Source organism: Melitaea cinxia, chromosome 13 (genome assembly GCF_905220565.1).
Source record: "Melitaea cinxia chromosome 13, ilMelCinx1.1, whole genome shotgun sequence".
NCBI lineage: Eukaryota > Metazoa > Arthropoda > Insecta > Lepidoptera > Nymphalidae > Melitaea > Melitaea cinxia.
This window is the reverse complement of record NC_059406.1, coordinates 15,111,261-15,183,349: the sequence shown is the minus strand read 5'-3', so window position 1 is coordinate 15,183,349 and position 72,089 is coordinate 15,111,261. Positions and strand designations below refer to the sequence as shown.

Genomic DNA, 72,089 nt, shown 5'->3' with positions numbered 1-72,089 from the left:
ATGCCATTTGTGAGGTTGCTCGCTCTGAGAGACCAATGGTTCCGGAAGATAGTCATCATCCTGCCCTGGAGTTCACATTGCATGCCTATTGCAATAGTTCGTTATCATCTCAACCTCGTCTTATTCTTTTATATCATCAAGCTGATTACGAAGCCATCAATGAAACTCTGTCTAAGATTGAGTGGAGCCGTGTTTATAGTTCGAATGATATTGACCAGTGTGTAAAATCATTTTATGACATTGTTAATAATGTAATTTCTAACAGTATTCCGACTCGACGTATGAGAAATAATAACCGTTTCCCTGTTTGGTACTCTAGGGCATTAATAAAAATAACCAAAGAAAAATTAAAAGCCCATAAAAAATGGAAGACTTACGGCAGAAGTAATGATTATACTACGTTTAGTCTGCTTCGTGAACGCGAGAAACGGGTGCAACAAAGTTGTTATGATAGTTACATTTCCAATGCAGAACATAATATTAAACGTAACAGTAAATTCTTTTGGTCCTTCGTGAAATCTAAAAAAAGCTCCCACGGTTTGCCTTCAAAAATGTTTTTAAATGATATTTCTTATAGCGGAGCAGAAGAAATCTGCGAACAATTCAATAGGAATTTTCATTCTGTGTTTGTATCTGACTTGGACCCCATAAGCGCCGCTACGCCTTACTCTACCTCAGCTAGCTCTATATCTATTAGCTCTGTTAATTGCTCAGAAGACACTGTTTCTACGTATTTAAAAAACCTCGACATATATAAAGGATCCGGGCCAGATGGTATACCTCCGATATTTTTAAGAAACTGTCGTAAACAGTTATCCTTGCCTTTATCTATTCTGTTTAATTTGTCTCTCAAAACTGGCATTGTGCCTGAGATTTGGAAGCGTTCATATGTTATTCCACTGCATAAAAGCGGTTTATCACCGCACAACATCGCTAATTATAGGCCCATCTCTAAATTAAGTACGATTGCCAAACTGTTTGAAAAAATTGTATATGATCATATTTACCCACTTTTAAGACCAATTATCATTAGTCAGCAACATGGTTTTGTAAATAAAAAATCAACTGAGAGCAATGTTTCGGAATTTGTGCATCAAGTTACCTCGGCCATGGAGGATAGTTGTCAAATGGATGCTATATATACAGATTTTTCTAAGGCCTTTGATAAAGTTAGGCACAAGGTCTTGGTTTGCAAACTGGAATCGATTGGCATACATGGGGATCTCTTGCGTTGGGTTATTTCTTACCTTCGTGATCGGAGTCAAGCAGTGACCATTAAAGGGTTCTGTTCCTCGTTTCTCCCGGTTACTTCGGGCTTACCACAAGGCTCACATCTCGCTCCGTTACTTTTTAATTTATTTATTAATGACGTGGCCGAAATATTCGATCATTCTCATTTTTTAATGTACGCGGATGATATGAAATTTTTTAAAAAAATCAATACATGGTCTGACTGTGAGCTACTCCAAAGCGATCTTGATAAGTTTATAGTATACTGTAGAAACAATTTTTTGAATGTAAACATAAAAAAATGTAATGTAATAACGTTCTCTAGAAGCCCAAAATACCTTAAGTTCGATTATAACTTAGATAATATAGCACTAACGCGTGTCACGGAAGTAAAAGACCTTGGTATTTTATTAGACAATAGACTTACGTTTAATGAGCATCTGAATTATATAATCCCCAAAGCCCAACGTATGCTTGGTTTTGTTTTAAGAGTAAGTAGGGATTTTAAATACAGCTCAACACTTTCACACCTCTTCGATTCATATATCAGACCTCTACTTGAGTATGGTTCTGTTGTGTGGAATCCGCAGTACAAAGTTCAGATCAACGAATTGGACAGAGTTTTTAAACTTTATTTAAAACATTATAAGTTCCGGTTTAAGTCCATTCCCAATTTTACATGTCCAGAACATAGACGAATTGAAAGGGATCAGATGTTTTTGTACAAAATTCTCAATAATTATGTTGATTCACCTTTTTTATTAAGTAATATAAACCTGAGTTACTCCCGAACGAATTCTCGTCATAGACATTTGTTTCACGTCCCGTTTTACAAAAAAAAGTACACTGGCAACAATTTTATATGTCGTTCTACAAAGTTCTATAACAAACACCTACAAGAAACTGATATTTTTAATTGCAAAATAGGAAGATACAAGCGGGACGTTAAGCAAATGCTTAAATATATGCCTACTTAAAAGATTTTTCGTTTCGTTTACACTAAATTTTATTTTTTTTAATCCATTTTTTTTGTTTATTTAAAAAAAAACCTATGTTTCACGCAATGTATAGTGCTGTTGTATGTATTAGTTAATAGTGGAAACTTTATTGATTTCAGTTATTGTAATTAGTCATAATATAATAATGTAATATAAAATTGTATGTTTCCCAAATAAAAATAAAATAAAAAATAAAAATATATATACAGTGGAGTCGGTTAAAAGCCACTAAGGTCTGTGTGGTATCTGCGCTAACAAAAGTGTATTTAAACATTATCCAATATGAATTTAAAGAAAGTTTTCTATATTTAATCTAAAATATTTCGACTCTTTTTATCCGACTGCCCAGGAAGGGTTATTTTTTTCGTGCGTATCTTGTAAGCATTGTATCTTGTATGTCGCTTCAGCCTGTATTATCCCACTACTGGGCATAGGCCTCTTTCCCCATGTAGGAGAAGGATCAGAGCTTAATCCACCACGCTGCTCCAATGCGGGTTGGCGGATATATTCCCTACTATGAGTAACGATCGCTATCAGGTGTACATGATATCAACCGGGACCGACGACTTAACGTGCCCTCCGAGGCACGGTGGGGAGACCCACAAGGACTGCACAAACACTTAGACCACGGCAAACACCTGTATGGTCAATACTGTAACCGTTGTGCCAACGCGGCGTCATCTTGTATGTATGTATGTAATATTCTTTATTACCTCATATCTCCAGAACCACTGAACGGATGTACATAATTGAAGTATCGTTAGATTTGTCTTCATAGCTCAAGTGTTCTTAGATAGGTGACGTTAAAAATCAAATATGGTGGCTGGATAAAGCCCATGGGGTATGAAATTTAAGGGCTTAATTCAAGGATTTCAAAAAGGTTTATCATGATTATCAACAAAAAATACAATAAGAAAATTTAAAAAATGTGGACTGCTCTTTCCCATGCCTATGTCCAGCAAGGTGCGAGCCGCGCTTATTCTTCGCCTCCTAGGCGACGATCAATTTCGGGATGTAGCCTTTCCAATAAAAATAAAAAAAGAATTACCAAATTCGGACTACTCTGTAAAAAGTTATGCATAGTCAAACATAAAAAAATATATACGTGGTGACTTTAGAACCTGCTCTGTTTTTTTTTTTTCGTCGGTAAAAAATTACTTAATCAACCACATGATGTAAACTCTTTGAATAAATTGAACCGATTACGTCATCTGTCTAACTAAAAACATGAGACACACAAAGAGAGAATGATTTGACTTATCCTTCAATTTCATGCCTCCGACTGCACGTTATGTACGATGTTACATAAAATTTCGAAGACTACCACATTAATATTTTTAAGTGTACAAGTACATAATGTTTGATGTTGTTTCGATTTATTTCGCTAGATTTATTTAATTATTGAATTTTTAGCTTGTTCCGGCATTTTCAGTTGATTTTCTATTAGTTGTTCTTCACGCAGGCGGGTTTTTTGTTTTTTTATTTTTTTATTATTATTTTATTTTTACTCTGTATGTTCATACAAAGCATGTAAAAAATAACGTTTTAATTTAACTTGTTTTGTATTTTTCAGATGGATTCTGACTCTGATCAAAGTCAGCAGGATACTTCATGCAGATGTAATAAAAGATTTAAGCGTTCAGACCCGACGTCACCTGAACGTGTACGAATCGTAAATGACATATTTAACTTGAAGTTCGATGTAACTTCACAAACCGAGCCATTGCCTGAATTATTGTCAGCTCATATTGAAGAACTGGTGGATACAATAACATCGTCAAATAACATATTAAATTATATGTCTGACCATATCTTAAACATTATAAAAACAATAGTATTAGACAAGATATCAGTTTATGACAAACTAACCGAACTGCAAGAGGAAGTTGCGAGATTGAGAGAGCGCCTTAGGATTAATGATAGTACTTCAAGTCAAATTGAACGGGACGTGGAACAAACACCGCGCCGCAGTTCCGAACCCGGTACTGACGAAAGTTACCCAGCTCCAAAGGATTCAACGGACTCGTGATCCTTTTTTATTACGCTGGAAAATGCATTTACGCACCCCCGTCACCCGAAGGCGACGGAAGTCTGAGACTCCCGGCGGGAAGTGCCATGCCGGACTACTCAGTACAAACCAGCGGTGCCCTCGTCGTCCTAGTGGGGCGCCATGGGACCCCTTATAAGTATAAGTATTCGTCATGACGCTCCGGACGTTGGGCCTGCCTGCGAGTGCAGGGCAGGCCGCCTCCGATTGTAGAGCGCTACCGGGCACCGAGAGCGCTCCCACATCGTCACAGGGAGAAGAGGGGCACGCGGAGCGCCCCCGCGAACGGACTAGTGATCCTAGCGCAATTGATTTATGAACTATGAATAATTATGAATAGTGCAATTGATGAACAGTTTATAAACATAGTTAAGTTTTAGTTTCTTTATGATGTTTTTATACTAGGAAATACATATAACATGATCTGATAATTGTTTTTTGTATTTTCCTGTAATTTTTATCTACAAATAGTTTATTGATAAACTGAACGATATAAGACTAGCAACATTAGCAGGCCGCAGCCTGCATGCGCGTTTCAAATTAGATTTCCGAAAGTACTTTTCAGTATTTGCGGTTACTCTGTGTTGTGACAATAAACTGAATACATAAAAATATATAAAAACTTAAAATACTGAAAAATTATGTGCTGTCATGAGACACCAGGTATGAACCAAGTTCCTTCGGATAGTATAGAAGCAACGCAATTAGGAAAAAAAATGTTGATTTATATATATATATTTTCGAGTTCTTTATTTTTTTAATTTTGTTGATTGGTTTTTAATTAGGTACATAAAAGTATTTAGGAAATTTAGTAGGCATTTTAAAAAATAACAAATACCGTAAAATAAAATAAATCAAACAAAATAATTATAATAATAATAATTCAAACTATTAAGTGAAATAAAAAAACGTGTCTTTATTTATTTCTTTCGACAGTATATAATTACATAATTAAAAAAAAGTTTACTAGTAATATTTTAGTTTTACAAACGTCATATTATACATTCGTGTGACTGATATTACGTCACTTCCGTTATATATTTTTTTTACGGTTTTAGTATCATATTTTTTTCAGTTCGGTCGCCCAGCCAAATGTCAAGCCTGCCGTAAGGAACTTCGTTCCAATTAAAACTTATAATAATTATAATAAATAATATGCATGAAACACTAAAAGTATTTTCAATGAGATTTAAAGCAAATGTTACCACAGATAAAGACATACGGTCTTTTTTAATTTGCTGTTCATTAAACATTATACATATTTACAATTCACAACTTAAAAACTAAATATTTACTGATAATTTTGGTACAAATCAAGTCCGCGTGGAATTGTGCCAAGAATGCTGGCAGCATTTCCCCGTTGAATCGTTTATTGTTAAAATTAAAATGAAGTAATGCCTCTCTCTGGGTCGGTTTAAGTAAGACACTATTTTAACTTTTTATGATTTATAAAAAGTTCGAGCTAAAACGCTGTTATTTTTTTATATCACTGACCTTGACTTTTTATCGCTATACTCGGTTATCGATTATGGTGTAAGTAGTTACGGCAGATCCTGCAAATCAAACTTGGAAAATATTTACATTTCCTCAGCAGATCCTGGTATCCATATCACGATATGTGGTGGTTTCCTACCACCATAGTGATATCTCCTTTTTAACTAAAAAATAATCAACAAAATCGGTTCATAAAAGGATTCATCCGCGAACACACATAAAAAAATGTATACGGTCGAATTGAAAAGCTTCCTCCTGCCAAAAGTATTTGTAATATTGTAGTATTTTGGAATATTATTTAAATTCTGTGACAACGGCTTGATGAAATTTGAATTTAGGTATGTAAAGGGCTGAAAATTATTTTGTTAAATATCTAAGCACTCGGTTCTTGTTATTTTGTTTTGTACACAAACTATGAAAATGTCAAGTTGCGCGCGGCGCACCGTCCACAGCACTGTGCTGCGGCACGGCGCCGTAGACATGGGGCCGGGCCCTTAAAGTTTTTCGAGCTCGGCATACTTCACGTTCTCTCTTTTTACTCACTTCATATTATACTTTTTGTGATTTGTGCCATTTTGGTCGAATTTTTAACTACAATTTAACATTTGTAGAATAATAATAGTCCTCATATAAGATCGCTGCTCCTTTCTTCTACACTCCATATTTCTGATAAGCAAAATGAAGGGTATAGATATAAAAGCGCTTCTATACCTTTTTTTTTTTAGATAACTTTATAAAGAAATATTTATGAAAATGAGAGATAAATGTGTCAGAAGCCAACGCTTGGGCCGATCGTGCCTCTCTAATGCTTGCACGCTCAGACTCAGGCGGAACGTGACACTTTCATGCGTGCAGCCGGCATTCAACCATTTGTAAAACTTTATCACGTCAAAAACCTGCAAATGATATAAATATTTGGCATTTATCGTGATCCATCGACGATAGGATCACGGCGCTTAACGCCATATACACCACCACACAAAGGACACACACACCGCCCCCGCCAGCGAGGGCGAGGTCCCCGCGTTCTGACGGCTCGCACGCGCCTAGGCGCGTAGCGGACCGTCCGTAAGCCGTCTCAGCGCTCCGCATAGCGCCTCCTCCACTCTGACGACGCTCTAAGCCGAGGTGCGATCTTGCTAGAAGCCACCCTTAGGGCATGCGTTTTCCCCCGAGCCCTCCCAGAGGGCTCCCCTTCTTCCTTCGCGGCCGATGTCTTTAGTACCCTGCCCCTCTCACCGGTAACGCTGTAAAGGCCGCTAGGGCCAACAGCACTCAACACTTCGAAAAAAAATGATCCATCGTGTATGTCACGCATCTCGAAAGAATACAGGAACGACTCAAATCCAATTCACAGGAAAATAGACAGTGTATCTGCGTGGTGTTTCACTTAGTCTCTTTACTAGTTACCTTTCAAATTGCTCGCAAGTTGTAAAAATTGGCGACTGGATTAGTGAGGACTTGCTTGTAATTGTTGGTGTTCCACAGGGCAGTGTCTTTGGTCCTACATTATTCCTCATGTACATTAATGACCTTTCAGATGCAAAATTGCTATGTTTTCCAGTGTGTTCTTATCTGGGTAACCATCTCTATAATAGAATTAACACTTTGCTTGACATATACCCCTTACAAAGCATAATTGTTAATTGAAGGTTACAGAATTGTTGTTGGACGTAATTATGATAAAACTATAACGAAACTGTGAATAATGATGTAATAAATGATAAAACTGAAGAATTAATTCAATGATAAACCCAACGATATACAATTATTATGTCGAAATGCTGAATGTTTTTGACTAAAATTATTTCTCATTGGTTCATCACTCATTTGGTTGTATTACCGACGTTTTTAATTCTTATGTATCTGTTGTATTAGCTGTTATATTTTTAAATTTGATTGTTAATTTTAAAACATCACTGATTTTGTTTAAATTAAAAATTATCTTTTTTATACAACTAGGTCGACATACAAGTGTTAGACACTTACAAAGCATGATTGTTAATTGAAGATTACAGGATTGTTGTTGGACGTAATTATGATAAAACTATGTCTAATGGTATAATAAATAATAAAATTGAAAAATTAATTCAATGATTGACCCAACGACCTACAATTATTATGTTCAGTTGCACTGATGGCTGACATGGAATGTTCACACAAGCATAAGCGATCAGTACGCATCACTCACTCACACAAACAAATACTCACGCACACGCACACTCACACACACCGAAACTTAGACCCACACACGTATACACATACAATGTAAGCAAATAGGTTACTATAGTCTGGCCGCTCAAATAATGCGTTGCTGACAGATTGTGTTCGATTAGACGATATAGCTTTGAACTGGCGTACAATTTACGGCAAAATTTTAAAAATCTTATATTTACCTTATTAACGAGTTATAGCATTAAAATTCGAATAATTATGCCAACTCACAATAAATGTATTAATTTTGGGCTAAAATTATTACAATTACTTAATTAACAAATATAATAAACAATAGCTTTTAAAAGTCAAACCACGTAAAACGACGCTGTTCCAAGGTTATGTCAACTGTTTGTTTTTGTGACAGTGATGTGACAAAATAACGAGGCAATTGTAATCGAAAAATTTTGTAATCTTTATATAATATGGCTGTATAATCTATACTAATATAATAAAGCTGAAGAGTTTGTTTGTTTGTTTGTTTGTTTGAACGCGCTAATCTCAGAAACTACTGGTCCGGTTTGAAAAATTCTTTTAGTGTTAGATAGCCCATATCGAGGAAGGTTATAGGCTATATATCATCACGCTAAAACCAATAGGAGCGGAGCACCAATGAAGAATGTTTCAAAATCGAGGGTTTATTTTTCTTTTTGAGAGCTTCCGCTGCGTGTGCTGTGAAAACAGTTAAAGTTTCGCAAAAATCATGTATGACAGAATATGATCTTCTTTAAAAATTCTAAAAAAAAGTCGGCGACAGCATATAACTATATTTTAAGGTTGGCTCACTATAACCTTTTTTATGCTAACCAAGTTTGTTCTAAAATAATGCATATTTTGCGAAGATGTTTTTATAAACATGATATTAATCCTTATCTAAATAAATACGTTATTCATCACAAGTATTTAATTTAAAACAAAATAGCCTTTTACATAATTCGATTTCAATGAGTATCTCAGGAGATATCGCAGTTTTAAAATAAATGTCGCGGCAAAAGAATGATCAAGTATTGCGCGCGCAACTGTTCCACGCGGACGAAGTCGCACGCAGAAGCTAGTATTAAATAAAACGTTATAATTTTATAATATAATAATGAACTTAGTATTTAATAAAAGTAATAATACAATAAAGGTACGCCCAACAAAACTTAAGAAAATTAGTGTCATAATATCAGTCAGATGAATTTAAAAAAGCGTTTAAATTAAAATTACTTTCTACTTTGATTTTGAAAAAGATGAAGATGCTTTTAAAAGAAGCATGCGAAAAAGTCACAAGAAATGACTGGATGAAGGTGGTTGAAAAAAGTAAAAAGATTCTATTGATGACTTTGACTGCGATACCAGTATACGAATAAATTAAATTAAACTAATTTTATTATACACGTTAGTGAAGATGACGGCGTCTCCTAAAGCGAATTGGAAGTTTAAAAATTGTTTGACATAGTTTTCATTGTTTAAGGCTTAAAACTATGTATTTCATAATAAGAAGAAAGAAGAAATAAACTTTATTGTGCATAAATTTTAAAGTACATAGGTATCTTAAAGAAATAAAAACTTACAAAATAATAATATGCACAAAGGCGGTCTTATCGCTAGGTAACCGATTTCTTCCAGACAACCTTGGGGTAGAGGAGATTTTAAAACAAAACAGAGTAGGGTCATCAAAAAGACTAAAAAAAAGTGAATCCTACTATCTAATTATATAATAATAATATAAATAAATAATAAATAAATTAATTAATAAATAAATACACAAATAAATACATACCCATTACATTATGTTTTATCGTAATAATAAATACACAAATAAATGTATACATATTACATTATGTAAATAGGTAATGGTTTATCATAAATATAAAATTGAATAATTGTTTACAGCACATTAACAGATAGCTAAATTTTCTAGCAGAGTTCAGCTCTAACAATGCAAGTAAATATCTTTAATTAACTTTTTAAAAGTAGTAAGAGTTTTAGCCTCCCTAATACTATTTGGCAAGGCATTCCACAGAATTATTGACTGCACTGTAAAGGAACAATTGTAGAATGCAGTATGATGAATAAGTATTTGCAGCGTAGTTACTTCATTCGAACGCAGTGCCATGTCAGATTTACGTATCATGAACTTTTCTCTTAGATACTCTGGGGCCCGAGGATTTTTAAGTACGGAGTAAAGCAGCGACAGCATTGTAGTATTCCGGTGAAAACGGATTGGCAACCACTTGAGCTTTTTACGAAAATTGTATATGTGATCGTATTTTCGCAAAGAAAATACGAATCTGATAGCTAAATAAACTTTTTCAATAAATAAAGCATTTTTTTTCCTCCGTTACATTCAGAAATTACGATTCAATTCAATTAATTGATCTATTAAAAATTAATTTACATTGTGAATATTCATTGGATATATTACTGAAATATAATTCCTATAAAAATAACAACAAATAAATTAAATTGAATAAATATGCATAATGAATACAATAAATAACGTTACTAAATATTATTAATGTTATTTATTGTACATCACTAGTCATGACGAATTGACAGGTGTCGGGAACGCATTCTCTGAGCGGCTGGAGTGTAGATTAACAGTATTACTATTTCTTTTTGAGGAGTCCAACATCTATATTTACTTTTTAACCGACTTCCAAAAAAGGAGGAGGTTCTCAATTCGACTGTATTTTTTTTATGCATGTTACTTCAGAACTTTTAACTGGGTGGACTCGGTGGTTATTTAAGATCTAACAACTACTTTTCGAGTTACATCTAATAATATGTTTTACTTGACTATTTTTTCGTCGACCTACGTTGTATTATACCGCATAACTTTTTACTACGTGTCTCGATTTTGATGATTTTTAATTTGATCGAAAGCTGATATTTATCATACGTACACCCAGTAAAAAGTTATTGCGGATTTTCAAGAGTTTCCCTCGATTTCTCTGGGATTCCATCATTAGATCCTGGTTTCCTTATCATGGTACTAAACTAGGGATATCTTCTTTCCAACAAAAAAATAATTATCAAAATCGGTACACCCAATAAAAAGTTATTGCGGATTTTCAAGAGTTTCCCTCGATTTCTCTGGGATCCCATCATCAGATCTTGGTTTCCTTATCATAGTACTAAACTAGAGATATCTTCTTTCCAACAAAAAAAAGAATTATCAAAATCGATACATCCGGTAGAAAGTTATGCGGTATAATACAACGTAGGTCGACGAAAAAAGCGTCAAGGAAAAACGCATTATTAGATATAACTCGAAAAGTAGTTGTTAGATCTCAAATAAATTAAAATGGGACCAATTGGCACACACCACCTTTCGATTAAAACAAAATTTGTCGAAATCGGTCTACGCGGTCAAAAATTCTGATGTAGCATACATAAAAAAAAAAATACAGTCGAATTGAGAACCTCCTCCTTTTTTGGAAGTCGGTTAAAAAAAGGGCAAGAACTACGATATGAACCTGAGTAACTATTGATTCAGCAACCTCCTTCTCTTACTCCTTACCAGAAATCGTATAAACCCATCGAATGTTGTCATAAATACCGATAACGACTAAGTACATATATAGTATTTCACTCTTGGTTTGAAATTACATACTAGCCTAAAGTGGCTTCAACTATTCAACTATTCTCCCGGTTATAAGACTAGTTATGCCCCGCGGTTGCTACAGTGCTAGTTTTGCACCACATATTATTTTTAATTTGGTAATCCTTAATTCACTGGTACCTTTGTATTATAATAATAAATTTTTCATCTAATTTTAAGTATATACATTATTTTAAAATTATTAACAAATATTACACATATTATAAAAATATTAAACGTTACCTGGAATAGTTAGCGGTGCCGTAAACGACTGGAACGGCATAATTTAGCAGAGCAGTTGTCAGCTTCTCAGTCACGTAATCCTCAGCAAAAGAATTCTCGAAAGAGAAATAAAAATAATAATCACTTTCAACCTTTTTGAAACAAGCATCCGCATGTGACCTAGGACAACTAAGCGTGCCACAACTACCGTAAACATCGACCGTCAGTCTGAACTGATGTAACTCTTTCTGAACTTTTTCCACGAAGAGTTCTCTTTCGCTTTTAGTGTTGCAGTGCGACACGAACCACGCCGCGGCTTTCGTTTTACTCGACAACTTCACTTTCAACTCTTCACTGATAGGATTCATTTCTGTCTCCCACTTAACGTCGATTGCAGGAGCGACCGCTATGCCGTTCAGATCATAAGCTGTTATATAGCCCCAACGAAAGTCCGAGTCCACTTTGTAAGTCCACGTCCAATTGAAAAATCCATCGTAGTGCTCACCACACACTGGGTAATTATCTGACGACTCCATCGCACCGAAAACGAATTTTTGTTTCGATGTTCTACCAATCGGTAGTGTGGTTGGATTAAGTTTCGCCACATCACGTCCGTTAAAGGCGATCGCGTCAAATTGTGACAGGTTCGAGAAGTAAAATCTGTTGTCTGTGACGAAGCAGTTTCTAAATTTGCAGTTGTTCATCTCAAACGCAGAACTCCCTATTCCCATGAAGTCAAAGGGTGCGGTGAGTCTTCTGGTCCATTGCAATATGTATTTTTTTTCTACCACTGATTTATTCGGTATCTCTTCCAACTCAACCGGCGTTGTATACATTCTCGTATTATATGTAAATAGTAACCACATTATCAAAACAACGATTAATATAAAAATAATATTTACACGCAACTTAGTAGAAGTGCAATATTGGTTTTTTTGAGACATCTTTTTTTATTACAACCTAATTTTAAACTAATTCTAACAATAATATACTCGTACATATCGTATTAGAGTCGTTAAGCACCAATCCGTTATCTATATGTTATCAATTATTATCAATATCTCTTACGTCCGGTAACAGCGTACTGACAGTGATAGGAACTTGAAAAAAACCGGCCATTTGTGAGTCGGACTCGCGCACCGAGGTTTCCGCACAAACGAAATTATTAAAAATATTTTTATTATATGATGTAATTAAAAATTTATGCTTTGCGCAATTTTTCTTTTATCTGTGCTTTAAGACGCTTTTTCATATCAAATTCCAAGACTCTGAGTTCACGGGAAGTACCCTGTAGGTTTTGACTCCATTGCCAGTATCGAAATTTGCAACATATACTAAGGCTGTAATATTTTGATTGCGTTGGGTTAGATGTTGGATTTATTCACGGCTCCAAAGGACAGTAGACCAGAGTATTTGATATAAATTTCAGCTTGATACCTCCAAGCTTTTCTGAGAAAAGGGGTGTAAGGTATAATAACATTAACAAAGTTATCTTTTTACGACTGAAAATCATCTATTGTGATGTGATGTTATGATCTATAATAAAAAAATAATTTCAGTAATTTTTAAGCGATCGAATAAATGTACACGATATAAGTTCAAAATGCTGAATGTTTTGACTAATTATTATATATTAAAGCGACATCAATTCTCTTGCATCATCTACCACCTCGGTTTCAGTCATCACAGCTCTCAACACCTCTCACAGCTCGAGTTCCACTATCAAGACAGGTATGACGCTCAGATCCAAGAAAACCGCCAAGAAATAGGTACATTTTGATACTTTTTTATATTACCTTCAATTATATGTTAATTTTTTATTTTATTTTACCCTCTCTTTTCTTTATATACATTTCATATTCGTTTGCTTCACGCTTGTATCTATAGTCATTGTTATAGTTGTTTGTATCTGTAGTCATTGTTATAGTTATGCGGATCCACAGAATTTGTTGATTTTTTTTTTTTTTACTTTAATTTGTATTCTTTTTTATGTATGTGTTAAGTGTTGCAATCTCTTTTACACAGCTGGTAGGTGTATAAATGAACACCGTTAATTATTTGCTGTATATATATTTTATTATTACATATTTATTTTATTATTACATACTTATTTTATTTATATATATCTGGTTACACATATTATTATATTAATTTACTGTATAGCGTTTTATTTTTTCTTTTTTACAAAAATATTTTACAATATGAGTTTAAGTGATCTCAATTGTAGCTTTTCTAATGATGAAAATGTATTCTTTTCTGCTTCATCATCTTCTGGAGATAGTTTCCATAGCTCAACTATTCCTCTCAGTTTTCTCCTTGATTCTGCCTTCTCTGCCTATCCTAAAAATTTCAATGTTGTTCACATCAATGCACAAAGTGTTCCTTCTCATTTTCCTGACCTCCTCTCCTCTTTTAACAATAATAACATTCACGCTGTCCTAGTCTCTGAAACTTTTTTAAAACCTTGCTTACCTTCAAAGTCTTTCTGTTTACCTAACTTTCACTTAATTCGTAATGACCGTACTGGTAGGGGTGGTGGTGGTGTGGCGATTTATTTGCGAGACCATATATCTTTCACTATTTTAAGTAAATCCCCGTCACAATACTCAGAATCTTTGGAGCATATTCTTGTGGAGGTTATTTTCGGGCGCTTGAGGGTACTTCTAGGCGTTTTCTATAGTCCCTCTCTCCATATAGATTACTTTCAGGCGTTCGAGAGTCTTATTGAGGAGTATGTTCCGGTTATGGATCACAGTATAATTATGGGAGATTTTAATACATGTTTATTAAAAAATGATCAACGCGCTAAACGTCTTATTAGTATAGTTAACAGTTCTAATCTTAACATACTTCCCACTAACGCAACTCATTTTTTCCCTAACTGCACCCCATCGCAACTAGACCTAATGATAACTTCCTCTGTGGAGCATGTTGATACACACGGTCAATTTTCTGCTGATGCGTTCTCCTACCACGACCTTCTCTTTCTGTCATATAAAGTACGACCACCTAAATTACGACCAACGATAACTATGCGTCGGTGTTTTAAAAATATTGATATTGATCATTTTACGAGCGACTTAAATAACATCGCATGGGATACCATTAACGACGAGTCAAATATTGACGGCAAAATAGAAATTTTTAACTCAATAATATACGAACTGTTCGACAAGCACGCCCCTCTTCGTCCAACAAAACTAAAGCATCTTCCAGCACCATGGTTGACGAACGATCTCAGGTCATTGATGGTGAGGCGGAATGCTGCCAAATATAAATACAAAATAAGACCGACTGAAGAAAATCTCTGTAAATATAAATTATTACGCAACCGTTGCAGTACTGCTTGTAGAGATGCTCAACGTACGTACATTAATGAAACAATACGTAACAGTAATTCTACTAAGGTGTGGCGATTTCTCAACACACTAGGTATCGGTCGTCAACGAGAGAGTGTCCCCTCTAGCGTCGATATAGATGCGCTTAATAAGCACTTCGCTTCCGTTCCGCACATGGATCTTGATATCAAACAGAATACTATTAATTACCTCAAATCTATTCCTGTTACTATCCCTTCCTCTTTTCAGTTAGAACCAGTTACTTCAGATGACGTCAAAAAACACATTTTGTCTGTCAAATCGGATGCAGCTGGCTACGATGGAATAAATCGAAAAATGATTATTTTACTACTTGACCATATAGCTCCTATCCTATCTCACATCTTTAATTGCTCTTTAACCTGTCATAAGTTTCCTAGTTCTTGGCGTAAAGCTCAAATAATCCCTATCCCTAAGATTAAAAATCCAACTTCGTTTTCTCACTTCAGACCGATTTCTATTCTCCCTTTTCTCTCTAAAGTCCTTGAACGTATAGTGTATCATCAACTTCATCTATTTCTAATTAAAAATGATATACTTAGTCCTTTTCAGTCTGGCTTCCGGTCTGGCCATAGTACAGTAACAGCTCTAGTTAAGGTAACCGATGACGTAAGACTTAATATGGACAATAAGCGCATTACAGTCATAGCGTTGCTAGACTTCAGCAACGCTTTTAATGCGGTTGATTTTGACATCCTTCTAGCCGTCCTAAAGTCCATTAATATTTCATCTGATGCCATCCAATGGTTCGACAGTTATTTGCGTGGTCGTGAACAGTGTGTTCGCAGTAATGACCGCCTTTCATCTTATTGTTCACTTACTGCTGGTGTGCCACAAGGTGGTGTTCTTTCTCCTCTCCTTTTTTCCATCTTTATTAACACTGTCACCAAATCTCTTTCCTCGCCTTATCATCTATATGCTGACGATTTGCAAGTTTATACTTCTGCCCCTGCTAACAATATCAACAAGGCAATCGAAGACTTGAATTCTGACTTGAATAAAATTAGTTCGTGGAGTGAGTCTTTTGGGATAGCGTTAAACCCCAATAAATCCCAGGTGGCTTTGTTAGGTGGCGCAAAACAGATCGCGAAAATTAATATTAATAGTCTGCCTTTAATTAAAATAAATAATACTAGCTTAGTTGTGGGAACCTCAGTAAAGAATCTTGGTATTATTATTGACAGTACTATGTCATGGGCTCCACAGGTGAATGAGATGAGCAGAAAATTTTTTGCGACTATTGGCTGTTTGCGACGGTGGAAGCGTTTACTTCCTGTCAAGACCAAATTATCATTAGCACATTCACTTCTTCTACCGCTTTTAGACTATGCAGACTCCTCTTATCCCGATCTTTCAGAGGAATTGCTGAACAAACTTGAACGACTTCAAAACCATTGTATACGTTTCGTATATGGATTGCGTAAGTTTGATCACATATCCGAATACCGAACAAGACTCAAGTGGCTACCAATCAGACTGCGCCGTAATCTCCACATGCTTTCCCTTCTTTACTCCATTCTTTATAATCCCTTATCTCCTTCTTATTTAAAAGAACGTTTTTTATTTCTTGGCTCAAATTCTGACCTAAACCTTCGATCACGTAAAGACAATCGGCTGAAGATGTTTGTTTCGCAATCGCAAGTGTACAGAAACTCTTTTACGATTAAGGCTGCGAAACTATGGAATAGCCTACCTGGAAATGTTCGTCATTCTGATTCGTTATCAATTTTTAAGAATCGCTTATACAAACATTACCTATCGCTTTAAATGTTTTTTTTTTTTTTTTATATATTTATATTATTTTGTGATATGCATTTGTGTACTTATGTTGTATGTGTATGTATTTATGTATGTATGTATGTATGTGTGTGTATGTATTTATGTATGTGTATGTATGTATGTATGTATTTTTTTAAATGTATTTATAATTCTATTTATATTTATCTACTTTTGCACAATCCCGCACTTTGTTACTAATAATCTCCTTTTACCTGGGGTTGTCTGGAAGAGATTGCTTAAAGCAATAAGACCGCCTTTGCATGCTGTCATTGTAACTACTTTTTGTTTAATTTTATTTCTGTTCTGTTGTTTTTCTTTTTTTTTTCTTCTTTTTTTACTACGTAAAAGTGTTTGATTATATGTATGCAAGAAGTAATAAATAAATAAATAATAAATAAAATTATTTCTCTATTTAGAACTTTCAAAACTAAACCTGAAATACGTACTCGTTTTGGTTACTCATTTGATTGTATTTGCTGACGTTTTTAATTCTTATGTATCTGTTCTACATCTTTCTTTGCATGTATCACTTTTTTTTTTTGTAATGTTTCTTTGTGGTGTACAATAAAGATTATTTATTGTTATTATTATTATTATTATCTGCTATTTTTTGATTTGATTGTTAATTTTAAAACAGCACTCACAAATTACCTTTTTTTTACAACTAGGTCGACATACAAGTTCGGACGGGTCACGGTTGCGCGCGTTAGCGATCTCGTGGCGTCCCACAACAACGATGAGGGAACCGCTTGTTTTTAGTGGGTAGTCTGGCATTATACCACACACCGGGAGTCTCACACTCCCGTCGCCTACGGATGGCGACATTAGTGCGTAAATGCATAATGCAATAATGCGCCTGATGGTAAGCGATTACTGTAGCTTACAGACTCCTGCAATACCAGACACATCGCAAGCGCGTTGCCGATCCTACTCCCAATCGCTCACAGGAGCTCTGGTCACCTTGCTCACCACAGGAACAACAACTGCTTAAAAGCGGTATTATTTAGCTGTGATCTTTATAATAGGATATTTCCTGCTGTATCCTCAGTTAAACCTCATTTCTGCCTATTTAGTATGTCACTCGTGTTATATATATATAATATATAATTTTCAAATTACTAGTACCCGAGTAGAAATTTTTTCGTCTTCCTTAGAAGGACCGGACCAGGCATGCCTGATCAGGACATAAGGCATGTAACGCAGATGATTGGTCTGGACCTGATCAGGATGAGATGAGATTTCCTGATCGGGTTCAGATCAGGAAATCTCATCTCATCCTGATCAGCCGGTTCGTTCCGGTCCTCTTAAAAACCACGAATATATTCTTGAAAAAATTGCTTAACAAAAAAAAAGCGAAAAGATATTATAAATATGTTATTTAACATAATTATTATGATATTTATTTCCGTTTATTTTTTCCAGTGTATTATTTATTTATGTTTTTAGTTTAAATATTAATTATTTTTGTTATTAATTATTTATTATTAATAATTAAATTTTATTTATTAACTTCTAATAATTAACTACTAATTGACTATATCCTATCACTTACGACTGTTCCACTGTGTAAAAATGGACTCCCTGCTAGACTGTCCTGATAATTTATTTATGTTTTTAGTTTAAATATTAATTATTTTTGTTATTAATAATTTATTATTAATAATTAAATTTTATTTATTAACTTCTAATAATTAACTACTAATTGACTATATCCTATCACTTACGACTGTTCCACTGTGTAAAAATGGACTCCCTGCTAGACTGTCCTGATAACTGTATATATACTAAGTGCGCTTAAAAACATTAATAGCGCGATTCAGGCTCAGTTCGCGTAATTTCTTTCAGGCTATCCTGATTTGGACCGGACCGGGTCCTGACCCAGTATGCCTTACCATACTTGATTATATTTTACATCAGGCTATCCTGATCTGGACCGGACCGGGTCCTGATCCAGTATGCCTTACCATACTTGATTATATTTTACATCAGGCTATCCTTGTCTGGACCAGACCTGGTCCTGATAGAGCTTGCCGGATCCGGCATGCCTCATTGTAGCCTGATCCGGTCCAGATACATGATCTGGTTGAGCCTGACCTTTTTTCTAGTCGGGTTTCAGAACACGTCCTATACTGACACCGTGAGCGAAATTGAATTAATAGGTATCACAATAAGGTATACAATACACGCCACACCGAATTAGGAATGCATTCATAGCGAGCTTCATTGTTCTAATTTCTATACCGAACGTTGTTCTGTGAGGCTGTCCATCATTCAGCATCTTATAGACTTCGTTATTAAGCTGTATCATTGTATATATATTGTTCAATATTATTCTTTTTATTTAAATTTCACACTATTTCCATTGATCCATCAATTATTTTGTACGTTTTGGAGAAAGAAAAATAAAACATGTAAGAAATAGCGAAATAACAATGATTCATCGTAAATGAGTTGAGCCTTTAGTAACACAAAGTTTGTTTAGAAAAAGTTTAGTATCAAAATTTCGGTCAAAAGATTGTTTAACCTTTATCATTGTTAAACGAAGAGCCAAGAGGACAAAAGGAGTTTAGTCACTTTAAGCAAACTTTCCAGGAGTCATTTTAAGTTTGAATGTTAATTTAAGAACCGAACACCAAAAAAAATAATATAAATTTAACCACAAAATGTGATATATTCATTTTTATTTCTGAATATTATTTTCCCTATTTTGTGTTAAAAAAAAAGGCTATTATATAAATAAAAGGAGGAAAAAGGTTCCTCTCTGCCATTATTTTCAACACGTTTTTTATGTGACTATACAGCTTTTTCCACATACTACTATATCAGTCAATCAAAAACTCAGTTTTCAAAATCATCAGATTTTTACGCTTCATCATCATCATCATCACTTCACCCTATCACAGTGCACTACTGGACATAGGCCTCCCCAAGTTCACGCCAGACATCCCGGTTATCCGCAAATGTCGTCCAGCCTACACCGGCAATCTTACGAAAATCGTCGGTCCAGCGGGCCGCAGGGCATCCCACAGTACGTTTGCCAAGACGCGGTTTCCACTCCATGACACGTCTGCTCAAACGACCATCGAGTCTGCGACACAGGTGACCAGCCCACTGTCACTTCAACTTGCTAATTCTGTGTGCTATGTCGGTTACTTTCGTTCTCTCGCGGATAGTCTCGTTTCTAATCCTTTCTTTGAGAGAAACCCCAAGCATAAAAATAATAAATATGTAATATCTTATCAATTACATATAAACTAGAAAGGAGATAGTCCGGTATACTATCCGGTACACTTCTAGTGCCGTCAAGATCTACCTATTCGCAGTTAATGGCGAAATATCGAGCTCCACAAAATGAAAATAAAAAAACATGATAAATATCCATGGTAAATATCGTTATTAATAATTTTAGTAATCTTATCATATGTTATATTATTTTGTTATATCATAAAGTTTTTTATTACCTTTATTAGGCATAATAAAACAAAATAAACTGGATGATTCAGATCCGCAACATTTATAAATAAAGGTTTTGACATATTGTAGTTATTTTCAGTAACATGTTTGAACGTTAAAACAAAATAAAATAATGAAAAGCCTTTTTTATTTTATTCCATATTCATGAGTTACATTTCAAATGTTATTAGTAGACTGTCGGTAAAGTTACTTAACATACGATGAGAAAACTCATGAAGATGTGAAATGTGCTTACGTTCGTCAAAGAAAATAAATTAAAAGTTAAAAACAAGCATTTCCTTAAACAAAATTACACACTGAAAAGTACTAAGACTTATTTTTTTGTACTTTTAAATGTATTATACAAATTACATTGCTTATAATTTGTAACTTATTTATATCCTAAAGTTTTTAATTATGTAAATGTCTATTTATTGAGTTGTTTTTTTTTTTTCGATACACTTACAACTTCAATATATCATCTCCTTTGCCCTAAAATTGGCTGGAAGAGATTGCTTTTTAGCAATGAGGCCGCCATTTGTACATTTTTCTACTAATTATTAATGCTACTTATTTATTTTTGCTTGGTGTACAATAAAATGTTATTATTATTAATATCTACAACTAAAAATACTACATTAGTCAAATTACAACTAACAATACTTAGCAAGGCATAATTATAAGCACTTAATATTCAACGCTGCCACCAGGTAACACAAACAGATAATTCTCAGAGAGAAACATAGGCACCAAAATTGAAAATTAATATAGATGAATCTATTTGCGTCACGCAAAAAATAGTGCCTTCTAAAGAAACAACTTTTTCGGATTTTATAATGAGTGAAAATCGCGTAAACATTAGAAAACAAAAAAAAACTACCTTGGTCAATAACCTAAAAGAATTTTTTATTTTATTTTTTTAAATTAGACCTTAGAAAATTTTACCGTAGATGTCGACCGTGTGTGCATGTTGAGCATATTGTTTATTTAGTTATTTACTTAAATACATATATATCACAGGTCCTCAGTCAGTCACAATTATAATCATAGCGAACTCCGTTCCACCACGTTCTAAAATCATGCCAAACACTCGTCTGGGCCACTTTTTCCTCATCATTCAACATCTCACAGAGTTTACAGATATCTTCTTTACTAGAAGTCTCTTTGTACACGTAATAGTTTCTCCATCTGAAGAAGTCGTGATACAATGTTCTGTTTTCAATTATTAAGTTTATTTGTCGAGCCAACTCCTTCGCTCCCAGCTCCATGCCATTTAAGTAGCTACCTGGTGGCAGAAATCTGGAATAAAACAGGTATGTTTTAAAGATTTAGGTACACATAAATTAATCATCCTGTAACATACCACTGCTGATCAAAGGCCTCTTTCTCCACATAGGGGAATGATCGAAACATAAGCCATCACTCTGATCTGCTGCACTCTTGCGGATTTTCTTTTACACAACTAGGTCTGACTAACTAGGCTGCCAATCCGCATTGGAACAGCGTGTTGGATTAAGCTTTGATCCTTCTCCTACATGGGGAAAGATGCCTACGCCCAGCAGAGGGATATTACAGGCCGAAGCAACTAGGTCCGCAAACAAGCGAACGACCCACGTTATGGTAAGCCGTTACCGTAATCTATAAATGCCTGCATGTATATTTTTCTATTATTTGTGTTTTCGAAATGTCTGCTGCTCCAACGTTTTTTAACGATTTTTTTTTAATAAATACTACGAAAATAATCGCTATCACTAGTCTATGATATCAATGGCCACTCAAAGCTTTGCGTTGTCTCCGAAAAACCGAAAGACCAGATACAAATATCTGTACAATTACAAATATCTATCTTCGGAGCAAGAATCAAACCCTCGACCGATGTTTAGTTGACTACACACACTACACTAGAACAGTTGTCACATAAAAATCATATTACAAAATTAAAATTAATTCATTTTGGATTCAAGTGTTTTAACCTTTATTTTTTACTAGCAGCCCGCCCCGACTTCGCACGGGTATTTAAAAAAAATCAAAATCAATAATTATAATACACACCCTTCTGTTCGCGTCAGGTTACTACAAAAATAAAATTATTACGAAACTGCCCGTACCCCAGTGACTCCTAAATCGCATAAGACTAGCCGAGCAGGGTGAGCGGCGACCGAGCAACTTTTTTCTAATACTTACATTTTTAAACTCGTGATACATATATTTCGAACCGAATATCCAAATTGAATCATTCGAAACGTTATATAAAGATATTGAAGCAGTCTTGTATATGGAGTAATTTATTTTGATAAGGATTAATAGCAAGATTTGTCGCACCTAAGACGCTGCTGCCCGTCTTCGGCCTGTGTATTTCAAAGCCAGCAGTTGAATGGTTATCCCACCGTCGGTTGACTTTTTAAGTTCCTAGATAGTAGTGGAACTGTGTTATATATCCCATCTCAATATCCCATATTCAATCAAATCGACGTGCGAAGCGTTTGTTGTTTAATTTATTTACATGTAAACATTATACATGTTGCTGTGTGGTTACGGCAGTAAAGAATATAGACACCACCTCTTTTTCCCGTGGGTAGCGGTGGGGTTAACTAGAACAAACAGACAGACAGACAGACAGACAAAAATTGTAAAAAATGTTACATGTTTGGTATATCCATGCTGTGTGGTTACGGCATCAAACAATATAGCCACCCCTTTTCTTCCCGCGGGTGTCGTAAGAGGTGACTAAGGGATAACACAGTTCCACCACCACTTTGGAACTTAAAAAGCCGACCGATGGCGGAATAACCACTCAACTGCCGGCTTTGAAATACACAGGCCGAAGGCAGGCAGCAGCGTCTGACTATGGGCAAAACACATGAGTTCACGCCATTTTTGGCACGAACTTATGGAAGCCTATGTCTCGCACTGGACTGCGATAGGCTGAAATGATGATGAATGATGAAACTAAGATACAAATAAAGAGTATTTTCTAACGGCGGCATTTCAATTTTTTTTTTAAATAAAAGAACACTCAGGCATAACTATAATAGTTATACATATGTTGTCTCGACACCTTTTGTAAATGATGATGTATTCTGCAAAGTCGTAGTACATTATTTTATTCTATCATCAATATTCTTTGCAGCGCACGCGATGTAAAGAATATTTATAGTATTTTTTTTTACATCTCGAGTTACATTGTAGGAGTTTTAGTTAGGATCCCTGATCTTTTTTAAATATAATATAGCCTATTTCACCTGCGGATAATGTAGCTTACTAAAAGTGAAAGAACTTTTCAAATTGGTTCAGAAGTTTCGGAGGTTCAATGCAAACAAACAATCAAATCTTTCCTCTTTTAATATTAGTATAGATTTTGCTATGGTGAAGAAGAGAAATAGCAATTTATTATGCGTCTTATTTACAGAATACTTTATTGCACGTAATAAAATCACATCAAAGAAAACTATAACGTTCAATCTTAATAAAGCGCAAAGGCGTTCTTATCAGTGATATCGATTTCTTACAGACAACTTTTGTCTGTTAAGCAAATATTGATAACGTGACTCAAGCGGGCTCACGTTGTAATTAAAAAATGTGTCCACACTGACTTAAGTTGTTTTCTCCTTCAAAATAAATAAGCAAATAAATATCTACACAATACACACACGGTCGTCTGTTCCTAAAGTAAGCAACTTAATGCTTGTATTATACATATATATAATAAAAATTTAAAAGTTCTATTAAATAATAATAAAAAGAATAAAACTCTAAAATCAAAACTAATTGACGCCTGCTATTTGTATCGGTACAGTTCATCTTACATACGCTTCAGCCTGTAATATCCCACTGCTGGGAACAGGCCTCTTTCCCCATGTAGGAAAAGGGTCGGAGCTTAATCCATCACGCTGCTCCACTGTGGGTTGGCGGATATCCTCGACTATAAGTAATTATAACTATTAGGCGTATATAATAACTACCAGGACAGATAGCTTAACGTGCTCTCCGAGGCACGGCGGGGAGGGCCACAAGGATAGATATCCAAACGAGAAAGAAACATTCGTACAAATATAAATATACCGCACTGGAGCAATATCTGTTTTACCAACCAACATACTCGTAGCATTTTGACTGATGTCAAATAACCATACAATCTGGAGCCCACATGAATATGAAACAAGCTGGACGCATTTGCATATCCACTAGCAATAAAGGCCCTGAGGCAAAATAGGCGCATGTAGAATTATGTGAACGAGATCGCTATCGACAGGAGGGAATTCTCACCTGCTACATCTTTTTTTATAAATAAATAAATAAATATCTACACAATACACACACGGTCGTCTGTTCCTAAAGTAAGCAACTTAATGCTTGTGTTATAGGTAACAGCCGACTGGTATAGCTACATATCTTTTTTTCGATAAACATACTTATAAATAATACATATAAATAAATATACTACACCCAGACTCGGGTAGGAATCGAACTAACAACCCCTGGAGTAGAATGCAGGGTCACTACAAACTGCGCCAACGGGCTAGTCAAACATCTATTACTAAGTATCATCTATTAGTAAGTTTTTAAATCCGTAACACAAACATTGACGCCGCGTTGGCGCAACGGTCACAGCTATGGATTGTGCCAGTTGCGCTGGCGGTTGCGGGTTCGATCCCCGCACATGACATACATTTGTATTGGCCATACAGGTGTTTGCCATGGTCTGGGTGTTTGTGCAGTCCTTGTGGGTCTCCCCACCGTGCCTCGGAGAGCACGTTAAGCCGTCGGTCCCGGTTGTTATCATGTACACCTGATAGCGATCGTTACTTATAGTAGGGAATATATCCGCCAACCCGCATTGGAGCAGCGTGGTGGATTAAGCTCTGATCCTTCTTCTACACGGGGAAAGAGGCCTATGCCCAACAGTGGGATATTACAGGCTAAAGCGAAACACAAACATTAATACATGTAAACATTAATACGTAACATAACATGCGGGTTCGATCCCCGCACATGACAAACATTTGTATTGGCTATTGGCCATATAGATGTTTATTGTGGTCTGGGCATTTATTGTTGTGTGTTGTGTGTGTTTCCGGAACCCTGTCACAGGAGAAAATCCTACTCGGGGCCGTTGAGTATCACTCATTTATTATCATTATACATAAAGAAATAAAGCTGTAATTTCATAACCATCTGGTATAAAAAAGTAATGGATTATCAGCTCCGACACGCGACTGGTTTAGTCCTTAAGAAAAGTTAGAAATAAATGAATTAAATTATAATTAATTACTACCAAACGAAAAAAAAACGACTTCAATTACATCGACAAGTCACAACAATTAACAAACGCACTAGTCGTCACTACGATTTTCGAAGATCCTCGATTTCTCTGGGATGCCATCATCAGATCCTTGTTTCCTTATCATGGGTGGTAACTCTTGGGATATCCCATTTCTATCAACAGAATCGGCAAAATCGGTTTATAAACGACGAAGTTATCCGCGAACACACATAAAATAATATATACGGTCGAATTGAGAAACCTGCTCCTGTTTTGAAGTCGGTTAAAAATAATCAAACTCCTGAATGACAACACAATTCATATTTTCTTACATTTCATATTAAAATTTCATATTATAATTGTTTAAATTTTGTCTCACTCGTAATTATTTTCTTTGACGATATTAATGTGTAACGCTAATTATTTTTAATGCCTACCTTTCTGCCCGCGACTTCATTCGCGTTAACACTAAACCTTTTTTATTAATAATTGAATTAAGATGGTCTGCAGCCTGACGGCAGACCTTTTGTGGACTTTCTAATCGACAAAGTTTCAAGTAATTTTGAATTTAATGACTTCTTGTTGAGAAATCTTTGCTAACACGTATTTACTTGACTAATTTTTCATCTACCTACGTTGTATTACTTGTCGATGTAATTGAGATCGATTTTTTTTCGTTTGCGAGCAAGCACAATTATAAATATCAAGACTTCTATTTCAAAGTATCTCTAACAGTATCCTAGAAAATACTTTAGGTACACGCTCTACTCTACTTATAGAGAAATTGTTTTAAAAGACGCACTTATGAAATTTCACTCAAGACTTTCAAGGCGACGAGCGACGTAAATTTACTATATGAAAATCAAGCATCTTGCAGTTGTTAAAATTTAAACATTTTCCGGTTAAAAAAGTGTTTGGAAAATTATTGAATTTATGTAGGAAATATATTTCAAATACCGTATAATTAACTATATATTTGATTCCATGGAAGATGGGCCGGGTGCTGATATGGGATGCAACCTGCTCAGACACGCTGGCCCCTTCCCATCTACATGGAACCAACAACAGAGCTGGTGCGGCTTGTGAAGTGGCTGAAAAAACAAAAGCAGACAAATACAGGGGTCTAGGCTCCGAATATGATTTTATCCCGTTCGGTGTCGAGACCCTTGGTCCGTGGGGTCCTAGTGCTATAACACTTTTTAAGGAAATAGTAAAAAGGTTATTCGACGTCACAGGAGACCGAAGAGCTGGCAGCTATTTCGGACAAAGAATTAGTCTAGCTATTCAAAGGGGGAACGCTGCCAGTATCTTCGGAACCTTGCCTAAAGGGACTCCTTTTAATAATATTTTTTAGTTATTATATTATGTATATATATACTTTAGGTTTTTTTTAGTTTAATGTAATTTATCTAATTATTATTATAATATAATATTATAATACAAAAAAAATTAACTATTGATTGGTAAATTCATTTAACGGTAAAATTTTTAAAATTTGTTTCAGCGACAGGCGACTGGAGTTTTCTGCTTAAGAAAGATTAACGTGACATTTAAAAAATAAAATTTCTATTAAACGAATCAAATTAAAATAATAAAACTCTAAAATCAAAAAAAGAATTGTGTTGTTTTATGAAACCACGACGCAAGTGAAAATTTTTGTAAATAAAAACGTTTACATTAATATTCTTTGACGGTTCGCAGGAAAGTGGACATAAGGTGCCAATCAAACCACTATTTGCAAATTCATGCGACGTTTCGATCCTTTATTGGATCATCATCAGGCATCTTTACACGTAGCAGTCAATCGACATCTCTTCATTAAAGTTCTTTTATTATGTAAGATTCTAAATCCAAATGCATTATATATTATTTCTAAGTTACGTTTAAAGCTGTATTATATGAATTTTGAAAATTTATACTAAAACATTTAAATTTCAATAGGTAACAATATGCACAAATATGTTATATGTCTACCAGGATCTGATGGCAAAATTTTTTAAAAAAAAAATTGCGATTTTCATATGGCAACAAACAAAATGTCATCTGTCAACTGAAATTTCGAGGAATTATTTTTCGTTTGGCTTCAAATTTCCTTTAAAAAGTGGTGAAAATGTCGAAGAAACCTCTTCGATCGCAAGCAAGAATTATTGTTTTCAATGTTTATCAAAGAATACTTGATGAACAAGGTGCAGAACAAACACAATCATCGATATTGAGCCGTGTGCAAGCGTTGACTGGTTAGTAGGAATGACACGTCTTGATACTTTGGTTTATTGCATTTTTCGTGTGTATTATATTATGTATACTAAACTTTGATTTATTTCAGGGGTTTCTAATACTACCATAAGACGAATTGTTGCTGAAGGCAGATCTAACAAAGGCGTATTTAGTACGCCCGGTAAAAAGAAGAAAGGTGGCAAAAAAAAATAAACTTGGATAGTTTTGATTTAGAATTGATTAGAAACAAGATAAATGAATTTTACACTGTACGAAAAGAAATACCCACTGTCATGAAATTGCTACAAATTCTTCGGGAGGAAATCAATTTCAATGGAGGAAGAGAATCATTAAGGTAACAAAAATGAATTTCATTTTCTCTGAGTTTGAATATAATCCAAAAACATAGTAATCTAAAAAAACAATTTTATTTTGTCTTCAGACTTATTTAGAAAGACATTGGATTCGAATTCGTGAAGTGCCAATCAAAAACGACTATTTTAATGGAGCGACATAACATAAAGATACACAGATTCAAGTATTTGGAGCGTATGCAAAAGAATCGAGAAGCCGACGATAAGCTAGATGTGGTTTATTTAGATGAAACCTACATACACGGTTCATGTTCAAAATGGTTTTGTGCTAAACTGTTGTTTGGTGTATAGGTCGAAGAGTACATCTGCTGATTATCACCATGATATGAATAAAGATAATTTTACAAAATGGGTTACGGAGAAGTTGATTCCTAATCTTACAAAATTTTTTGTTATTTCTCTCAAAATTGTTTTGCTAAATGTAGGTATTATTGTTATAATTATTTGTGAAAACTTGTTTGAAAAATGTGTTAGTGGTATGTTGTGTATGAATGTACTATTGATTTTGTTTGTTCCCAATAAAAATAAAATAAAATGTAATAATTAATTAATAAACTCATAAACAGAGTAATTGGAGTTTTCATTTAATTTAGTACCCCACATTCGCCACAGTAATATTTCAAAAAATTATCCTTATCAATAAATTATAAATAAGGAAAAAAAGTATCAAAACGTTTTATTCCAATTTCGCCAGTATTGCTAGCGTCAATTTTGTTTTCCCCTTTTTGCCATCAGATCCTGGTAGACCTATATTAAGTTTTTTGATTTGTACATTTTCAAGGCATCAAATTCTCAGAACTTGACTATTGAACTGCATCTTTACATATATTTTTTTATTTATAATTTCTTTCTTCCTATTTTAATTTTTTCTACATGTATTTTTCTTCAATGTTATATATAATTTTTTATTATTAATCATTACAATTGTTAAATTTAAAAAAAAATTTTTAATTTCTTCTAAAAATATGTCATTAAAAAAAATTACGTAACAATTTCTATTTAATAGTTATTACTTGTTGTATTTACATCATGTTCTCAAAATTTTCTTCTATTATCGTGTCTCACATGTAGTAGAATCAATATATCTTCTTCTTTATTTGTTAATATTAAATTAGATCTTCTAATTAGTTTTAAATTTTATCTTTTGTTAACGACCGAAAACACGTCACTCTACACGAATGTCAAAACTGTCAAAAACCTGTTTACATTAATACACAGATCAAAACACACAAATAACGCGGAACACATGCGACATGGGACATGCGATAGATGAACGAAAATTTTTGGACTGATAGAATAATAAATTCACTTTATTATAACTCATCTTGTCACAGCTAAAGCCGATATAAAACGTTAGTCTTATCGTCACAGAACGTCAGCGTCAGTTGTTTTATACGATTTCAGTCCCCATATTTTTTCATACTATTGACTCTGTTTTCTGCTTCGGGGATTGTGGCTATATATATACACGACAAATAATACATACATATTTTATATGTATTATTTGTATGTGTTTGTCGAAAAAAAATGTAAGTAGCTATACCAGTCGGCTGTTACCTATAACACAAGCATTAAATTGCTTATTTTAGGAACAGATAACTGTCTGTGTATGTTGTATATATTTATTTATTTATTATAAAAAAAGGTATACTAGGGGGCCTTATATCGTCTCTTAAGGAGTAAGCTTCAAAAGAAATTATATGTTTATTATTTGCACGTGCTTTTTTAACGGTTTATTACTTCAAATGCTAACCTTATTACGTATAACATACTGTCGGTACTTCCGTCTATCTGACGAGGTTGAGAGGCAATTGACTGCTGGCTAATACGCTTGCGGTCGCGGTTTGACCACATGACAAATGACTTACATAATTGTACCTGTGTTTGTCGTGATATGGTCGCTTATAATAGTTTCATGGTTGTTACCTGCATCCTGACGCAGGTTTATCATCTTACGGGCGACCGTTGATTGTAAGGAACATTTTTGTAACATCCGTTTTTGGTATATTTAGAAGCGTGATAGTTAATTCTGATGTGATTAACTATTGGACTATCGTGGTAAACTAACGTAATCACGAAATATGTAACTTGAAGCCCAAGCCAATAATAATAAATAAATATCTTATAACATGGTCACACACGGTCGTCTGTTCCTATGGTAAGCAACTTAATGCTTGTGTTACAGGTAACAGCCGACTGTTATAACTATATATTTTTTAGGTTTAAATATACATAGAAATAATTCATATATAAATATATAAATACAAATATTACACCCAGACTTTGGCGGGAATCGAACCCGCAACCCGCGGCACAGAAAGCAGGGTCACTACAAACTGCGCCTACGGGCTAGTCAACAACCTTACAGACGACCACAATTAAATAAAACTGCGCTCTAGTCCTGTCGTATTCCTGCGGTGAGTAACAACCTGTACAGTTTCACTCACTTTTATATTTCACTCACTCACTCAGCCTATCGCAGTTCCCTGCTGGACATAGGCCTCCACAATTTCGCGCCAAAAATGGCGTGAACTCATGTGTGTTGCCAATAGTCACCACGCTGGGCGGGTTGGTGACCGCAGGGCTGGCTTTGTCGCACCGAAGACGCTGCTGCCTACCTTCGGCCTGTGCATTTCAAAGCCGGCAGTTGGATGGTTATCCCGCCATCAGTCTGCTTTTTAAGTTCCAAAATGGTGGTGGAATTGTGTTATACCTTAGTCGCCTCTTACGACACCCACGGGAAGAGAGGGGGTGACTAAATTCTTTGATGCCGTAACCACACAGCATGGATGTATATACATTTTTTACAATTTTTGTCTGTCTGTCTGTCTGTCTGTTTATTCTAGCTAACCCCACCGCTTCCCACGGGATAAAGAGGTTGTGGCTATATTCTTTACTGCCGTAACCACACAGTAACATGTATATAATGTTTAAATGTAAATAAATTAAACAACAAACGCTTCGCCCTCAACAGCCCCAGTAACATTTTCTCCTGTGTCGGGGGTCCGCAAAACACAGACAATACACAAGCACAACAGTGACAGTGTATAATTATACGACGATTGACAAATGAAAACATCTATATAATAATAAATAAGTTATTTTTAATAAAACATCTAATAACAACTAGCACAATCAATTAAGCACTAACGAGAGCGTATAACGTATGTAATATAACGTACGTAACGTATGTATACTCGTTTATCGGTCTATTGTTTCAGACGATATAATAATATTTATATCTACGTTGTATAATTTACTTTTTGTATCTTTGTTAACTTTGAAAAGCTAATCGTTATTCGTATGATAACAAAAATAACATTTATCAAATCTTTTGTTTGTTTAATAATTGTACATTCTGACTGCTCCGTTTGCAATTTGTTTCTACCCTCATTTCCGCTGCACAGGTTATGGGTTCGATTCGCATCTGGACTGTAAGTGTTACATTTATTTATATGCGTATATTTATAAGAAAAAATGTATATTTGCATCGGTCGGCTGTTACCTATAACACAGGCATTAAGTCGCCTACCTTTAAAACAATCGATATTGTGTACCTTAAAACATATTTATTTATTTAAATTCAAATATTTCTTACTGTACATCAAAATTAAACATAAAAACAATTGAATACTGACAAATAAATAAATAAAAACCGTATACGATCTAGTGCAGCAGGTTTTTTGTTATGCCATGCAAACAAATAGACAGACATACAAATAAAAAGTAGTTGTTTTTACTTTTATTATTTCCATAATGACATCCATTCTCTTTTCCTTAAAAATATCTTATTTACAGACACTAAGTGACAACAATTTTTTTATATAATTGCAAACCTGGCGAACTTCAAAATATGGCGATTTTTTTTCCTAAACATTTTATTTTCTTATTTTATTTAAAACTTGTCTTGAAAGTAATATACACAAAAAAAGGATTAACCAATTCGGTGCAGTTGTTCAAGTTGACCTACGGTGCTGAGCCGTGGTCTTTATCCGTTAGCCTTTTCCATCGACTCAAGGTCACTCAGCGAGCGATGGAGAGAGCTATGCTTGGTATTTCGCTTCGCGACAGACTCCAAAACGATGAAATTTGTAGACGAACGAAGGTCACCGACATAGCTCTCAAAACCTGCAAGCTAAAGTGGCAATGGACAGGCCATATTGTTAGAAAAACGACAACCGATGGGGAAGAAAGGTTCTCGAATGGCGAACACGTCTAAGCAAAAAAGCAGGCCGCCCTCCAACCAGGTGGACTTAGGACCTAAGGAAAACAGCGGGAAGCCGCTGGATTCAGAGGGCACAAAACCGAATGGAGTGTCGAGCATTAGGGGAGGTCTACGTATGTTTATGATGTTCTCATTTGATTACTTGTCTATGTAAAATTAAGTCGCTTGTTTTAGAATTAACACAATAATAGGAAGTCATTTTATTAGCTAAAGGGTATTTCAGCGATAAACTTGGAAAGTCATACAAAACGCTTAAAAGGATTAAAGTTAATGAAATTACGTATACTCCACGGGGAAATACGCTTAACGATGTTTAAGGGTATTTCCCTATGCTTGGAGGAATAAGTAAAAATTATTTAAAAATAGAAAAAAAAAGTGAACGATCTTTTTATAAATATAAATTATTTTCCTGTACGATAAATTTAGCTTGCTGATTATAATGTAAAAATACAAATGGAATTTATAAAATTAAATTTTAAATATAGCCTGTTTACTAATAATATGAGAGTAATTTCGGATTTCGCTTTTCTATAATTTATTTTTGGGTGTAAGTATTTAGTTTTAGTGAAATATTTATTTTATTTAGATCCTTCTAACAGTATTGATATACGAGACATGTTCTAACAAATTATTTGAAACTAAGCGTGTATCTCATCTATACTAATATTATTATAAAGTTGAAGAGTTGGTTTTTTGTTTTTGAACGCGCTAATCTCAGGAATTACTGGTCCGATTTGAAAACAATTTTCAGTGTTAGATAGCCTATTTATCGAGGAAGGCTATAGGCTATTTTTTGCTAGTGTAATATAAATTGAGGAATAATTTATATCAATATCATCTTTGAATCCGTTGGCTTTTGTTTTCACAGTCGACCACATCACGCGTTTGTATTGGCCATACCATAGATAACATAAAACATTTCCACTACCATCTTAGAAATAAAAAAGCCGACCGATTGCGGGATAACCATCCAACTGCTGGCTTTGAAATACACAGGCCGAAGACAGGCAACAGCATCTTCGGTGCGACAAAGCCAGCCTGCGGTCACCAACCCGCCTGCCCAGCGTGGTGACTATGAGCAACACACATGAGTTTACGCCATTTTTAGAACTTGTGGAGCTGAGAGCTGACTACGATAGACTGAAGCGATAGCGATAGTGCTATTAAGAGATAATTATGAATTATTGATTTTTCAAGAATGAACGTTCTGCTACAAGTTTTCTAACTTCCACGATCTCTATGAACACTTTTTCTCTTACCGTGGTCGTTATTTTGACACTCCCGATGATTCGGCGGCGCTGTAAGCACTATGGCAGCGGGTGGCAGTCCAAATCATCGGTAGTTTCAAAATAATAATCCACCATTCTGCTATGGTTATTTTTAAAAATATTCTATAAAGAATAAAACCGTGTGGTGTCGTGGGACACCAGATATAGTAGGAACGAAGTTCCTTATTATAAAATATTAATTTCAAGTTCTATCCGAAGGATAAAGCAAATAATTATTCGTGTTTACTTTTTTTTTAAATTTTTATCGTTTAAAAAAACTACTGTGGAAAATTATCTTATTATATTTACACATTTTTATTATATTATATTATAATGATATAATAATAGCAAACTGTAATAATAATAACGTCATCGAGTCTATACATTAGACACTGTATAGCCATCATACATGTACTATACATAAAAATCTTACGCTTTTTTTAACGTTACGGACGTTTATTGCTGGCTATAATATATACCCCTCCGCAACGCCCTATAAAGAACTTCGTTCCAAACAAATCTTACTTAATTTTTAACTGGTCGAAAAGAATGAATATCATATAAATTTATGTATTTTATAATTTATGTCAACATAAATACCAGTTCAATTTAGTAGTTCAATTAATAATAAATACAATTTTGTCTGTCCGCAATTGTTTTACGCGGTATTTTCGTGATCATCTCTTTCCCGACATTTCCAACACTTTCCACACTTGTGAACATTTCCTACCAGTTGAACCGTATTTGTTCGCTTAATGAATGGGAGAAACAAATAAATAGATAACGTTTTGTTTTAATGTTTTTAATGTCGAACATTTAATGTTAATAAATCGTGTTTTTTTTTATGAGATAAATACAAACGTCTAACTAATTAGGGCACACAAGAAAATATCCTGATCAAAATCAATAAAGGTGCAGCCCAATCGGGGAAGTACCTCTACCTTACAAGAAGGTCACAGCTAAATAATACTGTTTTCAAGCAGTGTTGTGTTCCTTTGGTGAGTAAGGTGACAATAGCTCTTAGGAGGATTAAGGGTAGAATCGGCAACGCACTTGCGATTCTGGTTCTGGTGTTAGGTTAGGTATTGTGTGATTCCGTACCCTCAACACAAGATTTAATCTTAGTGGGGGTCGTTGAATGTGAGCCGCGTTCAAATCTTGAACATAATATCAATTATTTTTAGTTCTATAAAAAGTGTCTAAACCCATTTCGCGAGCACACGTTGACCTTCGAATAATCAATCTATTTTAATCAGTTGAAATCTAAAATGTTTTAAAATAGATAATATGTAATTTTGATATGATATTATATGTATACATAAGATTAGTAAATTGATAAAATTTCGACGACAATATAGATAATTTGAGATCCGACAAAGGATGTGACTTTCCAATAACAAACAGTTTCAGATAAAATTATGCGATTATTTTGTGATACATATAAAAAAAAACATTCCAATTGAGAACTTCCTTCTTTTTTGGACTTCCGTTAAATTAGCCTACAAAATCGATTTTACTTCAAATATATCGGAGATGGTATTGTGAAAATGTAGACCATAAATTACGTCGTATACCTCAAAAGGGGGAGCAGTTCGACGAAGTGTGACATTGTGTAACCAGGGGTAGGAGCGGTCCAAAATTTTATGACAAAAAGTATTCGACCTTAAATATTAACAGAAAATCATTTTATAAATATGTAGGTACGATGTATCAATTTTTGGTTTGTAGGGTTTTGTTTTAATATGTTCTCAGAATAATCCTAACTTCAATTACATTTCTGAGGTTTTAGGAATTTTGATCAGCTTAGGCAATTTAAATAATACTACAGTTCTTCAAACTATTATAACGACTTAAAATTATAAATACCTGGAGTAATTAGCGGCACCGTACACGACAGGAACAGCGTAATTTTGCAACGCATTCAAAAGTTTTTCAGTCACGTAATCTTCAGCAAAAGAGTTCTCGAGGGAGAAGTAAAAAAAATAATTCTTTTTAATGAGATCGTTACAGAATTCACTACTTGATTTAGGGCACTCAAATGTGCCACACCGCCCATACACATCAACCTTCCAGCCGTACGGTTCTAATTCCCTCTGAACTTCGTCAACGAAGTGTTCTCTTCCACTTTTTGTCGTGCAGTGCGACACGAACCATGCCGCGGCTTTAGTTTTGCTCAACAATTTCACTTTCAAATCTTTACTGATCGGTTTCATTTCACTCTTCCACTTCATGTCGACTGTGGGACCGACCACAGTACCGTTCAGATCGTAGACTGTTATGTATCCCCAACGAAAGTCCGAGTCGAGTTTGTAAGTCCACGTCCAGTTGAAAAAATCATCGAAGCGCTCGTCGCAAACTGGGAAGTTATCCGCTGATTCCATTGCACCGAAAATGTATTTTTGTCTTGGGTTTCGGTGCTGTGGCATTTGAGACAATTTAAGATGCATGTCTCGGCCATTGAAAGCGATAGCATCGAAATCCAACTCGTTCAAGAAGTATTCGCTGTCATTTGTTACGAAGCAATTAGTAAATTTACACTTGTTTTTAACGAACGCCACATTTCCCTCTTTCATGAAATTAAATGGAGCAAGCGATTTATTTGTCCATTGTAAGATGTACTTTATTTCTCTCTTGCCCAGATTCTCTATTTTCTTTCTTTCTTTCTGTGTTGTATTTACCGTTGTGTAGTATGTGAAAAGAAGCGTCACAATAAAAATATAGAGTACTACAATTAGTATTCGAGAAATGTATTTGGTACGCATGATTTGATTAGTCTGTCAATTTGGTGATATCTTATAAACAACTGATCGATACAACAGTCGGAATCGATAGGCACCACGACCTGATTAGAAAAATATGTGTGCGTGTATGTGTGTGTGTGTGTGTGTGTGTGTTTTTTTTAATGTATATTCGGGGATGACTTCGTCGTTTGTGAACCGATTTTGATAATTATTTTTTTTTGGAAAGGAGATATTCCAAGTGTGGTACCATGATAAGGAAACCAGGATCTGATGATGGAATCCCAGAGAAATCGTGGGAAACCCTTGAAAATCATAGTGACGACTAGTGCGTTTGTTAATTTTTTTCGTCTGCTTACGTTGTATACGTAGTCGATGTAATTGAAGTCGGTTTTTTTTCGTTTGCGAACAAGCACAATTATTTGAAGTAATAAGTTTTTATATATTTTGTACCATCATTTATTTATTACTCGAGAAAATAGCAACTATAACATATACATTAAGAGATACCATGGCCAATTCAACTTTTCCAAAACTAAGTATACAAATGCAGTTAAAAATAGGATAGATATGAGAGGAACAATTAAGTAACAATAATTACTTATCCTTGAAAAACTGTTCGGCCGTAAACCGTTTTAAACGTCGATTTGTATTTTTTTTAATTTAAAATTTATTATCTCATTACATCATGGATTCTGCTTGTTTGTTTGTGCCTGTTATTTGTTAGGACCTTATTTATTAGGACCTGTTTCTCCACAATAAAAAACTACAAGTTTAGATTAAGTATATATAATAGTCTATTATTACCAAATACTTCTCGGCTGATGTTGCTGTCAACAACAGTCGGGCTGCTTCAGAATTTCAACAGGGTATTTCTGTAATAATCTCTAATCTGTATGCAGAAAATTAATGATATCTTTTAAAAGTTTTATATCTCAATTACATTTTTTCAACACATTTTTCTATACATAGAAATATACTAGAAAAATATGCTGAGAATTAGAACAAATTTCTAAAAAATAATAGTTTAAATTACACAGTTCGAAGTGTTCCTTTGTTTTGTTTTCGCTTTCGAGCAGTGTTTCTTTATTTTATTTTGAGCAACATTCCTCTCAGTTGTACTTAAGTTTCCAGGTTGCATTACAGTAAGAAATTCTGCTATTACTATTATTGCTGTAACACAAGTAAAAAAATATTATGCTATAAATTTTAAAACATTTAAAATATATAAAAAGCGAAACGATGACAACGATGACGAGAAAAGTTTCGTGTCAAGTGTAAAAAAAGTTGAATGTATTTTGCAGTGGATAAGAATATAAACGCTGTTCGATTTCATAGAAAAAAAATGGTATTTAAAAAAAAAAGTACAAATGCACAATCTACTGTGACGCTATTTATTATAAGGTTTGTGATTATTTAATTAGTTACAATAATTTATAATCCACTTACGGAGGCAATGATAAAACTTAATTACAACGGGCGTAGTTACAGACTATGTGTTCGTTACTTGTAAAACAATTCGGAAGTGGTTTCCAGCTTAATAAAAAAAATATCTGCGCGTAAGAAAAATGCATTAAGTGTAAGATTTGTTTGTTACCGGTGTAAAGCCGAGTCATGCTCTGCAAGTGGAACCACTCTTATTTCGACACCTTAGCCTCCAATAAAAGCGATGTTACAAAATACCGGCTAAAGGAGAGAAAAATGAAACCGATTTGTGAAGTAGTTAAACAAGATAAGAGATCTTGAATACACCAAGTCAATTGAAAAAAGTAGTCAAAGGCGATCAGACAGAATCAGGAACTTACGAAATAAGGTTTACAGGAAGTACAAACTCTTATCATAATATAATATACATAAAAAAACTGTAAATCATGTAGAACTAGGAATTTTTTCACGCGCAACGTGATCCATTACACCTTCAGAACCTCTCATTTGACAATTGGAACGTAATTAAGAATCGACAATACGGTTTACCCATTGGTCAATTATATTTGCTAATAAAAATAGTGTACTTAGCCAAAACCTTTCCTCGTAAGACTCTAAAATCTAATTTAAAGACAAAAAGTAGCTTATGGACGCCAGCAATACTAGGAGAAGTCAGCAGTTGAAAACTTGCAACCATTATAGTTTACCAGCTATTTTCGATGGATTCCTGCAAAACTTTTAGTTGCAACTTTGCTGTCAAGCTACTCGTGTCCAGTTTGTAAGAAGTTTAAATTTTAATTAGAATATTGTCTTTGGTATCTAATTTTCGAGATCGGAAACTCTATAATTCAGTATGATTTAAAGTGTGTGGATAAAGATTTAAAGTAAAACAATCATACTGAAAATATTTTTAATTTCATTTTTTTGTTCTAAAGCTACAAAATATAATAGCCTGCTGATGAGTTGACTAATAACCTTTCATCAAGATGGGTGTCAATGTCGTCAACATATTAGGAATATCATAATAATGAATATTTGGATTGTTACAACAAAATATGATTAATACAAGTATTACTAAGCATTTGGCCAAACTATGCTTTCAATCCAGTCGATGAAGCTCGAAGTCTTGATATAAACACTCGGTATATTCGCGCGTGCACAGCCGTAACCGAAGGACGTCACTCCGACAACGTAGTACATAGGCCACTTTCGTGTGAGATTTATTTTCACTTGCAATGGACCACCGGAATCGCCCTAAAAGTAGAAAACATAAGAATTTGATATTATATAAGAAATGCATGTAAAAGTCTTTAACTTTTATTACATTTCATCATGTATATGTATGTGCTTATTTATTCGATAACTTGTTGCTATCTTGACCCAAAGAATTCTGAAGGGACTGAACAGGTGAAAATCTGAGGGTACAAAATCAAAACAGTACAAATACAGTACGGTTAGTTGGATGCATTAAACCTTCCCAACCAAACTCTTTAAATTTTTGATATATAGCCAAATGTCGTCTAGTATTATCATAATTAAAAGACCAATTCTTTTGATCAATTAAAATTGAACGATGCTGTTCTGTTTCTTTCAGGGAGCCATATGGCACTTTAAGGTTTCTTGCATTGTTATCTAGTGGATAGACGGTTTTGTGGCCAATCCTCAGTTCATCAGCTATTAATATGCTATTAATATACCTTACTACTTTTTCGAAAATAGCATCAACCTTATCCAAGAGCAAGCTGCATGTTTGACATCTAAATTCTCAGACTAAAAATGCATAAACAACTTTTTACTACTCTAAATGAAACTGTTTCATAAGCGTCGCCATTTTTTTATTACTTGGGACGCATTTTTCTTTTTCTTTGTAAAAAAAGCAATTATCCAACTACCGTACTTTTGCGATATAACAAAATCAAGACACCAGAACACCTTAATTTGAGCACGTTCAGCAGCTCTTATATGACGCTAATGAATTAAGAAAGAAATATAAAATTACTAGTCTAACATTCACTCACCTGACAAGTGTCAACTCCACCGGGTAGTAACCCAGCGCATATCTGATGTTCAGCGAGACCCATCCACCTTCTATTACGTTTGTCTTTTAAAGCATTGTCGCAAGTGTTATCGTCTACGAGATTTACTTCTGCTACTTGGAGTTCATTTGATGTTTTTCGAGTGGCTTGAAAAAACAATGTGTTAAAGAATATAATAATAATAAAGAAATATTAAAGAAAATTTTAAATAACCACTTTTTACTAAATTCATATCGATGCATACAAGGTACATATACCAAAATCTGTTTGTCTGTCTGTTTGTTCCGGCTAATATCTGAAACGGCTAAACCGATTTTGACGGTACTTTCACTGGCAGATAGCTGATATAATAAAAAGTAATATATGCTACTTTTATTTTATATTTTTTTTACGATTCTGCGAACTGAACAATAACTATTTTTTTTTAATTACACGCGGATGAAGTCGCGGGCACAGCTAGTGTAAGATTATAGAGATACATATACAAATATCTAATATAAAAATATTTATAAAATATTAAATAATAATTATATAAAATAAATATGAATATAACAAAATAATTATTTTCTATTTGATCAAGGGTCGATTACAAACGCCAGTTTCGCCTGAGATAATAAGCAAGAAAATAAGTACTAGATGTTTTAACCGACTTTCAAAAAGAAGGAGTTTCTTAATTCGATTGTATTTTTTTTATGTGGTGTAATATCACTCCAACGCCATCTATCTGACTTTATTAAAACTACTTCAGTGAAGAATCGATCCTAGAATGCATCTGCTATAACGTAGTGAACTGTATTGTCCACTAGGAATTTTTGAGTAATCTTTGATAGCGCATATTTACTTGACTATTTTTTCGTCTACTTACGTTTTACTACTAGTCGATATAATTGAAGTCGGATTTTTTTCGTTTGCGAGCAAACGTAATTATTAAAATAAAGGCACGGGCAACTAAGATCCGACTAAGCCTTTTACGCAACTTATAAGCTTCATAAAGGCTTAATGCGCATTCAACCTTCCTTATCCACAAGAACTTCCAGAGTAGAACAACTAATTAAGTAGTATGAACTTAACTTTCGGGTAATAAGCTCTTGTGAGTTTTCGCGGTAGGCTTATAAATAAGTGTTAAGTATGTGTTTTTGTATTTTTTAATAAATAAATTTAAAAAAAAACTAGTCACCTGGATCAACGACTCCCCACCCAGTCACAGTCAGTTTTTTTATAGGACTTGTGTCAGAGCTACTCCAGAGACAAGCTGGACGGATTATTGCGCCAATGTCCACAACTTCTGCCAACTCGATGAGGGCAATATCGTAGTACCGACTTGGAGCCTTGTACTGTCCATGTTTTATAATTCTTTTTATAGGTATATATTTTGATACAATTTCGTATTTTTCTTTCTGTAATTAGCAAGGATCAACAATTAGCAATTGAAATAATATAAATAATATAAAATTTAAAAACTATAATAAAACAAATTTACTTTCAAATTATAATTTCAAGGAAAACAAATATACTGTGATATGTGTATACTGTGATCATATACAATATACCTATTAACAATGAACTTATAAGTATTTGTTGAAATTAATTTTCTTGTACTACTTGTTTTTTTTTTCTGAACACTTATATGTATTTAAACACAACGTTTAAGCTTTATTCTATTGAGTTTGATTAATATAAGCAAAGCTGATTTGTCAATTAACAAACTTTTGATAGTTTTAATATGAAAAAAAGAAGACTTGCATTAATAATAAAGATATCGCCTAGTTTCACAATCTCGGGCGTCGAGTGGGCAATGGTGGCGTCCCCTCGCGGCACGTAGGAGCAATGGGCCGCTGTCAGCATGAAACTTTCACTAATGAGGGATGCCCCGCACATGAATATCCATTCACTGTGATTTTGAGCTGACTTCCAGCCTAATGCACCCTATGAAAGACAATTTATATGTATAACTTGATCGGCAAACAAGCGTACGGCTCACCTGATGGTAAGTGATTACCGTAGCTTATAGACGTCTGCAACACCAAAAGCATCGCAAGCGCGTTTTCGATCCTTTCCCCAATTCCCCCCAGGAGATCTGGTCACCTTACTCACTAACAGGGACACAACACTGCTTAAAAACAGTGTTAATTAGCTTCGATCTTCTGTAAGGTCGAAGTACTACCCCAGTCGGGCTGCTCCATGTTTTGGGCAGGAAATTTCCTACTCTGTCCTACCTCGGTCACTTAACAGTTTGAAATATCACGGCTATATTTTATTTTCACTTTTTATTCTACGTGACTTACAGTTAATGTCATTTTGGTATTCCCTATATTTCGGAGACGTTGCAGACGGTCATGGGCAACTATCAACCGTGAAAAGCGCGGTAACTTCCGCAGAATCTAAAATATCAAAATTCTAACTTTACCTTTATCATAAAATTTAAGCATATACCTACCATATATGGGGAATTCTCCATATGAAGCCGACCTACCCCCGACAACAATCGGTGTAACTAAAAACATTATATTTTTGGTTATATCTGTATTGTAATATTAAATTACTAATTGAATGCGGTATCTAACCAGATACCAAAATAAGAGCAAATAGTCTTGAACTTTCATACATGATGGAATTATTATATTTATACTCAAAACGTGTTTTACTCACAGCAATCTTCTTCTCGGAAAACTTCATATTCCTTGAACATTGAATCCCAGATATATTCAAGGCATTCTAAAATAAAAGAAATTCAATTATGAGTGAATATTTGTATGTGAAAATACGATTTTTATACGATATTCCATACGTAAAGTTCGTTTTTTATATTTTTGACACAGCGATGCCTAACAGTTAAGGATTCCTAAACGTCTACTAAATGGTGATCCAGACTGCTAATAGAGTCGCAGAAGGCAGTACAGATAGTGAAATGAAAAATATCAAGCTGGAGAAGTATTCTAACCAGGCCAAAGAATCCCGTGGCTTTAGATGATGATTTTAATGATGATTCTACGACAGAAGGATATTTAGCTAACATATGACTGAATGTTAAGAATTCATACATTTTACCAGTTAGCAGTATAAGCAGTTAACATTATTAACGATACATCTAAAACTAGGAACAACTTAACATGGTTAGAACCATCCTAGAATGCGTTTCAGTGCGTGTTTGAGTGGATAAGATACTATCTATGCCCTGCATTTTCACCTGCGTTCGTTTGAGGAAAAAACATATTATTATTAGTATTTTATCTATAGCCTTCTTCGGTAATTGGACTATCCAACACAAAAAAGATTTTTCAATGCGAACCAGAAATTCCTAGGATTTAGCATGTTCATAAAAACAAACAAACAAACTCTTCAGCTTTATAACATTTGTATAGGTAACAGATTTCAATCACCCATAAACAATCAAGGGGAGCTAATAATACGCTACCGGCAAATGTAATAAGCCACAGTACGAGGGAACTAAGAACACGAAAAGTTAGTAGGTTCCACAACAGATCTGGTGTAGTGGTGCAAGTAGTCACCTAAAACACAATCCATACAACACATACACAACACATTCAAACCGGAAAGGAAATTTGTATTTGTACAAATATTCCTTTCCGGTTTGGATGTCTGTCCTTCTGGGTCTTCTCGCCGTGCCTCGGAGAGCACGTAAGGCCGTCGGTCCCGGTTGTAATCATAAATACCAGATAGCGATCGTTACTACCGGGAACATATCCGCCAACACGCAGTGGAGCAGCTCCTACTACATGGAAAAAAAGGCCTATGCCCAACAGTGGAATTTTGCAGGCTGATACGGTTCACATCACTCTTCATTTTTATTATATGAATGTTTACTTACTGACTTCACTAATTCTTCGACCAGGAGAAGTAAAATCTTTTTTAAAGTACAGCTTTTTTTTACTGCATAATTCATTGTAGCTAATAGTATAATTTATTATATCTTCGACGTTGACACCATCGAACATTTGACGAGCCTGAAATAGCTTAGATTAATTATTATTTGACGCTAATTTCCTTCATTTTTTTAAAACAAGTAGGTCGGCGAACAAGTGTACGACCCACATGATGGTAAACGGTTACTGTAACCTATGTCTACCCTATCTCCCAATTTGGACCAAATTACAGATGCTTACAAAATTTGATAGTAATTGGTTCAGTAATTTCAGAGTTTATCTGGAACATACATCGTGACACGAAATTTATAATGATGACTTCCTTACAAGTGCTGAAGCCTACTTGAATAAAGATATTATTTATTACATTGAGTAACAGATAAACTTTCTAAAAACAATATTAATTTGTCACGTATGCCTTTTATTTCATACTAGCTATGCCTGCGAATTTTTCCGCGTGAAATTGAACAAAAAAAGTTATTGTTCAGTTCTTAAAGTTATAAAATAAATAAATTTCTAAAATAAAAGTAGCCTAAGTTACTCATTATCACATCAGCTATATGCCAGTGAAAGTCCCGTCAAAATCGGCCTAGCCGTTTCAGAGATTAGCTGGAACAAACAGACAGACAGACAAAAATTGTAAGAAATGTTATTTTGGTACAAGTACTGTATATACATCCATATGCATTTAGTAAAAAGCGGTTATTTTAGTATTACAAACAGACACTCTAATTTTATTTATTTGTATAGATTTTACGTTATACTTTTATCTATATTACTTATATTTAAAAAAAAAAACATTTATAGAACACTCACGTTGTCATTTTTTGGTGTTAACTCCTGTGCCTGAATAGAAGTAAAAAGCGGAAAGCCTGGAAATAATAGCCAAGACCTGATTTAAATACAGCACAGTAAATTTTAATCGTCTTTCATGTCAAAGTGCTTCTCTTTTTGTATCATCATCATCAGTTCAGCCTAACAGCAATCCACTGCTGGACATAGGCCTCCACAAATTCGCACAAAAATGGAGTGGACTCATGTGTTTTGCCCATAGTCACCATGCTGGGAAGGCGGATTGGTGACCGCAGAGCTGGCTTTGTCGCACCAAAGACTCTTTTTGTATACGTACATATAAATAAATAGTTAGCCCAAAATATTTACATTTGACATTTGGTTAAATATGGCATTAAATTGCATGAAACAAGATTATCTAACATATGATAATTTTAACTTTAAAGAACTTACCGATGAAACAAAACTGAAACAAAAATATTCTTAACTTTGCAGCACGTATGTTTTTCTCGGGCATTTTAATTGACTAATTCCACTTGTCAGCCCAATGATTGCGTTAGTAATATACAACTTATTTTCAATAATATAACCGGTTTAAACGGACGAGTCTCGACTTATGACCTCATGTTGTTATATTATTATATTGTTGGGTCACAACTTGGAGAGGTCTAATGTTTTGCATTGGACTGCGATAGGCTAAAGTTATGATGATGATGATGATAATAGAATACTTACAGCTTTTTTTTATACAAATTCTAATTCGCGTAAAAATCGCGTAAAAAGCTTAAATGTTGTATACAAAGATCGTCACGAAGCGACGGTGGGTTACACTTCTATATAAATCATAGTACTTATGTCATATTCTTTTCTAATATTTTTTATGTATAATAAGGAATATTTGTGTTTGTAATTAAATAAGTTTATTTTATGAACCGTACTTAAAAAACAACCAGTTTGCGCAATTAGCGTGTGCTGTGTTATACTGTATTATGTTCAATTTAACATAAATATTTCCATCACATATATCAAACGAGTAAAACTAGCTTTTTAAGTTATATCCTTGTGATCACTGTTTCATAATGATGAGTTTTCTTATGATTAATAAAAAAATCTTAAAATGTAATCAACTTACGTTTTGCAAACAAAAATAAATAAATATTAATTATTTATCACATCACATTTTAATACATTATCATAGACATTGCAGTATATTTTCGCAGTGGGGATATCAAGTATTCGAGTCAGGAGATGGAGGAAAATATAGCTATTTTTTATTCATTTGAGGTCACCCAAGTTCATCAAACAGTTTAAAATTTTAATTATGATTTAACCAATTTCACATAGGGTAAAAAACAAGAAGGAGAATAAGCGGTATGATGTAAAGTTCAAGCTACATATATTAAGTATTACAAACAAAAAACTAAAATAGTCAAGCTTTTGATGTTAATCCACAATTCAAAACAATGCGCAATAAAATTAAAACTATAAATATTATTATATTTATATTCAGTTAAGATAATATGGAACACTGTACATTCGTCGAGGCCATGCTTAGACAGTGAATAGTTACGGCTTTTCTTTGATTTGGTACTCTTAGTCTATATCAATTTTAAATCAATAATAACAACAGTTTTTTAACAATCGTTTAATAATATATGCTTTATAAAATAAATTTGACAAATTATTTTATCACAAAATAATGTCATTTTATAATAATAAAATATTCAATTTAATATTACTCTCGAACACAAGTCCGAGAACCGAATATACCATATTATTCTAATTTACTGAAAATATATCGAACAAAAACATAATAAGATTTGAATATATTTTGTACGTCACTGTAAAACGATCTTACCTACGAGCAGAGAAAATGGGATAACGGTGTAAAATTACCAATTAACTTTCATTACACTGCAGCATTTTTCTTTTACCAGCCTGAAGGTGAAGCAGATAGGTTCGTGAACACTGTGCATGAGTGTGTGATTATGTCCCTAGTTACCGGCATTTCCCTGATCTAAGGTAAGTGCTTAACCAAATTTCCTATTTCGCTTTGGGCCCGATCCACATTACACTATTGATCTCAGTTCGCTCTTGGTCCGATCTCGATTCGGTAAAACAAGAAACATAGGCGAATCGTTGCTGGAATGTGATATGATCACAACTTGACTGGTAGGGATAGTATGAATATACTCATTGTTTCTTGTTTAATCATGTTTCTTGTTACATCATAAAGCCGTGCGTTTAACTGCAGAGTGACAATTCTCTTTATAGCGAGCACCATTCCACCAAGACCTAAAGTTGTACCAAGTGGTGGTCTGTGACATTTTTCTTTTATCATACAGCATCTCACAAAGCTTACAAATATCTTTAGAGACAGTATTTTGATACGAGTAATGATTTCTCCATCTGAAGAAATCGTGGTACAACGGTGGGTTGTCCATAATATTTTTCATCTGTCGAGCCAACTCCTTTGGCCCTAAAGCAATGGCGTCTAAGTAGCTACCTGGTGGTAGGAATCTGCAAAAAGAGACAAAGTTATTTCTACATCATAATGCTGATAACTTTATTACGTTGGAATAGGAAAATTTTAACTGAGGTAGTGCACAGCAGGAATTTCTTGCTCAAAATATGGAGCAGCACGACTGGGGAAGTACCTCGACCTTACAGAAAATCACAGCTAAATAATACTGCTTTCAAGCAGTATTGTATTCCTGTTGGTGAGTAAGGTGACCAGAGCTCCTGGGGGGATTGGGGATTGGCTCGGCAACGCGCTTGCGATGCTTCTGGTGTTGCAGGTGTCTATAAGCTACGGTAATCTCTTACCATCAGGTGAGCCGTACGCTTGTTTGCCGAACTAGTGATATAAAAAAAAAGGAATTCACTGGTTTTATATAAAATAACGTTTTCTTTTTATATAAACTTTAAGAAGACCTTTTACTAAAGCTGTTTTGATCGAAAAAAGCGATCCAAGAGTTCATCTTGTATGTATAACTAACATTTTTCGTCATTCTTTTATCGCATTTATTTTTCATTCTCAACATAGAGAAGGAATTTTTAAATAAGTGATGAAAAATCTCCTCATATTTATTTCATTCTATATAAACTGCGGTTTACTCAGAGCTCCAAAGCTAAATTACTAATGTGTTGTTGTTTAATTTTCATTTTATTTAGATTTTTTTGTGTTTGTGTGTGCGGTTTATTATATTTAGGTACTATTTATTGATTTAGCTCAGATTTATACGATATTACGTTATAAGTAAGTAAACTAGCTGTGCCCGCGATTTCGTCCTCGTGGACTTTAACAAAAAAATTATTGTTCAGTTCGCAGAGCTATAAAATAAATAAATTTCTAAAATAATAAGAGCCTAAATTACTCATTATTAAATCAGCTAACTGCCAGTGAAAGTTCCGTCAAAATCGGTCCAGACGTCTCGGAGATTAACTGGAACAAACAGACAGGCAGACAGACAGTCTGACAGACAGACAAAAATTGTATAAAATGTTATTTTGGTAAATGTATTGTGTATGCATTTAGTAAAAACCGGTTGTTTTAATATTACAAACAGACACTCCTATTTTATTTATTTGTATAGATAAAAGATAATAAAAAGAGCCTTTATTGATATATCAAGTTCTTTGCAATTCACTATTACGTTTATTACCGACAATCGGTTTTCCACCGTTAACATATTTATTGATATAAATAAATATCTTTCAATATCTTTATTACACATTTGCGCACTTTATTCGACCAAAAGAAATATGATCACGTTATATTTTCCGTACTTACACGTCGTAACTATTCGTAACTCATCGAAAAAATTCGTGTGATGCCGAGATTGCTGAGACCTGCTATTACATAATAATTTACGCGATTTACTAAACTTTTAAATGTTTATAGCTTTAATATTATTTACTTACTATTTCTGACGACTGAAGAATGTCATAAATTATTGTCAATCAGTTTTCGTTTTCATTTTAGAATGAAAAAAAAAAAACAATTAAAAATAGACAAATATACCCAAGAACATGTAATTGCTTGTTTGAAGTTTTACTTAAATATTCTCTATAAAATTACCTGCTTACGAAAATGGCTGAGGTTACGAAACTGGCTGAGTTAAAGTTTTACATAACAGCTGACTGATAATCATAATTATTCACATTTTTTTTAGATATTATAAATTATGTAGTGTCATGGGACACCAGGTAGGAACGAAGTTCCTTCGGATAGTATAGAAGGAACACAATTTGAAAAAAAAAATTGAATTTTATATATATTTTCTAGTTCTTGATTTATTTATTTTTTTGTTGATTGGTCTTTAATTAAGTACATAAAATTATTTAGGAAATTAAGTATTTTAGAAAATAACAAACACTGTAAAATAAAATAAATCAAACAAAATAATAATAATAATAATAATTCAAACTATTAAGTGAAATAAAAAAACATGTATCTTTATTTATTTTTGTCGACAGTATAAAATAACATAAATAATTTTAAAAAAGTTTACTAGTAATATTTTAGTTTTACAAACGTCATATTATACAGTCGTGTGACTGATATTATGTCACTTCCGCTATATATTTTTCTTACGGTTTTAGTATCACATTTTTTTCAGTTTGGTCGCCCGGCCAAATGTCAAGCCTGCCGTAAGGAACTTCGTTCCAATAATTACACACATAGGTATTTAAGTAAATAAACTAAATATTAAATTTACCTGGAGTAGTTTGCTTCACCATAAACAACAGGAACGGCGTAATTTAACAAAGCAGTTCCTAGCTTCTCAGTCACGTAATCCTCAGCAAAAGAGTTCTCGAAGGAGAAGTAAAAATAATAATCAGTTTCAATCTTTTTGAAACATCTTGCTGCCTCCGTCTTCGGACAAATAAACGTCCCACAGCGTGCGCTGTATACATCGACCGTCAACCCGAACTCGTGTAATTCCCTCTGAACTTTTTTAACAAAGAACTCTCTTTTTCTTTTAGTCGAACAGTTCGATACGAACCATGCCGCGGCCTTCTTTTTACTCGACAACTTCTCTTTCAGTTCCTTACTGATTGGTCTCATGTCTTTTTCCCACTTCATGTCGACCGCGGGACCGACCGCAGTGCCGTTCAGGTCGTAAGCTGTTATGTATCCCCAACGAAAGTCGGAGTCCACTTTGTAAGTCCATGTCCAATTGAAGAATCCATCGTAGTGCTCATCACACACTGGGTAATTATCTGACGACTCCATCGCGACAAAGATGTATTTTTGTTTCGGTCTTCTCTTAGTTGGCATTTCGTACCTTGTAAGTTTTGAAATATCTTTTCCATTGAAAAGTATCGCGTCGAACTCCATCTGCAGCGGGAAGTACCGTTTGTCGTTTACTATAAAGCAGTGTCTGAATTTGCACTGATTCTTTTCAAACACTGAATACCCTGCTCCCAAGTCATCGAAAGCCGATGGGTTGCTGTGATGAGTCCATTGCAATATATATTTGAACTCCACATTCTTACTTACCATCTTCTTACTGTCCCTCATTCCGTGAATTTGGAAATTATATCTAATTATTAGACAAATAATGATTGCAACGATTGCTATAGAAATAGCGCGTATATGTCTAAAAGGTAGCAATCGTCTGTACCGGCGAAATCGAAACATGTTTCTTGTGGGAAATTAAATTTAAAACTTAGCTAATTATTATAATTATAATACGTAAGATACCCCAAATCTTAAGAAACAATTTGTTAGCTAAATTATATATATCATTATATAGCAGTCACTAAATGTGCCTATTCACTGAACCATTGAACACTTGAACCATTATCGTCGCCCGGGGCCGGTTTCATATTTCATTTTAAAGTCGCTGATATAAAAATAACTTACTTTACTATATCACTTTAAAAAAAATTAATTTTAAGTATTATAAAAGCATCTTCTTGATATTATAATTTATATACTTTGAAAAAGGTAAAAATTCTAGAAAAGTATTGTTCGGTCGCGGTAATGATGTATTTTGACACGCCAACTGAGATTGATACCAGTGATGGGCAATGTATGTTATGCATATTACGAAATAATAAATATTAAGCAGTACTACTATAAAAAATACTAGTAAAGTAGTTGTCAAGTGTCGTTAGTATGATTTAGATTATTTATTTTTGATGAATGTAGGTACACTTTTGACCAAAAAATTTAGTTCTTTCGCTAACTATACTTTAGATGAGTAATTTTTTAAACTACTTCAAAAAAAAGAGATTTTTATATCGACTGAATTTTTTTATATATGTTACATAACCCATAACTTTTTACTGCGTGTACCGATTACGATGATCCTTTTTTTTAATCGAAAGCTTGGCTTTTCAAGTCGACCCATTTAAATTTAATCGAAATCTGACGAGTACTATTTGAATCATCTTAAACAATGCGTATATATTTGACTATGTTTTCGTTTACCTAGTCGACATCGACCAGTAATACAACTTTTTGTTGAATTGAAGTTGGTTTTTTTTCGTTTGCAAACAAACATTATTATTTCTTTTATTTTGTTTACTACATAAACAATTTACATATAATATTGTTTTTAATCGGTGACTAAATATAATTTTATTATAAAATAATACCTAGTCATTTAATGCAATTACTTTTTACATTTGTATATATCATTATAATTACACTAATGTATAATATGTGTCCTATTTAATATGTATCTATACTATACCAAATTCTTCACTTCTACAATATGCCACATCACTACTTTAAAAATAAAGATGGAAAAAATGTGGGTAGTTTGAAAAAAAAATACGAAAAGTATGCTCGCAATGGTTCCGTTTTTAAAGATTCAATTGAGCGTCTTGGTTTTATCAGTATGCTATAATTTACAATATATATATTTTTTTATTTATTTAAAGAAATTCTTTTTAATTTAAAATATATAAATTAAAAGCTGTTAATTATTATAAATTTTAATTTTACCCTCTTAGAAGTAAAATTTAACTTCTTTGTATACAACATTTAAGATTCGACTTTCGAATGCTTGAGCTACCAGACTTCTTGGAAACTTCGTTTTCGATTAGGCGTTATAAAACAGAAGCAGTAGTAACTGTAGTAACCATAGGTCTACTTAAGCTATTTTAAAGTAACATATGTGATACGAATTAGTGTCTTATTTTGCTCTGGAATACTAATTTATTTGATGTATAGACGACCGCTCTGTTGTTGTAGTGGGTGTTGGCGCCTATTACTCTTCTGAAATACTGAGTCATGGTTCCAAATTTGCTTTGTGGTTACGGCAGTAAATAATATAGCCACCCTCTCTTCAAGTGGCTGTCGTAAGAGGCGACTAAGGGATAACACAGTTCCACTACCATCTTGGAACTATTGAAGTCGACCGATGTCGGGATAGCCATGGTGCAGCTGGCTTTTTAAATATACAGACCGAAGACGGACAGCAGCACCTTAAGTACGAAAAAGTCAGCCCTGCGGTCACTAACCCGCCTGCCCTGACTATGCGCAAAACCTCCATGAGTTCGTGGCATAAGTTTCGGCCCTCAGTTTCCGACAGCCCCACTATTCCCGGCTACGGCAGCGTCGCGGTAACGGTGGGGCGGAGGGTGCTAAGAATCACCGGATTACAGGAGGCTACCACCCAAAACTATACCTGGCAACGTTTAATGGACGCACTCTACGGCTGGACCATCACTTCACCGAACTTGAAGTAGAACGGAGTCACATTAAGTCGTTACCTTAGTATTTATTCCCTCTCGTATTGAAACTCTTGACTTTTCAAGATTTCAAGATTTTCCAAAAAAGTTTGATATCATTCATATTCACTTCAACTAGCCCGTTGGCGCAGTGGCTAGTCCACTGACGTAGTTTGTAGTGACACTGCCTTCTGCTCTGCGGGCTGTGGGTTCGATTCCCACACGAGTCTGGGTGTAATATGTGTATTTACATATTTACATAGGTATAATTTCCATATATATTTATAAAAAAATATTTAGCAATTTCAGCCGGCTGTTACCTATAACACAAGCATTAGGTTACTGTTTACCTTAGGAACAGACGACCGTGTGTCGTGTAAATGATATTATATAGATTATTAATTATTTTTTAGTGTGGGTGTCTGTTCTCGTGGGTTTCTCCACCGTGGAGATCATGTTAAGCTATCAATCCCGGTTGTTATCAAATATATCTGATAGCCATCGTTACTCGTAGTAAAGAATATATCCGCCATCTTGCATTGGAGCATCGTAGTGGATTATGCTCTGATCTTTTCCTACAGGGAGAAAGAGGCTAATTTCCAGCAGTGAGATATTACATGCTGAATCCGATCTAATATCCAATCAAAAGTCTAATATTAAATTTTATGTTTCTAACTTCTGATATTTCAGATAAATTTTCAAGATACATAGCCTAAAAATGTCATTTAAGCTGGATAATTATTTACTTATAATTCATATATAAAAATATATTAATAAATAAAATTCCGCGAACGAATAGAAACATTGCAAAAACATCGTAATTTTTAATATTTAAATTCATAACACATTTTGTACTTTTATTTATATGTTTCAATAAATATAAATTCTGTAAAAAGAGATTACTTACACGTACATTTAATTACGTGTCGCGCAAAATTTCAAATCTTGGCCACCCCTGATCTATTTATGTCCATGTCAAAATTTAAATCCATAACATAAAAAATTAAGGACTTTTACAAAAAAAAACCAGGACCCTAGGACCACTTTAATGCAGCCCTGTTGCAAAATCCGTTTTTGGTAGACGTCTACTATCTATTACCTATATCTCTGTCAAATTTTAAGCTTTTAGAACGAAAATCTTAGAATTTCATACGAACTTGTGAGAGCTCTTAGATCTCTTTAATCTGGCCCAATCGAAAAATCCGTTTTTAGTGAACGTCTACTAACCATTAACTACTTTTCTGGTCATTTTCAAGTTTGTAGCACAATAAATGAAGGACTTTTGTAAAAAGTTTTGAGAGCCCTTCGACCTCTTTAATGCGGCCCTAGTCACAAAATTTTATCTTATGTTTACTAACTATGAACTATCTTTCTATCAATTTTCAAGTTTGTAGCACAAAAATGTAGGACTTTCATACAAAATTGTAAAAGCCCTTAGACCTCTTTTAACAGGTCCTGTCAGAAAGTCCGTTCTAAGCGGACACCTATTAACTATAGGCACAGCCAATCAACCAATCATCTTTATGCAACCAGCGGTTTTGAAGATTTCGCGATGAGTGAATTGCCTTACGATTTTTATGTATATAAGATTACTGTTAAAGCTCAAAACTAAAGATTAATTCGTTTTTTTTTTTTTTTTTGTAGTGTATCACGAAAATGTACGAGTTGTGGGATATTATTAGTAATAAAATAGTAACAATAATGAATCTTTATTACATACAAAAGCCTACAGTGATGCAAGTAGGTACAAATAAAAACATAGCTTATGGCGTGCCGTGTGCCGCAATAAAGTGTAACCCCGAAAGGGGACGAAACTAGAGCCTAAATTATTATCAAAAAAAAAAACATATTTTTTTTAATGATTTTATTTTTTATTGACGAATCAAGATTTTTATATTTTACGTTATACGTACTCTATGTACAAAAAATAACGATTTCTTCCAAAGTAGTGGGTTTCCAAAGCAGCTCAATACGGGCGAAATGTGCGAAGTTTTTTATACGAAAACTATGCAAACAGATGGATTGGCCGGGAAGGGCCAGAGGGCTGGCCGGGAAGGGCCAGAGGGCTGGCCAGCGCTCTTAACACCTCTCGATTACTTTTTGTGGGGTGGCATGAAACAAAAAGTCTACAGAACCACGGCAAAGACCGAGGCCGATTTATAAGATCGAATTGTTCAATGTGCGCATAAAATAAAAAGTAACCCAGGGATGGTGAGTAGAGCTACAAACCAAATTGCTCTTCGTGCGGCAATGTGCTCCCCCCCGCAACCAGGTGCCATTTTGAGCACTTAATGAATTAGCTGTAAAATCATTATGTACATACTCGTGACTTGAATAAAAGTTGTATTCAACTTTATTTACACCTCTAAGGCAGCGTGTTTTTTGGGTTATAGGCGTTTTTTTTTATTTATTTGAAAAGCAATATGATAGGGAATAATAATAAATCATAAAATTTCCTGGTATTGTGGACATAATTCTGAGAAAGTTAGAGATCAATGAAAAAACAGCCGTAAAAATTGATATTTTTTTTTCACAAGAAGGATAGTAAGTTAAAGTCATAATGCCACTTTTTTGCGAGCTAATCGTTATTTTATCCTTAGCGCCAAGTACGTGGCGTAATATATATATATATATATATATATATATATATATATATATATATATATACATCCTGCTAATAATTAGGCGTCCCACATGGGCCGAAATGCATCTAAACTGGCGTCCACCTCCTTTAGACGTCCGCATATCGGACGCCACTTTTTTAATCGATGTCCCATTAGTCCTTTTGGCTCTAGCTACCTGTACAACAAAAATCGCCGGAAGGCAAAAAATCGTTGAGACATTTGCATTTGTATAACTAAAACTTCCGCGAAATTCCGCACCAACGGTGCAGCGCTAGTCTAGCGCGTATATCGACAGAGCGTATACTCTGCTAAAACTCTTCCGATACAACCGATTATTTGACGTCCTATTGCGACGTTGCCAAACTGACTGTATTTGAAGATTTTGAAATATTCAAATAAGTCAAAACAAATCATTTAAAAACAGTTTGCCGAAGTTGCTACGCACGTGTCGCTGCTTATTTGACGCTCGGTTGCAAAATACTGCTTAAGTAGTAAAATAAAATAAAAGTACACTTAAAAGGAAAAACTGAGGCTTTAACGAATTTACGAATTGAATTTACATATTAAACGGAAAAGTGACACTATTTTGTCATAAAAATAAAAATATTTCTATAAGTTAACTAGCTGACCCGGCAAACGTTGTCTTGCCGCTAAACGCTATTTTAAAATAGGGGTTGGTGGTAGAAGGGTGAAAACATAGGGTTGTATTTTTCAACGCCAAATCATAATAAAATAAAAAATAAAATAATTTATCTAAAAATAAAAAATTAAATTTAGGGGTGGACTACCCTTAACATTTAGGGGGATGAAAAATAGATGTTGTTCGATTTTCATACCTACCCAATATGCACAAAAAATTTCATGAGAATCGGTCAAGCCGTTTCGGAGGAGTTTAACTACAAACACCGCGACACGAGAATTTTATATATTAGATATACATTATCTATACTTTTTTGCATGAATATGGAAGCCAGGCTGGGTAGCAGTCTTTGAATCTGAAAAAACAAAGGTTCTGTTACATTTAGTACATTTTTGTAATGATTTTTTATTTGGTTACTGAGCGCCCCTACTGAAAATTTGTGTTTTTTGTTTAGTGACGGTTTGGTCATGGACGTCGAATATGTAGTGGTTCGAATAGTAGGTATACAGATTTACAACGTCCGTATATAAGGTAAGGGCTACGCAATACGTAACACATATACGGACGTTAGTTTGACGCATACTGTTATTAAGGATACGAAGTTTTTTTGCAGCTGTTCTGGCTTTTGACCCAATCCAGGCTACACGCAATGCCGTCAAAAAACTTTGGGACACTTTTAGACAATGAAAGTTTTAGAATTGCTCTCGGTCTCCGGTTGGGAGCTCCACTGTGCTTTGAACACAGATCTCCGTGCGGAAAAGAGGTCGATTCTTTCGGACTACACGGCCTTTCCTGTAACAAGAGTTCGGGTAGGTTTTCCCGCCACGGTTCCCTAAACGATACCATAAAAAAGCTCTTGGCACCATCGACGTTCCTGCTCTTATCGAGCCTACTGGAATTAGTCGCAATGATGGCAAGAGACCTGATGGATTGACGTTGGTTCCCTAGGAAAGAGGACGGGCGCTTTTGTGGGACGCAACCTGCGTTGACACACTTGCTCCTTCTCATGTCAGGGAAACAGCCTTAAAAGCGGGAGCCACAGCGGAAAAAGCTGAAACGACTAAACGGCACAAGTATTCGTCATTAATTTCAAATTACATCTTTGTGCCATTTGCAATCGAAACACTTGGACCTTGGAGTAGCAGTGCTAAATTTTTTTTAAATGAGATAACTCCTCGCCTTATTGCCTCCACTGGTGACAAGAGGGCTGGTGCATTTTTTTGCCCAGAGAATCGACATAGCGATTCAACGAGAAAATGCTGTCAGCATTCTTGACACGATTCCACGCGGACATGATTTATACCAAAACTATCTGTAAATATTTAGTTCTTAAGTTGTGAATTGTAAATATGTATAATGTTTAATAAACTATTGTTATCCACTTAAAAAAAATTAGAAACCTACTTAAAAGATATAATAATTATATATTTTATAAGTAAATATTGTTTGACGACGTTTAAATTTGCCAGACGACGACTTAGGTAAATCATTCTAGTGAAATAGAGTTAAGTAGTTAGACTATTTAGTCTGTATAAAAAATATTTTAGCCGTGAGACATTTTTATATTGAAAATGATAATAATATGTTGTTTGTAAAAGCAGGCAGCACAACTATTTGTGGCTATAAAACTTAATTAACCTATAAGATTCGTCAGCGAAGAAGAAAAAATAATATCCTCGTATTCTTGGATGCCCAGTTACCCATGTTCTAAAATTACTTGAAATCCGTTTAGCTGTTTTGGCGTGATGAAGACACAACGACACATACAAACATATAAAAAAAATGTTCGATTCAGTAACCTGTATTCATAGACCGTATCACTTTTTTTAAATATCTTCAATGTACAGAAAGTATCCGTGGCAGGATAAGGGAACATTATTTATTATTATTCTTTGACGGTTCGCAGGAAAGTGGACATAACCTGCGAACCGTCAAAGAATACTTATAACAAATGGACACAACGATAAATGTTTTTTTATTATATTATTATTCTGATGATGTGCTACGTCGTCAATAATTAAAATGTTAAAAGCCTAAATAAAATATATGTTGCAACTCATTAAGAGAGCTATTATAAGATGAAAAATTGGAGGTGTTCCTATGACCGTTACATGTTAAAATTTCAACGAGCGTAATAAAATTATTTCTTAAGTTAACGATAGATGATCACACCTACTAGAAAACTGGCAACGTCGCATTTCAGCTTACTTCTCACTCATTTCATCATTACTTATATAGGACGCTAAATAATCGGTGCATTAAGTGAGGCTATATGGATATATGGAGGAAGCAATAACATAATTATCATGAAAGGGGTTAATAAATGGTTGGGCATAACTGTAAGCAGAATATTCTCAAAAAAGAAATTTAAAGAAATTGATATAACCCACGGAATTCAAAATGAAAAAAATAAGCAACATTCGCAGAAAAAACATATAAAATATAAGCATAACTGAGGGACGTCGTAATAACGCAGTTTGTGCTTGACGCCAAAAATGTATCTGGATGTATATATATATATATATATATATATATATATATATATATATATTCCCACTACTTTGGAAGAAATCGTTATTTTTTGTTCATAGAGTACGTATAACGTAAAATATAAAAATCTTAATTCGTCAATAAAAAAATAATTGTTTTTGTTGATAATTTATGCTCTAGTTTCACCCCCTTTCGGGGTAGCACTTTATCGCGGGACAGCCTATATTATTAAGTGTTAGTTACAAATAATTCTTAAATCAATGTTGGCTTACACACTAAAACATATTATACATTGGTAACCAAATATTTTTACAAATAAAATTACATTCACCGACATTGATCTTACATTTATGTTACTTAATGTAAATTATTACATAATTACCATAAGTAAAATAATTTGCACAAATATATGACTAGCCCAGTTTGCGGTGACCCAGCTTCAGTTCCGGAAGTTGATAGTCGGATTCACGCCTTGAATCAGATTGTGATATATAATTGTACATACATACATAATCACGCCTCATTCCCGTAGGGGTAGGCAGAGATCACTTCTTTCCACTTGCTTCGATCCTTAGTTGTTTCGCTTCGTCCACTTTCATTATTCCCTTCATACATGCTCTTCGGTTTAGGGTACTCTTGACCTGGCCATTTTTCAAGACGTCTCTTATTTGGCCTCGAAACTTCCGTTTAGGTCTACCTCTTCCAACCCTGAAACCCACACTCGCCTTATAAACTTTTTTCGCCAATCGTTCTTCACTCATTCTCTCGACATGGCCAAACCATCTGAGCATACCTTTCTCTATATAGTTATATATATATTCATATATAATTACATGTATATGTATTATTTATATATACGGTGATTGAAAAAATACCCGTATAATACCCGTGTCGATTGTTACTTAAATCGTTAATTTAGTCTGTTAGAAGTGTCTGTAGTCCTTTATTTATTTATGACAATTTTGTTCGTAACGAGCCCCGTTCCACCACTTTCTAAAATCATGCCAAACACTCGTCTGGGCCACTTTCTCCTCATCATTCAACATCTCACAGAGTTTGCAGATATCTTCTTTACTAGAAGTCTCTTTGTACACGTAATAGTTTCTCCATCTGAAGAAGTCGTGATACAATGTTCTGTTTTCAATTATTAAGTTCATTTGTCGAGCCAACTCCTTCGCTCCCAACTCCATGCCATTTAAGTAGCTACCCGGTGGCAGAAATCTGGAATAAAATGGAAATATTTTAAGGGATGAAGACATAAACTAATCAGCCTGTAAATTACCACTGCTGGTCAAAGGCTTCTCCTCCTATATAAAGATATAGGAGAAGGGTCCAAGCATAAGTTATCACGCTGTTCTGCAGCACTTTTGCGGATTTTTCTTTATACGACTAGGTCGGCCAACAAGCGAACGACCCACCTGATGGCAAGCCGTTACCGTCTATAAGTGTCTGCAAGGAAGTCATAATGGATGCAGCTTGAAGATGCAGCTGAATTTCGGACAATTAGCTTATGCATATTACATAATTATTAAACAGCTCTATATTGAACTAAGTAACAGCGTTTTTTTTTTTTTTTATTCGGTTCACAAATTGAATGATACAATATAAAAAAAGGTTTGTGTATATAACAATTTGAAAGGTGTACAATGTTCATTCTAATTACAGTGAACACAGCATGCGTTAATAAAAATATCTTTAAAATTAGCTATCCTTTTCAGTTAGAAAAAAAATGTGTTTTTATTTTTATAATATCGTCTCTTACATGATCTTGTGGAATTATATGGATAAGTTCAGATATTTTGGAAATATAAAATTATACCTGACTATCGTATAGCTGTATTCATGATCACTTCACGAATCCTCACCAGCGAGGAGATTGGCCATTTTTTTTATATAACTAGGGCGGCGAATAAGCGTACGGCTAATAAACGTCTGCAACACTACAAGCATCGCAAGCACGTTTCTGACACTATCCCTAATTCCCCCCAGGACCTCTGGTCACCTTACTCACCAACAGGAACACAACACTGCTTGAAAACAGTATTATTTAGCTGTGATCTTCTGTAAGGTCGAGGTTCCCCAATCGGACTGCTTCAGATTTTGAGCGGGAAATTTCTTGCTGTGGCCTGCCTCATGCGTTATACTACATGGTTATCAGCTTAAAAGCGAGTTAAATCCATTCTGAAGGCAAGCAAACACAATAATGCATATCTCGTACAACGTTCGAATGCATACGATACCATATATGGTTTCATGAAAATAGCCTTCAAACATATATTTTTGTAATAAAATTAGTACGTAACCAAAATGACTCTAAAATGAACTTATTTATTTATTTACTGACACACCAACAGCATAACATACTAAACATTACAATATCACGTTCATGTACATAGTCCAGTATGCATGCCAGTTACGGGTGCATACATCACTCGCCTTAGAAGACATTAAATAACAGTTTTAGAGTTACAGCAAATCATTTAAATATAGCAGAAGTATAATAATTAAAAAAAAAAGAATAGTTTAAATATCAAATTAAACATTATATTTATGAGCAGAAATGTGCGATAAGTTTTTTTTTTAGACTTGTCCCTGAATCATGAAAGATATCAAAATCTTTAATTGACGCGGAAAATCGATTGTACTCAGAACACATCCTTGATGATGGAGAATGTTTAAGAGCATTTGTTCTACCTACATGTTCAACAAGCATGTTAATAATGGGCTTTCGTGGATATCTGTACGAGATTTTAAAATTTATTTTATCAAGCAATTCACCGCATGCAATCTGTCCCGATATCAGCTTTTTGAGGAATGTTAAATCTAGTATTATGCGGCGATTATAAAGTGAAATCATTTTAAAGTGTTTCAGCCGTAAGTCATAGGTGGCCTTATGAGAGATGCCCGAAGTGAGTGAAGTGAACTTGAGGAATCATATATAGTTTCGTATGCGGTAAAGGGTTAATAGTTAATTAAGTTTCGACCGCAATACAGATAATTGGAGATCTGACCAATCCAGGCTTTCCAGTAACAAGTACTAACAGATTGAGAAATTATATTTATCATTAAGTAGTGAAATATCTCAAGTGATGTTTAACATTAATGGTCAGTTCTATAACTTCTTATTAATAATAATGCGGTATTCTAGCCCTGAAACAGTATGTTTATTGCTTGTTTAACTTGAGTCTTTTTGATTGTAGCCGAATAAAAGTTAATGTCCATTATTGCTAAACGTTACGACCAACTAGGCTGCATTGCATGCAACCTACGAGCCTAACTAGGCTGCATTTATCAGTTGCGTTATATTTTGCCTATTATTATTAGATTATGTTATTATTATTTACAATTAATGGCTTTTTCTAGTGCCAAGATAGCACATATGATTTCAATGTCACGTAGAATGGCGAAGACACGAAGGATATTGGTCGGCGAGATATTTGACCTGATTCTGTGTTTTAAAAAACAATATTTACTCGGAGCATTTAAAACTAGCTTTTCAGTAAAATTCAGATTGTTAGTGAAAACTCATTTTATAAATATATAACACATATATAATGACGTTGTTAATTGTTGTTCTGTAAGGGTTTTCTTTTAACATGTTCTCAGATTAAACTTAACATGAACTGTGTTTTTATTCAGCTAAGGTAAGTTAAATGATACTACAGTACTTCAAACTAGCATAACAACATGAAATTATAAATACCTGGAGTAGTTAGCGGCGCCGTACACGATAGGAACAGCGTAATTTTCCAATCCGTTCAAAAGTTTTTCAGTCACGTAATCTTCAGCAAAAGAGTTCTCAAGGGAGAAGTAAAAATAATAATTATTTTTAATGAGATCGTTACAGAATTTTCTATTCGATTTAGGACACTTGAATGTGCCACATCGACCGTACACATCAACCGTCCAATTGTACGGTTCTAATTCTCTCTGAACTTCTTCAACGAAGTGCTCCCTTCTACTTTTAGTTCTGCAGTGCGACACGAACCACACCGCAGCCTTTGTTTTGTTTGACAACTTCACTTTCAAATCTTCATTGATCGGTTTCATTTCACTCTTCCACTTCATGTTGACTGCGGGACCGACCACAGTACCGTTCAGATCGTAGACTGTTATGTATCCCCAACGAAAGTCTGAGTCGAGTTTGTAAGTCCATGTCCAGTTGAAAAAGTCTTCGAAGCGTTCGTCGCAAACTGGGAAGTTATCCGCCGATTCCATTGCACCGAAAATGTATTTTTGTCTTGGATTTCGGTGTTGTGGCATTTGAGACAATTTCAGATGCATGTCTCTGCCATTGAAGGCGATAGCATCGAAATCCAACTCGTTCACTAAGTATCTGCTATCATTTGTTACGAAGCAGTTTGTAAATCTGCACTTGTTTTTAACGAACGCTACATTCCCCTCTTTCATGAAATTAAATGGAGCAAGCGATTTATTTGTCCATTGTAAGATATACTTTATTTCTCTCTTGCCCTGATTCTGTAGTTTCTTTCCCTCTGTCAGTGCTATATTTACCGTTGAGTAGTATGTGAAAAGAAGCGTCATAATACAAATATTGAATCCTAGAATTACTTTTTTAGAAATGTATTTGGTACACATGATTTCAGTAGCCTCTCGGTTTGGCAAACTTGTAAACAACTGATCGATACAACAGTCGGAGCGGCACCGCAATCTGTTAAAAAAAAAGTATCATTAATAGAAAATAGGTATTTCGTATGTCAATTTGGTTCTCTCGTACGTATTAGAAGTTGTCTAGATATGTAAGATAGATTCAATAGATAAATACATTTTTTGCGCAATAATTTAGTACCGAATTATGTTACTAAGTTTTTGTATATATTTTATTTTTATTTATTATCATTGTTTGTGAAAAATACATCAAGAGATACAAAAGCCAATTAAAATTAAACTTTTCCACAAATAAGCATACAAATATACTTATATATAGGACAGACGCGTGTAATAACAAAATATGACAAATGGTATAAAAAATTAAGATCAACTAAATTAATAATAATCATCAGTTCAGCCCATTGCAGTCCACTGCTGGACATAGGCCTCCCCAAGTTCGCGCCATACATACCGGTTTTCGGTAATCCTTCTTTTTTTATGTGAGGAAAATCCATCATGGATACCCTCCGGCGCGTGGGTGCCAGAGGGTTATGTCAGGCACCTACTGACTAAAAAAACCACCACCTGTGAGCAGTCGTCCGCCTGAGTGGCGGATGCTAGCGCGACCCCAACTCGCCCCGGCGGTAGGCCCAGACGAAACCTCCGGACGATTTCCCGCCATCCTCATCCAGCCCACAGCAATATTACGTAAATTGTAATAATAATAATCAATTATCCTTAAAGAACTGTTCGGTTATTATCCGTTTTAAGCGTCGATTTGTTCTAGTGTTAAATAGATATCAAGTGCTTATTTTAAGTTATTTTTGTCAATTGTGCCAAAGTATCTTGTTAAAAACTTTGATTTGAACGAAAAAAGTCGACGTACAACCCTCTAAGAAAAAAATCCCTTAAATCGCAAAACAGAGAGAAAGAAAGAGAGAGAAAGTGAGAGAGAGGGATTTAGCGTGTGCGTAACTTGCGACCTGGACCGGACATAGGCTGCCTTTCGTCCCGAAAAAATGCGTAGTTCCGAAGGACAGGAAAATATTGTTACAGGTCCAATTGTAACTTAGGCAACATTTTTATGAATTTAACGTCAAAGATCTTACGATTCTAACTAAAATTAGCGAAAGAATCACAAATATATATAATTGAAAATATACTATCTAATCGAGAACAAACTAGTATAATATAGTTTTAATATAGTGACTGATGAGAATTTCAATTAATATTTTCGTGTAGAGCCGCCATTATATTTTAAAATGACATATAATAAATAGTACAACACTGTCAAATGTCAATGTAAAATTTGTCAACTATTTTGTGTACGAAAATAGGTAAATTTCAAACTTTGTGCCTTTATCTCTTTGCTTTGTATGTTTGTATTGTAATAGAAGAAATTTGTTTGAAGAAATTCAAAGTAAAAATTTTATTCTATTTTTACTGTAAAAACAGTACAATATTTATAGTAAGCTTAATTGCATTTATAGTAGTAGTAAGTAGGTATATTTTAGTAATTTTGTTTTTGTTATAAAAGTTTTCGTTTAATTTGGATTTTGCTGTAGATTTCATGCTTATTATAAACATCGACTCATTATCTATGTCAATTGAAAATGGTATTATATAAAAAAAATACTTTTTTTAGTCAAATTAAATGTTATATAAATATTAAGGAGGAAATTTTAAGTACAGTGACAACTTTTATTCCTGGTTTTATGAATTTTTTAAGTGTATGATTATAAAATGAAAAGACTAAACTAAAAGTGTGCTAAGCATGATGGGGCATTGTAATAGGGTTACATTTTCAACCAGGATCATTAATTACATTTTTACATTGTAAACTTATAACTTGAAAGTAGTGTAAAATTATCAAAATTAAAATAAAATACATAGATATAATATAAAACTTAAACTATTTCATATGTTATCTATTTTGTTTAGCATTTCAATGCATTTAATATAATGTAAGTAATAAATAAAGCTTAAAACAGATTTAAATCTAAAAGTTTTACAAAATTTTGTTTGCTAATAATGTTGATTCCTTTGAGGTAGGGCATGGACGAAAATATCCTGCTAAAAATATGGAACAGCCCGACTGGAGAAGTAACCAACAGAGAGAAACTATACTAAGTAAAAAAGTCATCTTTCTGGGTTATGTTATTTGCCTGTATAATAAAAACCCACGAACAATTTGCAATTGTCTCAACATTTAGTTTTTATTAAAAATAAATTAATAGATAAAGAATATTATTTGGTGCACGATTACTTTGTTAATAATGATAAGTGGACTTAGTGATGCTGTATTTCATGCATGATATTACCAATTTTGTACTAAAACACAGTTTATATATTATTTTGAAAAGAGTAACTGTGGAGTGTCTTGCTGATTCTTCTCTGCAGAATCTACATTCCAAATCAGTGATAGCTTTACTTTTAAATATAATAATTACTTTAAAATTTTAATCTGTTAAATGACAACTTGAAAGTGCTTTTGAAGCCAATTTAAATAAAGTAGATTTTGATTTTAAGAAAATCACAGCTAAATAATACAGGTTTCAAGCTGTGGTGAGTAAGGTGACCAGAGCTCCTAGGGGGGTAGGGTCAGCAACTTGCTTGGGATGCTTCTGTTTTTGCAGGAATCTACAAACTACGGTAATTGCTTAACCGTCAGGTGGGCCATACACTTGTTGGCCAACCAAGTTAAAGTTGTTTGAGACTAAGACTAGCCTATTGGCGCAGTTTGTAGTGGCCCTGCTTTCTGTTCTGCGGGTTGTAGGTGTGATTCCGCCTGAGTCTGGGTGTAATATTTGTATTTATATATGCATTATTTTGATGTATAATTACCAAAAAAAAATTTGCTATAACAGCACGAATATGTGTGTATGTTAAAGATATTTAAGTTGTATAAAAATTCTATGTTATAAATATTTATTCCGAGTCAGTTTATGGAAGCAATGTTTTTTTTTTTTTAAATTTATTATTTTACTCCTACACTATATTAAGGTAAATGGATTTATAACACAAGGATCAGATACATCTATAACTTGAAGTGAAAATGGAGGAACATCAGGCGAGAATTGATAGCTCAGTATCAAAAACTAAAGAATAACGTGCATGAGAAAATATGTCACTAAAACACTGATCTCCTACAAAGCCAAGGCAAACAAAGTTTGTATCGTATTATCAACCATTTAAAACAACCATAATAAATCTACTAGACTATGATTTCACTACAAATCATACACTTTTACAATAGTATCGACAGTAGTGATGCTGTATTTCTGCATTCCAAACCAGTGCTAGATTCTTCAGTTTTAAAAATAATTAGAATTTTAAGTTATAAAATGATGATTTGATGGTGCTTTTGAAGCCTATTTGATTAATGACATTTTTAATTTATCAAGGTCGCAGCCAACACGACCAAAGTTGCTTAAATATGAGTCCTAACCGTAAAGCTAAAATATGTCTGCTATGCATTTTCTATATACTGAACCTATCTATGATTAATGCTTATGCCATACATGTGCAACACTACTAGAAATAAGAAAAAATGAACATTTTCGTGTGAGTTTGTAATGAAATGAAAAAAGGAGACCAATTTATGCAGCTTTGCACCCCGGCATTTACAGCCATTACAGATGATGGTCATTCAAGATATTCGAGTTGTTTATACCAATATGGAACCGCCTGTTCCTTCCTATGTCGAATGTGTATAATATTTTGAAGTATCCATTAAAGGCTCCAACAATGATGAAACACAGGTGCGTGAAATGCAAAAATGCTATTTATTGTCCTTATAACATTAAAGCGTGTAGTAACTATGGTTATAATTATATTTAGAATTTTTTTTGTGTTATTTAGTTTTTATAATAACAAAGTTTTACACGATAAAGTTCTAATTATTATTAAAAAGTCTTGCAAAAATTAGCATTTATTGTTGTGTAGTCCGTTCGAAAAATGTTTAGTTACGACATAACTCTGAAAATAGTTTACCTATCTAGTTTTTAAGGAAAAACAAGAATCCCAAAAAATTAATGTTATTTCATTATTCTATTTACTCACTTTTATATCCTTCAATATTAAACTTGCGTGTATTTTTTTTTGTAAATTACTTTTAACTTTTATTTTACTTCATAGTACCTCTACATAAAGTTTTGTTTTGAAACTTTAATTTTCTTGAACTTGATTGATTGTCACAGTGTTCCCACTTCCCAGAAACTTGCCCGTCTGATCGACACAGTGCCGTGAAATTATCGTATTTTCGGAACAATTATCTTACACCTAAAATAAAATTTTAAATTCAAGGTTTAAGCACGAAGTAGATAGAGATACAATATTTCGTGGTTTAGAAGTAAATTTACTGAAAAACTTTTTTCAAATTTCAGTCGGCCAAAAAAAATGGTCGTTGCTTCAAATTATCGTACACCTACTAAAATTTACAAATTCAAGTTTTTAAGTAAATTTACTAAAGAACTGTTTTCAAATTTTAATCGGTCAAAAAAAAGGTCGTTGCTTCAAATTCATACAATAAATTATATTATATATATTTGAAGATATTATTATTTATGATGATTATGAGACAAAAGGGAACAATGCTCAAATTACATAATTATTATTATTTAAGATGTTTATCAGTTGTCTCTCTTTTTAGAAAAAAACTCACAATTACTCCACATAAAATATATATCATTTTATAGATAATTGTTTGCTCTACCGGCATCAACAATAAAAAAAATATTGCGTTTGTTTTTATAAATTAATCAAGTATTAAAACTATACATATATATACATTGAAACACAATACAGCTATGCTGCCATCTAACAGCTTTAATTTTGAAACAACGTCAACTTAATTGACCATCGGTAAATTTTTTGTTCAATTGCAAATCAACTCGCGTATAAATACTATTTTGGAATTTTGAAAAGTAATAATTATTATACTTATTGAGCATTAATTATTCGCACAGGTATAGCTATTTATTTCATATGACTGTAGATGTCATGTCACTTTGAAGGTGCGCGTAACTTTAAATTTCTACTATTTGTATTGTATTATTCTAATATGTATGAAGTCACTACTTTTCTAAACATTTTCATGAATTAATGCTATTAAAATTATCATCTTTGTGTCAAAAATAAGTGTAAATATCAAAAAACTTGTGAAGAAATCGTTGCGCTTCAGTAGATAAAATTATCGTACAAATCGCGTACGATCCTAGGGTACGATCGTATATCGTACGCATAACATTATCGTACATATACGATAATTACCGTACGTTTGGGATCACTCACACTCAATCACAATGTCTCTACACGACATTGGAGGCAGTGATACACGATGGAGATTGATCGGTGCAGTTGAGATAACAGTCTCAATTTAGTTTTGAAAACACGCAAAATAGACTTTCATTGTTACACCTGAACCTAAAACAACACAAACATTTAATTGTAAACTATTAGTACATATGACCCGGATATACCCTGCGAGTTAGTGTACCATCATTGATGATGAAGAGATTGGTATCATCAAAAAGGTTGGATATGATTCATCTGGAGTGGGATCCTCAGCAAATGTGATAAGGGTTAAAATCTCCCGTTACAAGGATAGGCTAGGGAGAGGAAAAAGGAAATACGGGGAAATTTTCAGGAATAAGGGAAGGACTAGGGAGGAATATACAAAGATAAAAAGGAAATGTAACAGCATTTATGTGATAGCTGGAGGAGGATAGGGGATTAGGAAAAGGGGGCCGAGTGCCAAATAAAGTCGGCACTACCCGCATATCCATCAAATCTGACATCTCTCAAACAAATTATGATGACGTGAACAGTTCTTTATCGAGAATTCAAGGTTGGTTTAAAACAAACAACTTGGTTTTATACGCCAAGAAAACCAAGCTTTAAGTCTTAAGCTTCTTTAGTTACATCGGATGACTTAGCCTGTATGTGATTGTGAGCACTTGTAGTACCTTGGCTTGGACCTGTATTCTGCCTTTCTTTCTGTAAGCCAAATCGGCAATAGTTGAAACACTGGATAGAAAGTAAATTGTAGGTCTCGACTGATAAGGAGAGGTACAAGAAGATATTCTATTTAGGAATTACTATTAAGAAGCACTTGTCCTCTTAAAGTTACCACTGACTATGTTGGGATCCAGACTTTCTAGAATGGAATCTTTAATGACTCCACTCGTTCTTCCATTGACCAATCTACCGGAATACCCTTGACAATATCCATTCTTAGATCAGCCTTTCGCAGTCCACTACTGGACATAAGCCTCCACAAGTTCACGCCAAAAATGGCGTGAACTCATGTTTTTTGCCCATAGTCACCACGCTGGGCAGGCGAGTTGGTGACCACAGGGCTGGTTTTGTGGCACCAAAGACGCTGCTGCCCGTCTTCGGCCTGTGTATTTCAAAGCCAGCAGTTAGATGGTTATCCCACTGTCAGTCGGCTTTTTAAGTTCCAAGATAGTAGTAGAACTGTTTATCCCTTAGTCGCCTCTTACGACACGCACGGGAAGAGAGGGACCCATTCTAGTTACATTAAAAATCGGTACTGTAGCCTTGAACAATATTTGCTGCTTGAGCTGAAACAATATCGACAGAAATTTTGTTCCTACTTACATTTTTAACACCATCAACAATTGAGCCAATTCAACAAATGAGTCAATTTTATATGTGTGTAAAAACTGGCCGAATTTCAAAACGTGAATTTCAAGTTTCTGAGACTGGATCTGGGGTTTCACGGGCAACATGAACAATAAAAATACCATTGTCGTCATTAAAGTAACTACGGAATAGGATGGTTGGGTTTAAAGTCATTGGATAGATAGACTACTTGTGGATGGATGCACAATGGTTTTTTTAGAAGACAAGATGGAAGGGTCAATGGCAGGGCGTTTTCTAAAAATTTGTTGAAAGGAAGAGAATCCTGATGCAATTTGTTGGTCAGCAGCACCACCCGTTTATTGCGGACGATCGAGATCAATTTTAAAATCAAATATGTACACTAAATTAAGATACAATTACAACTAAATACTTACCTACATTAAAAATGTTAGTTTAACCACTAATTCCATAATAGTTTACTATTTTGTATTAACATTGTAAACATAAGAACGAAAACACCAAGGTCATTCAAGAACGTGTGTTAACCACAGCTAACACAAGCGAGCTATTCTCGAACTTTTAAACATTTTTAAACCTACCCCACCCCAGCCTGCAAAATAATGATATTTGTAATCAAAAAAATACTAACTGATAGATTTTGAATTGCTCAATTCAACTACGTTGTCCTTTTAAATTGCTTACCTCAAATTATTTAATTAAAAATCAAAATTTAAAAAAAAATCAAATATTTTCAAACTCCTATATCTTTTGATGTATACAATATTTTAAATTGCTCAAAGTGTTAAAAAACTGCTCAAGTTGCATTTATAATTGCTCAAGTATAGTTTGGAACAGATCCACTTCCCTTAATTTTTAAATAAATATAAATAGTTTGAACAAATAAAATATTGATATTTGTAAAAAAAAAAATACTAATCGATACATTTTCAATAGCTCAATTCAACTACGTTGGCCTTTTAAATTGCTCACTTCAAATTATTTAATTAAAAATTCAAAAAAGTCGTTGAAAAATATTCTTTTATCAATATTTTCAAACTCCCATATCTTTTGATGTATACAATATTTTAAATTGCTCGAAGTGTTAAAGAACTGCTCAAGTTGCATTTATAATTGCTCAAGTACAGTTTGGAACAGCTCCACTTTCCTAAATTTTTAAATAAATATAAAAAGTTTAAACAAATTTAACGTTTATATCATAAGACAGGTGTACGCTGCGCGTGCGCATAGACAATGATGCGAAGCAAAAAAATTGCGGATATTCGTAATAAAAAAGATACTAATCGATAGATTTTCAATAGCTCAATTCAACTTCGTTGCCTTTTTAATTGCTCACCTCAAATTATTTAATTAAAAGAATATTTTTCAACGAGTGTTTGAAAATATTGATAAAAGAATATTTTTCAACGACTTTTCGATTTTTAAATAAATAATTTGAGGTGAGCAATTTAAAAGGACAACGTAGTTGGATTGAGCTATTGAAAATGTATCGATTAGTATTTTTTTTTTTACAAATATCATTATTTTATTTGTTGAAACAATTTATATTTATTTAAAAATTAAGGAAAGTGGAGCTGTTCAAATCTGTACTTGAGCAATTATAAATGCAACTTGAGCAGTTCTTTAAGACGTTGAGCAATTTAAAATATTGAATACATCAAAAGATATAGGAGTTTGAAAATATTGATAAAAGAATATTTTTCAACGACTTTTTTGATTGTTAATTAAATAATTTGAGGTGAGCAATTTAAAAGGATAACGTATTTGAATTGAGCTATTGAAAAGTGAACGATTAGCATCTTTTTTATTACGAATATCCGCAATCTTTTTGCTTCGCGTCATTGTCTATGCGCACGCGCAGTGTTCACCTGTCTTATGATATAAACGTTAAAATTGTTCAAACTATTTATATTTATTTAAAAATTAAAGAAAGTGGAGCTGTTCCAAACTGTACTTGAGCAATTATAAGTGCAACTTGAGCAGTTCTTTAACACTTTGAGCAATTTAAAATATTGTATACATCAAAAGATATAGGAGTTTGAAAATATTGATAAAAGAATATTTTCAACGACTTTTTTGATTTTTAATTAAATAATTTGAAGTGAGTAATTTAAAAGGCCAATGTGGTTGAATTGAGCTATTGAAAATCGAACGATTAGCATCTTTTTAACCGACTTCCAAAAAAGGAGGAGGTTCTCAATTCGACTGTATTTTTTTATTTTTTATTTTTTTTTATGTATGTTACATCAGAACTTTTGACCGGGTAGACCGATTTCGACAAATTTTTTTTTAATCGAAAGGTGGTGTGTGACAATTGGTCTAATTTAAATTTATTTGAGATCTAACAACAACTTTTCGAGTTATATCTAATAATGCGTTTTTACTTGACGCTTTTTTCGTCGACCTACGTTGTATTATACCGCATAACTTTCTACTGGATATACCGATTTTGATAATTCTTTTTTTGTTGGAAAGGAAATGTCCCTAGTTTTGTACCATGATAAGGAAACCAGGATCTGGTGATGGGATCCCAGAGAAATCGAGGGAAACTCTTGAAAATCCGCAATAACTTCTTACTGGGTGTACCGATTTTGATAATTTTTTTTTTATTGGAAAGAAGATATCCCTAGTTTAGTACCATGATAAGGAAACCAAGATCTGATGATGGGATCCCGGAGAAATCGAGTGAACTTCTTGAAAATCCGCAATAACTTTTTAATGGATGTACCGATTTTAATAATTTTTAATTTAATCGAAAGCTGATGTTTGTCATGTGGTCACATATA

The 72,089-nt window shown here is 34.0% G+C and overlaps 5 protein-coding genes across 5 annotated transcripts; all 5 read right to left on the bottom strand.

The window, feature by feature from the left end:
• Positions 1–11,811: 11,811 nt before the first annotated feature.
• On the bottom strand, positions 11,812–12,630 carry LOC123658941 (alpha-(1,3)-fucosyltransferase C-like). Its single transcript, XM_045594232.1, has one exon. It carries the CDS (start codon positions 12,628–12,630, stop codon positions 11,812–11,814), a length of 819 nt encoding a protein of 272 aa, XP_045450188.1.
• Positions 12,631–35,606: 22,976 nt separating this feature from the next.
• LOC123658940 (alpha-(1,3)-fucosyltransferase C-like) lies at positions 35,607–36,323 on the bottom strand. The gene has a single exon (XM_045594231.1). The coding sequence runs from the start codon at positions 36,321–36,323 to the stop codon at positions 35,607–35,609; it is 717 nt and encodes a 238-aa protein (XP_045450187.1).
• A 2,483-nt stretch (positions 36,324–38,806) lies between these two features.
• LOC123658939 (serine protease snake-like) lies at positions 38,807–45,142 on the bottom strand. The gene is made up of 9 exons (XM_045594229.1): positions 45,079–45,142; positions 44,650–44,705; positions 43,779–43,914; positions 42,599–42,664; positions 42,302–42,330; positions 41,651–41,875; positions 41,127–41,346; positions 39,932–40,095; positions 38,807–39,167 (listed from the first exon to the last, which is right to left on the bottom strand). The coding sequence occupies exons 1-9, from the start codon at positions 45,140–45,142 to the stop codon at positions 38,988–38,990; spliced, it is 1,140 nt and encodes a 379-aa protein (XP_045450185.1). The 3' UTR covers positions 38,807–38,987.
• A 1,711-nt stretch (positions 45,143–46,853) lies between these two features.
• Positions 46,854–50,152, bottom strand: LOC123658938 (alpha-(1,3)-fucosyltransferase C-like). The gene is made up of 2 exons (XM_045594228.1): positions 49,347–50,152; positions 46,854–47,145 (listed from the first exon to the last, which is right to left on the bottom strand). Exons 1-2 carry the CDS (start codon positions 50,150–50,152, stop codon positions 46,854–46,856), a joined length of 1,098 nt encoding a protein of 365 aa, XP_045450184.1.
• An 8,863-nt stretch (positions 50,153–59,015) lies between these two features.
• Positions 59,016–62,478, bottom strand: LOC123658937 (alpha-(1,3)-fucosyltransferase C-like). The gene is made up of 2 exons (XM_045594227.1): positions 61,772–62,478; positions 59,016–59,289 (listed from the first exon to the last, which is right to left on the bottom strand). Exons 1-2 carry the CDS (start codon positions 62,476–62,478, stop codon positions 59,016–59,018), a joined length of 981 nt encoding a protein of 326 aa, XP_045450183.1.
• Positions 62,479–72,089: the final 9,611 nt, after the last annotated feature.

What these genes read in the sequence shown, in the direction of transcription:
- LOC123658941 (XM_045594232.1), bottom strand. Translation starts at nt 12,630, where the DNA reads ATGTATACAACGCCGGTTGAGTTGGAAGAGATACCGAATAAATCAGTG.
- LOC123658940 (XM_045594231.1), bottom strand. Translation starts at nt 36,323, where the DNA reads ATGAAAGAGGGAAATGTGGCGTTCGTTAAAAACAAGTGTAAATTTACT.
- LOC123658939 (XM_045594229.1), bottom strand. Translation starts at nt 45,142, where the DNA reads ATGCCCGAGAAAAACATACGTGCTGCAAAGTTAAGAATATTTTTGTTT. An exon ending in TTTCCGAGAAGAAGATTGCT is followed by an intron (nt 42,331 to 42,598) that starts GTGAGTAAAACA and finishes TTGATATTTTAG; the next exon opens with ATTCTGCGGAAGTTACCGCG. An exon ending in GTGGAGTTGACACTTGTCAG is followed by an intron (nt 39,168 to 39,931) that starts GTGAGTGAATGT and finishes TTCTACTTTTAG; the next exon opens with GGCGATTCCGGTGGTCCATT.
- LOC123658938 (XM_045594228.1), bottom strand. Translation starts at nt 50,152, where the DNA reads ATGAGGGACAGTAAGAAGATGGTAAGTAAGAATGTGGAGTTCAAATAT. An exon ending in GGTGAAGCAAACTACTCCAG is followed by an intron (nt 47,146 to 49,346) that starts GTAAATTTAATA and finishes CTCTTTTTGCAG; the next exon opens with ATTCCTACCACCAGGTAGCT.
- LOC123658937 (XM_045594227.1), bottom strand. Translation starts at nt 62,478, where the DNA reads ATGAAAGAGGGGAATGTAGCGTTCGTTAAAAACAAGTGCAGATTTACA. An exon ending in GGCGCCGCTAACTACTCCAG is followed by an intron (nt 59,290 to 61,771) that starts GTATTTATAATT and finishes ATTTTATTCCAG; the next exon opens with ATTTCTGCCACCGGGTAGCT.